Raw genomic sequence first — 72,089 nt, 5'->3', positions numbered from 1 at the left:
TCATCATCATCATTTGGAATTGTAGTGCCATTCCTTCAGTGTTGCTGGATCAAAATCCAGGTACTCTTCCCTAACAGCATTACAGGTGTTCTGAATCTCATGAGCTGTGACAGTTCAAGAAAGAGGCTTATCATCACCTTGGGCAATGAATGCTGGCCTTCTCATGAACACGCACATCCTGTGAATGAGAAAAAAAAGCAAATTACTGCACACATTTAAAAAGTCCTCCTTTATCTTAATGAGCGCTATATATGCTTGAAATGTGTTCACTTTCCCAAAAAGACAAAAAAAAATTGCTGAATCCACTCGACATGTTTAAATCTGTTTAATTAGGAAAATTACTGCGACATTAAATATGTTATAGCCCTAAACCATCTCTTTCCCAAAAGGCAAATATTAAGTTTTCCCTAACCAATAAAACTTATGGAGTTAAAAAATGCAAATGTAATTTTCAGAAACTATCAAAATGATTTTTTTAATGGAATACACTGATATAATTCCATCTAGTGCATTTATATATGTTTTTCACCCATTTCAACACATTTATTATAATTTAATGCCTCATGCAATGTTTAATGGACCATTTTCCTTACATTTGCAATTAACTGTTAATCATCATAAAAATACAATACACTTATGTGTCAAAAATGAAACTATTCATCTTTTAAATATTCTTTTGGGAATGCTCTTGATTCAAAAACATGTTGCAATGATTATCACTATCACTTATCAACAAGCAGTTCATTAAACAATGTATGATTATCTTGTTGCCCGGAGTATGTAGCCTGCAAGATCAGAACAAAGAGACAATCATTGAGTTTTAAAGGAAATTAGATAGATCCTTGAAATGCTGTGGAGTTAGAGCTGGCTTGTTCTACAGAGAGCTGGCATGAACTAAATGCCGATATCTGTGCTTCAATGAATGTATGACTCTAAGCTTAAATGTTCACAGAGATATGGAGGCTCTTAACTTCATTCAAAATGTTGACAGAAACCTTGCTTCAGATGTCTCATGCCCATTTCCAACAGATCCTATTTTGTTCTGGGAGAAGGGTGATGGGAGAGGGATATAATTCACCGATGGCAGAGACTGAACACACCCGTGCCACTGCCTTTTAGTTATAGTGAGACTTGTTTATCAGCCATTGCAATATTGCATTTCAGTCACAAGATTTTAAATTCCCATCCCAGTCTAGGGCTTGTGCACAAATATAGGCTAACATTACAACTTCGTACTGAATGAGTGCTGCGCTGGCAGGGGTTCTGTCTTTCAGATGAGTTGTTAAACCAAAGACCTAGCTAGTGCCTGGTTGGACTGTTGCAAAAGGATTTCTGGAGAGTCAGGGTTGGCAGTATGAGAAATGGTGAGGTGTGTGAAGAGTGACAGCTATCAAGCCTATCTGCTTTTATTACACCTGGGACCATATTACTCTCTCGGCAGTCTTTCTCTCACTGTATTTTAAATAATTTCACCATGGTTACGGGGTACTTACAAGTTCATCATCAAATCCATTCAGGAACAGAAAACATAAATGCCATTCATTCAAATTTAGAAATCCAAGCTGTAAATAAATAACATTAAATTCTGATATTATATATAAATCACATATTACAACACAAGTGATAATTCCCAATGGTTTTCTTTGAATGCCTTTTACTTAAGAAATTTAGGCCATTATGAGGTGGGAAGACATCTTACACATCTTTACTGCATCACTATGTTTTCACTTTTTTTGACATAGAATATGTTTGTGGGCAAGGTGACTGAACATGTGTCTTCATCAGCTATCTCGAAGTTCTGCTTAACACAAATTTGAGGGCAGGATCCCCACAATTCAGCAAGCGGGCATGATGCCACGGTGATTTTACCTGTGCTGCTTACTACATTACCAACACAGAATCTGAAAGAATAGAAACGTGAGCCACCAATCCAATATATTTTTGTGACCATGGACAGCAAGTGGATCATGCAGGTTTATGCCTTGTTTTCTAGAAGCCAGTATGATTTATTTATCTTGTGGGAGTCCTTTGTCCTACCTTAATTGCAACCAGATAATAAAGATTACAGTATGCTTCTGTGCATTTGGCCTATCCCCTTCATTCGTGGCTCACAACTCATTTACAGAACTCAAGCAGAACAAATGCAAAGCTGACATATAACTGGAAATATCATCACACAAACTGTCAACATACACAAACAATATTTCTGCTGCTTGGACTGTTTAGACAGATTTTTCAGTACACCCTATTTTGTTGATTTGTGGCTATCCATTTCTCTTGAGTACTGTCAAGAACCTTGGGCCACTTCTTCAAATGTAGGTATGCTATCAACATGAATAATCACTAGAGAAAAATGGAATGGACACTAGCGCACAGAACAGGCATAATTGCCATCAATAGTCTTCAATCAATATACTTCATGATATTTTTATATATGCAGGGTTGCACTGACAATAGATCAGACACAGGTATCTTGCAGGAACTTAAACTCAATAATATTGTTGAAGCAGATGTTGGCTGGATCAGTTTGCAGCACGATATATTACTCTGAAGAAAATAAAATCCTAGAACCTAGAGAGGATAATTTATTTTAATTTGTTCGTGGCATGCAGGTTGTGCAACATTTGTTGTCTGCTGTTAATTATCCTGGACAAGTGGTGGTGAGCTGCCTTATTGAAGCTCTGCGATTCTTGTGAAGTAGGGATAGACGCAGTGCTGTTAGGAAGGGAATTCCAGCATTCATTCCCAGTGACAATAAAGGGACAATGGTACAGTTCCAAGTCAGGATTCTATGTGAGTTGAAGAGTAACTTTCAGCTGGTGGTGTTCCCATGAATCTGCTGCCCTTCTCCTTCTACGTCCTGGAGGTCATGAGTTGGAAGCCGCTGTCGAACAAGTACTGGTGAGTTACTGCTGTGAATGGAACATATTGCTGTTGCTATACATTGCTGGTGGAGGGAGTGATGGCTGTCAATCAAGCAGGCTACTTTGTTTTGGATGGTGTCAAACTTCTTCATTGCTGCTAGAACTGCAGTCATCCAGTCAATTGGAGACTATTCCATCAACACTCCTGATTTGTTCGCTTGTAAGTAGTAGACAGATATTTGCAGGCAGGAGTAATTTACTCACCGCAGAATTTCTATTCTCCATAGGACTCCTGGTTGCAGAATTTGTATGAGTGGTTCAGTTCAACTTCTGGTCAATTGTCACCCCCAGATGTTGCTGGGGAAGGGATACGGAGATAGGGATGTCAGTGACCATCAAGGTGAGAGGGGCAGTTTTTCTCTTGTTGAAATTGGCCAATTCCTGGCATTTATGTGGCACTAATGTTTCTTTTCACTATCACTCCAAATCTCTATGTTTTCCTGGAGATGGACACAAAATGCTTCAATATCTGAGGAGTAGCAAATGGTGCTGAACATGTGCAATAGAACATAGAACAGTACAGCACAGAACAGGCCCTTCAGCCCACAATGTTGTGCCGACCATTGATCCTCATGTATGCACCCTCAAATTTCTGTGACCATATACATGTCCAGCAGTCTCTTAAATGACCCCAATGACCTTGCTTCCACAACTGCTGCTGGCAACGCATTCCATGCTCTCACAACTCTCTGCGTAAAGAACCTGCCTCTGACATCCCCTCTATACTTTCCACCAACCAGCTTAAAACTATGACCCCTCGTGCTAGCCATTTCTGCCCTGGGAAATAGTCTGTGGCTATCAACTCTATCTATGCCTCTCATTATCTTGTATACCTCAATTAGGTCCCCTCTCCTCCTCCTTTTCTCCAATGAAAAGAGACTGAGCTCAGTCAACCTCTCTTCATAAGATAAGCCCTCCAGTCCAGGCAGCATCCTGGTAAACCTCCTCTGAACCCTCTCCAAAGCATCCACATCTTTCCTATAATAGGGCGCCCAGAACTGGACGCAGTATTCCAAGTGCGGTCTAACCAAAGTTTTATAGAGCTGCAACAAGATCTCACGACTCTTCAACTCAATCCCCCTGTTAATGAAAGCCAAAACACCATATGCTTTCTTAACAACCCTGTCCACTTGGGTGGCCATTTTAAGGGATCTATGTATCTGCACACCAAGATCCCTCTGTTCCTCCACGCTGCCAAGAATCCTATCCTTAATCCTGTACTCAGCTTTCAAATTCGACCTTCCAAAATGCATCACCTCGCATTTATCCAGGTTGAACTCCATCTGCCACCTCTCAGCCCATCTCTGCATCCTGTCAATGTCCTGCTGCAGCCTACAACAGCCCTCTACACTGTCAACGACACCTCCGACCTTTGTGTCGTCTGCAAACTTGCTGATCCATCCTTCAATCCCCTCATCCAAGTCATTAATAAAAATTACAAACAGTAGAGGCCCAAGGACAGAGCCCTGTGGAACCCCACTCACCACTGACTTCCAGGCAGAATATTTTCCTTCTACTACCACTCGCTGTCTTCTGTCATCAGCGAACATCCCTACTTTGACTTATGTATAGAGTGAAGGTCATTGATTTTATTTGAAACCACCCAACCTCATCCACTCACTGCAGGAATATGTTAATAACAGGAAACCACAGCATTCTGTCACAGATATGATGGAGCCTGGTTTTCATGTCATCTTCTGCCTCATTTGCATTCAGACATTGAGCAAAAGCACTTAGAAAATAATTCCCATCCCATCTATCTTTGCTAAATTTAGGTGTGCCTGCTTTTCCAGTATGTATATTTCACACTGTTCAGAACTCACATCTGAAACAGATAGGAGCCTGAAAACATAGAAGTCAAATGATATGATTTAGAGATTGACACCTATTTCTGCATTCGATAACAACTGGTAGTTTATGCTCCTGTTCCCCAACAGTGGGTTGTATGTGAAAGGCAGTCACTTACCAGCTGCTCCACAATAAAGTGGCATGGTTAGTACTGCTGCCTCACAGTGCCAGGGACCCTGGTTAGATTCCACCCCCAGGTGACTGGCTGTGTGGGGTTTGTGCGTTCTCCCCATATCTGCGTGGGTTTCTGCCAGGTGTTCCACTTTCCTCCCACAGCCCAAGGATGCACAGGGTCGAGGGATTGACCATGCTAAATTGCCTGTAGTGTCCAAGGATGTGCATGCTAGGTGGGTTAGATATGGGAAAACACAGGTTTACAGCGCCAGGTCTTTGGTGGTCGGGGGGCGGGGCAAGGGGGGGACGGTGTGGGATGCTCTTCAAAGGCTCAGCATGGATACAATAGACCAAATGGCCTGCTTCCAATGTGTAGCAATTCTATGAAAATTAGATGAGGAGAAAATGCAAAAATTAAAGACATGCATTAAAAGAAACATGGAAAATAGGAACAGGAGTAAGCCATTCAGTCCTTTGAGCCTGCTCCACCGTTCAATTTGATTATGACTGATCATTGAACTAAGTACCCTGTACCCTGTACCATTTCTCTGAATACCCTTTGACCCATTTGGCACTAAGAAATACCTCTAACAGTTTCTTGGAAACATTCAACATTTTGGCCTCAACCCCTTTCGTACCAGAGAATTCCATGGGTTAACTACTCTCTGGGTGAAGAAATTTCTCATAAACTCAGTCCTAAATGAATCCTTAGACCAAGATCCCTGGTTCTAGATTATCTGGTTATGGGCAACATCTTTCCTGTATGTATCCAGTCCAGTCTTATTCGAATTTTAAAGGTTTCCAGAAGATTTTCCCACCATTGTTCTATATTCCAATGAATATAGTTCTAATTGATTCAGTGTCTCTTGATACATCAGTCCTGCCATCCCAGGAATCAGTCTGGTAGACTTTTGCTGAACTCCCTCCAAAGACAGAATATCCATCCTCGGATAAGGAGACCAGGATTGCACACAATACTCCATGTGTAATGCCACCAAGGCCCTGTACAATTGCAATAATGGTCCCTACTTCTGTACTTGTTGCACCTTTCCCTTTCCAAATCTATAGTCTTATGTAGTGTCTTCCACAGCCACGTGACATCATGCGAGAAGTGTAGTTGCCGTTGCAATGGAGAAAGCGTAACAGTCAAAAACACACAAACGCCCATGGAGAACACTTTGATAACGACCAGATTCTCTGCTTGTATGATGTTAATTGAGAGAATAAATATTGTCAAGGACACTCGGGATGATCTAGCAGCTCTTCTTCAAGATAGTACCACGATTTCTTTTGCATCTGTCCAACGAGGCACTAGCTAGGTCTATGGTTTAACAATTCATCTGAAAGACAGAACCCCTTGCCAGCGCAGCACTCATTCAGTATGAAGTTGTAATGTTAGCCTATATTTATACACAAGCCCTAGACTGGGATGTGAATCTGAAATCTTGCGACTGAAATGCAACATTGCCATGGCTGATAAACAGGTCTTTGTTCTTGCAGAAGCATATGACTTTATTCACCTGAGGAATTTAAAAGTCAGTTTCAGCTGTTTGCTTTGAGGTGTTTTACTGTTGTTTTGCAACAACGATTCTCAGTTATAAGAAACATGTTTGGTGCGGGATGAAGCTTTAATCAAGGTGAAATTCACCATCTGTAAAACGTTTCACTTCATGTCAAGAAGAAGTTCATTACATGATTGTCTTTGGGCAGTTCAAATATTAGTCCATATTAAAACCTGAGCCAAGGCAGCAGTCATGCAAAGAAACGTTATTTAAATGTTAATAGGTAATTTTTGTGCTCATTGATTTGAAAAATAATCATACAGCAGGGTCTGTATGGAATGTAGTGTAAAAGTGAGAAATCGTGATGACTGATAGCTATTAAGCACACTAAATTATATGAATACATATATTATCAACGTAGTCCTTGTCATAGTTCAGAACACACATTGTAAGCCTGAGCTAGTTGCAGAATTAGTAATTGTTACCGATATGCCAAGCTGCTCAAGAAACCTGTCTCTCTAATCCTCAGAATAGAAATAGGAGCTAGTCTGTTTTCTTCAGATTTGCCGCATTAGTATGCCATTCGGAAAATGATCCAGTTAAGCATAGAATAGAAAGTAAGGTCAGACCAACCCCTCTACATACACTCACCCACTAACCCCACTCCCCTATTCCCAACACCACCCCGCTATAACAAAAGTTCGCTCTAGACTAACCAGTTTTATATTTTTAAAAAAGCTGCCTCACATCAACAACACTCTGGCAGTGATCCAAATAAGCAGTAAATGGGACTCCTTTGCCCTCAGCAAGAGGACGTCATACTCTTGCGAGCTGCCAGCCAATCTGAATTGGGTAACAGCACCAGAACCCAGCAGCGCCCACTGCTGGGACTGCAAGATGTAACCAGGATAAAGATAGCTCGTCAGGGGTTTTTAGTGAGAAGGTTTTGATCAGGATTGTAGGAAGTTGAAGGGGTGGGGTTGGCACCTTTTAGAGGCCGTCTGCAGAGTGGGTGAATGCTTCATAGCAGGGGTAGGGGAGCACAGGGCACTACCTGAATTATGAAATCCCTGTCCCTTCTTGCCAATTCAGCAAATTTGGGCAAGAAAAGCTTTCATATTGTTGTCTGCCTCTCCATGCCATCTGCGCTATGATGCGAGCAGTATAATATTTGGGCTTGTTAACAAGCTCAATTGCCCATTAATTTTTTTCAAAGTGACAAATGGTCTGCTGATTTTGAAGCCTGCCCCCCAACATATTCTGGTAGCCATTGTGGTGGATGGGAATGCAATGTGCAAGCATTTTAAAGTTTATATTTTAAACAGCCCCTGCTAAAAATACATCCATCATCCAATCATAAGTCCTGAAATGGGATGCAATCAAATTTCAAAAGGATATTCTGTGTGCGATAAATATATTACTGTACTGTAACAGAGAATTTTATGAAACATCTGATGATTGGAATGACATGACATTACTGGCTCAACAAAAAGGAAGACAAATACAGGGTAAAGTTCTGAATTACAAATCAGCAATCCATTCTGGAATGTGGGTATTGAGTCAGAAAAGGAGTAGACATTTCGGAGACCATAGATGATGGGAACTGCAGATGCTGGAGAATCCAAGATAATAAAGTGTGAAGCTGGATGAACACAGCAGGCCAAGCAGCATCTCGGGGGCGCAAAAGCTGACGTTTCGGGCCTAGGCCCTTCATTAGAAAAGGATGGAGGGTCTAGGCCCGAAACGTCAGCTTTTGTGCTCCTGACTTGCTGCTTGGCCTGCTGAGTTCATTCAGCTTCACACTTTATTATCTTATTTCAGAGATCATGCCTGCTAATGGCCATGAGACAAAGAATGGCTATTTGAAATAGGCATTGTTGGCGCCTATGCTTCATACCCATGGGCCAAAGATTAAAATAAAGGACAGGAGAGAAAACGGTAGCAATAAAACTGAAAAGCCCAGCAATGTGCTAATTTGAGGAGCCCCAGCAGCAAGTGATTAAGTTGGATTTATTGCCAAAGTACAACTTTGATGTCGAATTCAGTTGGCAGGGCCCTTCGATCTCAGTTTTCTCAGAGCCTCCTTTTATCGCTCTGCCCACAGCTGTCTGGCTTCATAAGGAAGACACAGCCTTATAAACAATTGCCAAGGTATAACAATTATGTATCCTGGCTCTTCGTAGGATACATGGAACAGTTCCTCTTCCACAGCTACACTGGCACTATCCCCCACCTCTTCCACCACTACATCGATAACTATATTGGCACTGCCTCATGCTCCCACGAGGAGCTTGAACAGTTCGTCAATTTTACTAGCACCTTTCACCCCAACCTCAAATTCACCTGGACGATCTCTGACACCTCCCTCTCCTTCCCTGACCTCACTGTCTCCATCCCTGGTCACCGCCTTGAAACTGGCATCTATTTCAAGCTCACTTACTCCCATACCTACCTTGACTACACCACCTCTCACCCACCTTCCTGCAAGAATGCGATCCCCCACTCCCCATTCCTCCGCCTCTACCTGGTCCCAAGATGGGGTGTTCCACTCCCGCACATCCCAGTTGTCCTGTTATTTCAAGATCCGCAACTTTCCCTCTCCGGTGATTGCAAATGCTCTCGACTGTATCTCTTGCATTTCCCGCACCTCTGCCCTCACATCCCCTCCTCACAACAAAAACAAAGACAGAATCCTCCTTGTCCTCACATATCATCGCATCAACCTTTGTATTCAACATATCATTCTTGTCTACTTTTGCCTTCCGCAATCCGACCCCACAACCAATGATATACTTCCGTCCCCGCTCTGACCTGCCTTCAATAGGGACTGCTCTCTCGGTGACTCCCTCGTCTGCTCCACATTCCCCACTAGCCCCATCATCCCCAGCACCTGCAACTGCAGGAAGTGCTACACCTCCACCCTCACCTCCATCTAAGGCAGCAAATAAACCTTCCACATTAGACAGAGGTTCACCTGCACATCCACCAATGTGGTATACTGCATCCGCTGCTCCTGATGTAGCCTCCCCCACATTGGTGAGACCAAGTGAACCACTTTGTAGAGCACCCACGCTCTGTTCACAACACATGACAACATCTTCCAGTCATGAACCATTTCAACTCCCTCTCCCACTCCCTGGGCAACATGTCCATCCTTGGCCTCCTCCAGTGTCGCAATGACGCCACCCAGAAACTAAAGGAGCAGTACCTCATGTACTGCCTTGGGAGCCTACAACCCAATGGTCTCAATGTGGACTTTACCAGTTTCAAAATCTCCCCATCCTCGTCCTCATCCCATGACCAAACCTCCATCTCATCCCCACCTCTTTGACCTGTCCATCTTCTCTCCCACCTATCTGCTCCTCCCACTGACTAATCCCCACCATTGCCTACCTGCACTCACCTATCACCATCCCACCTACCTTACCCAGCCCCACCCCTTCTCTCTCTATTTATTTTGGAGCTCCCTTCCCTCTCCCCCATTTCTGAAGAAGGGTCCCGACCCGAAATGTCAACTTTCCTGCTCCTTTGATGCTGCCTGGTCTGCTGCGCTCCTCCTGCTCCACACTGTGTTATCTCTGACTCCAGCATTGGCTGTTCTTGTTATCTCTATGTAACCCATCTTGATCTGCAGAAAAGAATGTGCCGGTAGCTGTGGATACAGATTAGGGAGCATTTACAAGGCCTTTCCTGCGTGACATCTCTGAAGTTAAACACTTTGCATTCCTGGCTCTTCCTTATAATAGAGGAACAGAAGGTGTTTACACGAAGCTGTTCTAAACTCCACCCATCCTGAATGTCACACAGTCTTTAGGTAGAAAATCAGCAGTCTGGCATGATGTTCCATTGGAAACAGACATTTCTGGTTCCTTGGTAGTCCTAAGTAATAATGGATCTAGCATTTTATTTCTATTGTACAATAAACCTCTTTTTAAATTGTGTAAAGTGAGTCTCTTGTTAATGGTCATTAGTGGTCTGCACTCTCCCATTAATAATTATACACATCTTGACACTCAACACAGAAAAGAAGATTGATGGTAGCACAACCCCCCAACAACAAGCTGACATCACTCCTAATACTTTCTTACAGACCTATGGCCCCTTCCCATACAATCACAGAAGGTGTAACACTTCCTTATTCATCTCCTCCTTCCTCACTGTCCAACACCCGAGACACACCCACCCCAGACACATCTTTCACTCTAGACTGATGCATTCACTGCTCGCAATGTGTTCTCCTTAATGTGCAGGTGCCAGTATTGGACTAGGGTGCACAAAGTCAGAAGTCACATGACACCAGATTATAGTCAAACAGGGTATAGTTCAACCAGAAATTAGACCTCTGTCTCCATTGGGATGTCATGCCAGGTAGGGTGGGTGAAGTTGAAAGCAGCATCACGTGAACTCTTAAACTCAGTCTGTGTTTGATCTTGTCAATGTCAAGGAGACTAATCAGATGTCATACAACACCAGGTTGTAGCCCAACAGATTTATTGAAAGTCACAAGCTTTCACAGCATGGTCCTTTTATTCGAAAGCTTGTGATTTCTAATAAACTTGTTGGACTACAGCCTGGTGTCGTGTGACTTGACTTGGTCTCCTTTACATTGACCAGACTAAATGCAGACTTCTTTGTAGAACACATCCACACTGTCTGTAGAAATGACCCCGGCCTCTCAGTTGCTTGCCATTTCAACAAACCATCTTTGTCCCTATTTTAACATTTCTGTCCTTGGTCTGCTGCAATGTCCCAACAATGAACAATGCAGACTCAAGGAACAGCACCCAATCCAGTAACTTCAGAAACTGACTGCATTAAGTCTATTCTCCAATTTTCTTACATTCTTTCACAACCCCACAATGCCAAAACCTCGGCTAAAATGTGTTTGTGTCTTTGATAATGGCCTAGCCGAACTCGTCCTCACCCTCAACAACTTCTCTTTCGATTCATCCCACTTCCTACAGACTAAGGGGGTGGCCATGGGCACCCGCATGGGCCTCAGCGATGTCTGCCTCTTTGTAGGTTACGTGGAACAGTCCCTCTTCCGCACCTACACAGGCCCCAAACCCCACCTGTTCCTCCGTTACATTGATGACTGTATCGGCGCCGCCTCTTGCTCCCCAGAGGAGCTCGAACAGTTCATCCACTTCACCAACACCTTCCACCCCAACTTTCTGTTCACCTGGGCCATCTCCAGCACATCCCTCACCTTCCTGGACCTCTCAGTCTCCATCTCAGGCAACCAGCTTGTAACTGATGTCCATTTCAAGCCCATTGACTCCCACAGCTACCTAGAATACACCTCCTCCCACCCACCCTCCTGCTAAAATTCCATCCCCTGTTCCCAATTCCTCCGCCTCCGCCGCATCTGCTCCCAGAATGAGGCATTCCACTCCCGCACATCCCAGATGTCCAAGTTCTTCAAGGACCGCAACTTTCCCCCCACAGTGATCGAGAACGCCCTTGACCGCGTCTCCCGCATTTCCTGCAACACATCCCTCACACCCTACCCCCGCCACAACCGACAAAGAGGATCTCCTCGTTCTCACACACCACACCACCAACCTCTGGATACAACACATCATCCTCCGACACTTCCGCCATCTACAATCCGACCCCACCACCCAAGACATTTTTCCATCCCCACCCCTGTCTGCTTTCCGGAGAGACCACTCTCTCCGTGACTCCCTTGTTCGCTCCACACTCCCCTCCAGCCCCACCACATCCGGCACCTTCCCCTGCAACCGCAGGAAATGCTACACTTGCCCCCACACCTCCTCCCTCACCCCTATCCCAGGCCCCAAGATGACTTTCCACATTAAGCAGAGGTTCACCTGCACATCTGCCAATGTGGTATACTGCATCCACTGTACCCGGTGTGGCTGCCTCTACATTGGGGAAACTAAGCGGACGCTTGGGGACCACTTTGCAGAACACCTCCGCTCGGTTCGCAATAAACAACTGCACCTCCCAGTCACAAACCATTTCCACTCCCCCCCCCCATTCTTTAGATGACAAGTCCATCATGGGCCTCCTGCAGTGCCACAATGATGCCACCCGAAGGTTGCAGGAACAGCAACTCATATTCCGCTTGGGAACCCTGCAGCCCAATGGTATCAATGTGGACTTCACCAGCTTCAAAATCTCCCCTTCCCCCACCGCATCCCAAAACCAGCCCAGCTCTTCCCCTCCACCCACTGCATCCCAAAACCAGCCCAGTTCATCCCCTCCCCCCACTGCACCACACAAGCAGCCCAGCTCTTCCCCTCCACCCAATGCATCCCAAAACCAGCCCAACCTGTCTCTGCCTCCCTAACCTGTTCTTCCTCTCACCCATCCCTTCCTCCCACCCCAAGCCGCACCTCCATCTCCTACCTACTAACCTCATCCCACCTCCTTGACTGTCCCCTCCCTACCTCCCCACCTATACTCTCCTCTCCACCTATCTTCTTTTCCATCTTCAGTCCGCCTCCCCCTCTCTCCCTATTTATTCCAGAACCCTCACCCCATCCCCCTCTCTGATGAAGGGTCTAGGCCCGAAACGTCAGCTTTTGTGCTCCTGAGATGCTGCTGGGCCTGCTGTGTTCATCCAGCCTCACGTTTCATTATCTTGTGTTTGTGTCTTTGCATTTTATAGCAAGGACCACCTCGTTCCCTTACACTTTTTACATCTGTTTTTCTTTCTGCACTATTAACAACTCCTTTTGTCTTTTGCACTGGATTTTTATATTATCTGTCCCCTGGTTCCTCTTCTGCCTCTGTAAAAACAAATCTATTTTCCAGTACCTTTTCGTTCTGAAGAGGTCATACTGGACTGAAAATGTTAACTTTCTCTGTGTTTGTCACAACCGCTCAGTGATAGGCAGCCCACAGCCCAGAACGACCAAAGGAGGAATCCATCTATTATAGGAGTAAGTGAGATCCTATTGATTGAGAAGGTCCTGTATGCAACATTAAGTTTAAACCAAAACAATTAAACATTTTGGCACTTAAAGAAACTTTAAGAAAACATACAATTACAATTTAAAAACCATTTAAAAGTCCCCTATGAAATGTATTCACCTCATCTGCCAGCTGCTGCAAGTCTCTTCAGGCCTTCAGTTCTGCAATGTCTCTGGCCCCCAGCAAGCTGACATCACTATCTGCATTGAAATGTTCTTTCAAAGAGGCGGACCTGGTGAAATTACCCATCCCAATACAAACTGCTTTACAGCATCATTTACATAGATTAGGCCAGAAAGGTGACAGTAAATGATATCTTAAATAATAGATCTGTATTGTCTTGCCAGTTCCACACAAATTAAATTCTAGGTGAGGAGGCCCAAGCTGTCTTCCTGTTCTGACATTAATTGAGGACTCTAAATGCTTGATTAATGATAACTTTAAGACCTATTCCTGTCTCTATGGCAACTATCTCCATATCGAGTGAAACAAAGGATGGTTTGCCAATCTGATTAATAAACCAATATTGGTAGTTGAGCTGGGTTGCGAGACTGGAGAAGGTTCCTCAATCTGCATTGATTTGTACATGTTCAAGGAACTGGTATAGGCACAGGATAGCCACTCAGGGCCACCATCCACTCCCTTGCTTCTGAACCTCCGACCCTCCTATGACTCAAAACCCCAGAAAGATATCGGAATGGTGTGCTTCCTCTCTCGTGCCAGGATCAAGGGTATCTTGGAGAGGGTGCAGAATATTCTCAAAAGGAAAAGGGACCAACAGGAGGTCGTTGTACATATTGTAACTAACAACATAGAATGAGAACTGGATAATGTTCTGAGGAGAGAATAAAGGAAATTAGGCAGAAATTTAGAATGTAGGTCTTCAAGTGTAGTAGTATCTGGATTATTCCTAGTGCCACAAACTACGGACAGTAGGAATAAGAGGATAGAGTTGTTGAATGTGTGGCTGAGGAGCCGCTGCAGGGGAGAGGGCTTCATATTTTTGAATGATTGGAATCTCCTCTGAGGTAGATTCTGATACAGTATGTGGATGTACAGCCTTGAGAAGGTGCAAAACCTGATCTCCTCTTGGGAAATAAAGCAGGGCAGTACTCGGGGTGTCCATGTGGTGCATAATTCGATTAGTTTCAAAATAGCGATGGAAAAGGATCCAGATCTAAATGTTAAAGCTCTAAATTGGAGGTAAGCCAATTTTGAGGGTATGAGGCAAAAATTTTCAAAAGTGCATTTGGGGCAGATATTCTCAGGTAAAGGGGTTCATTGAAAGTGGGAAGCCTTCAAAAATGAGAGAACCATTAGAACAGTCCTGAGGAAGGGTCACCAGACGCAAAACATTAGTTCTTACTTTTTTTCACACATGCTGCCAGACTGGCTGAGCTTTACTAGCAATAACTGTTTTCATTCCTGATTTACAGCATCCTCAGTTCTTCTGGTTTTTGTAGAGTAATGGATGTGATTTATACGGACTTTAGTAAGGTGTTCGCCAAGGTTCCACGTGGTAGACTGGTTAGCAAGGTTAAATCACATGGAATACAGGGAGAACGAGTCATTTGGATTCAGAACTGGCTCGAAGGTAGGAGGCAGAGGGTGGTGGTGGAGTGTTGCTTTTCAGACTGGAGACCTGTGATCAGCGGTGTGCATCAAGGGTCGGTGCTGGATCCGCTGATTTTTGTCATTTACATAAATGATCTGGATGTGAACATAGATGGTACGGTTAGTAAGTTTGCAGATGACACCAAAATTGGTGGTATAGTGGACGGCCAAGAAGGTTACCTCAGAGTACAATGGGATCTTGAATAGGTGGGCCCTTGGGCCGAGTGGCAGATGGATTTTAAGTTAGATAAATGTGAAGTGTTGCATTTTGGAAAGGCATATCAGGGCAGAACTTATTCACATAATAGTAAGGTCCTGGGGAGTGTTGCTGACCAAAGAGACCTTGGAGTGCAGGTTCATAGTTCCTTGAAAGTAGAATCACAGGTAGATATGATAATGAAGAAAGCGTTTGGTATGCATGCCTTTATTGGTCAATGCATTGAGTATAGGAGTTGGGAGGTCACATTGCAGCTATACAGGACATTGGTTTGGCCACTTTTGGAATACTGCATCCAATTCTGGCCTTCCCACTATAGGAAGGATGTTGTAAAACCTGGAAGGGTTCAGAAAAGATTTACAATGATGTTGCCAAAGTTGGAGGGTTTGAGCTGTAGGGAGAGTCTGGATAGGCTGGGAGTGTTTTCGCTGGAGTGTCAGAGGCTGAGGGGTGACCTTGTAGAAGTTTATAAAGTCATGAGGGACATGGATAGGGCAAAGAGGTAAGGTCTTTTCCTGGGGTAGCAGCGTCCAACTAGAAGGTATAGGTTTAAGGTGAGGGACCTAGGGAGCAACATTTTCACACAGAGGGTGGTGCATATATGGAATGAGGTGCCTGAGGAAGTGGTGGAGGCTGGTACATTTAAACATCTAAAAGACATCTGGAAGGGTATATGAATAGAAAGGGCTTAAGAGGGGTCTGGGCCAAATGCTGGCAAATGGAACTAATTTAATTCAGCATATCTGGTCAGCAAGGATGAGTTAGACCAAAAAGTCAGTTTCCCAGCTGTACAACTCTATGACTCTATAACTCTCCATGTCCAAAATGGTAGAATGTTGGATATCTTCCCAGCAGCAGCTGTCATTCTCTTCAGTAGTGTTCACTACGTCCAATTTCCATTTCCATGGACTTTATTTCAGATAATGGCCCACCACTGCCCCTCCAAACTGCCTGACTGGAGGAAGAGACAGTTAGCTTTTTGCTTCTGCTTGGTGTTTTGCCACCGTTTTGGCAATCATGTGAGACACTTGATGTAATTAGTCTATTTCACTATTATTCTTTGTGTTAGTCATTCATTCCATACTTCAAGCAAACTACCTAGTTACATGTCCAATTTTGAGCCCCACACCTCAGGAAGGACATACTAGCCCTGGAGCGTGTCAGCGGAGATTCACACGGATGATCCCTGGAATGGTAGGTTTAACGTATGATGAACGGCTAAGGATCCTGAGATTGTACTCATTAGAGTTTAGAAGGTTGAGGGGAGATCTAATAGAAACTTACAAGATAATGTATGGTTTAGAAGGGGTGGATGCTAGGAAGTTATTTCTGTTAGGCGGGGAGACTAGGACCCGTGGGCACAGCCTTAAAATTAGAGGGGGTAAATTTAAAACTGAAACGAGACGACATTTCTTCAGCCAGAGAGTGGTGGGCTTGTGGAATTCATTGCCGCAGAGTGCAGTAGAGGCCGGGATGTTTGCTGTCTTCAAGGCAGAGATCGACAAATTCTTGATCTCAAAAAGGAATCAAGGGCTACGGGGAGAGTGCAGGGAAGTGGTGTTGAAATGCCCATCAGCCATGATTTAAATGGCAGAGTGGACTTAATGGGCCGAATGTCCTTACTTCCACTCCTATGTCTTATGGTCTTAAAAATGCTTTGTTATAACTCAAGAAGCTGTGCTGGATCTAATCAAATTGCTCTGAATTGTGTACTGTGGGAAAGTCCAAGATGTGAGTAAATGTTTTACTGAGGACAAGGACAGCAAAAGAGAAAGTGAGGATAATGTTGAGCTGATCAATGGATGGAAGTTATCAGAATGGAAGGCCAAAGATTAACCTGTAGAATGCTTGGATATGCTATCGGTAGTGAATTGAAGTAAAATGGTCTGTGATTAAGACTATGGGAACTGAGAAGTGGTGACACGATAGAGTCAAGGAGTGCATCCATGAACAGGAGTGGGAAGAGAGCTAGTTTCAATGGAGAGGTTAAGAGAGGGCATTCAACTCAACACAAGTAAAAGTGTGCTGAAATAGAGTTTGAAATCAATAAGAAGCCATTTAATGCAGTGACATTTCAATGGGATATTTCAATGAAAAACTTGGTCCGGTGTTTATGTTGGTGGTAGAATACAAGAATTCTAATGCAGTGGTGAACGGACTGAAGCAAGGCCAGGAGCTAAGGACATAGGCAGAACGTGCCAAAAGAATTAGAAGGACATATGATTGACTTAAGAAATCATGACTGTCTTGAATTTTAGTTAATGACTGAGCTTCCACAACCCTCTTGGAGACAGTGATTAATAGGTATCTTAGTTACTGATTACACCAAGTGATACAAGGATAGCAGGGGAATACAGTGTTGAGATAGATGATCAGCCATGATACAGTATGACATGCAAGCTCAAGGACCTGAATGGCCTTCCTCCATGAACCCATGCTGACCAATACTTACTATAGATGCAATATTTGTAACAGCATATTGATTTTTCTTTCATTGTTAAAGAAACAGACAGAAAGATTATCAGAAATGTAACTTTATTTAGCACATCAAATCCAAGTTTCTTCAGTAACAAACTTGGAAGCATTTTTCCAGTTCCTGTATTTTATGCAATCTTTATTAAAACAGAGTGTTTAAAATCAAGTAATGGCAATATAGCTTTTATCTTGTTACAAATAAGGTAGACCTGTGTCTATTTAACAAACAGAGTTGTTTACAGTAAAGAACCACTTATTTATTAACTCAATACTTTAAGGAACTTAGAACAAAATGAACAAATTTTGTTATGCTGTCTTTTTAAAAATGTCACACAGCTGCAGATGTTCTCATTTGCAGCCAGCTTTAATCAAAGAATTAAATACAAAGGATAATAAAAACCTGGCATCTGAGTATAGGATGAAGTTTATCTTTTAAGACGTTTCTCAGATTCAATATTGAGATTTCGGATTAAATAATTGTGACTCTCAAAATTAAAAAGAATTAAAACCAGATATTATTTTAATGTACAAGGAAGACATTTTTCATATGTATTATAATGCCTTATCTGGTTCAGTCATTGAGTATTTCCAGAGTGGGTATGGCTCATTTGAGGATACTAATAATGATTAAATGTAATGAGGCATGATATCAGTCACATTTTGAGAAAGGGTGACTTGTCCTGAAATGTTAACTGATTTCTCTCCCTGGATGCTGCCAGGCCTGCTGAGTGTTTCCAGCAATTTCTGTTTTTGTTTCTGATTTAACTTCTTTCAGTTTTTATTTACGATATTAGTTGGTATGGGCTGAACAGGAACATGTGTATTCAGACATGAACGAAGAGAAAATCACACAACAGTGTTGAGATGAGACTTAATGGGAATTGCAGATGCTGGAGAATCCAAGATAACAAAGTGTGGAGCTGGATGAACACAGCAGGCCAAGCAGCATCTCAGGAGCACAAAAGCTGATGTTTCGGGGCCTAGACCCTTCTAGGTCCGAAACGTCAGCCTTAGTGTTGAGACGGCTCATTCTGTTTATGTAGCCATGACTGGGAATGCCATTCCATTGCTTGAAGTCAATGTTTCAATGCATACACTTGAAAACTTGCTAACAGGGAGGTGTCATCCTTCACAAATGTACTCAAGTGTTTAAGCACCCACAAGATATCTCACCAGGGGAACAGCTTTCCAAACATCAAGTATTCCATGATCAACAAGTACTACAACGGAATGGATGAGATTTTGCATATTATAATTTTTTGGAAACAATATAACTTCAAACACGTACCTCATGGATGCAATGTAATGTGTGTGTGTGTGTATATATATGTGTGTGTGTGTGTGTGTGTGTATACACGTACACATGTATGTACATGTTCTGTGTGCCATTCCTTTAAAATGGCAGTAAGACAAAACCCGTATATATTCCCTATAAATATTTCATATAGAACATTGTAGATATTGTTTACATTTCAACATCTGTAAAAAAGAGTCCTGCCTCAGTCTTTATAAATATAAATATCTCTACTAAGTAAGATTGCCTTAATCGTGTTTGCCTATATAGAGTAGAAATGACTGAAACAAGGAATTATAATTACATGCTATGCATTATAAAGATTCAGTGGTTACATCAAACAAACAGTCTTGTACTTTTCGCAGTGCAGACACAATGGTAAACTAATAGGTTCCAGAAATCACAATAATGTTAAAAAAAACCTGTATGCAGTTACAGACATCATGAATGGTTTGTGTTTTCGTTGTCATTTTGGTTGGGAGACGGTCGAAGCAATCTTGACTGAAATTGTGTTTTAAAAAGCAGCCTTCAAAATACAACAGCATACCAATGGAACGTAAAGCACAAGACAACAAAATGTGAGGCTGGATGAACACAGCAGGCCCAGCAGCATCTCAGGAGCACAAAAGCTGACGTTTCGGGCCTAGACCCTTCATCAGAGAGGGGGATGGGGTGAGGGTTCTGGAATAAATAGGGAGAGAGGGGGAGGCGGACGAAGACGGAGAGAAAAGAAGATAGGTGGAGAGGAGAGTATAGGTGGGGAGGTAGGGAGGGGATAGATCAGTCCAGAGAAGACGGACAGGTCAAGGAGGTGGGATGAGGTTAGTAGGTAGATGGAGGTGCGGCTTGGGGTGGGAGGAAGGGATGGGTGAGAGGAAGAACAGGTTAGGGAGGCAGAGACAGGTTCGACTGGTTTTGGGATGCAGTGGGTGGAGGGGAAGAGCTGGGCTGGTTGTGTGGTTGACCGCTTTGCAGAACACCTCCGCTCAGTTCGCAACAAACAACTGCACCTCCCAGTCGCAAACCATTTCCACTCCCCCTCCCATTCTTTAGATGACATGTCCATCATGGGCCTCCTGCAGTGCCGCAATGATGCCACCCGAAGGTTGTAGGAACAGCAACTCATATTCCGCTTGGGAACCCTGCAGCCCAATGGTATCAATGTGGACTTCACCAGTTTCAAAATCTCCCCTTCCTCCACCGCATCCCAAAACCAGCTCAGTTTGTCCCCTCCCCCCACTGCACCACACAACCAGCCCAGCTCTTCCCCCCCACCCACTGCATCCCAAAACCAGTCCAACCTGTCTCTGCCTCCCTAATCTGTTCTTCCTCTCACCCATCCCTTCCTCCCACCCCAAGCCGCACCCCCATCTACCTACTAACCTCATCCCACCTCCTTGACCTGTCCGTCTTCCCTGGACTGACCTATCCCCTCCCTACCTCCCCACCTATACTCTCTCCACCTATTTTCTTTTCTCTCCATCTTTGGTCCGCCTCCCCCTCTCTCCCTATTTATTCCAGAACCCTCACCCCATCCCCCTCTCTGATGAAAGGTCTAGGCCCGAAGCATCAGCTTTTGTGCTCCTGAGATGCTGCTTGGCCTGCTGTGTTCATCCAGCCTCACATTTTGTTGTCTTGGATTCTCCAACATCTGCAGTTCCCATTATCTCTGAACATAAAGCACACCTGTTAGCAATGACTGTTTCTGTGCTACATAATATCCAGGTAAGTTGTATCAGTGCCTGACTTATATGATGACTTGTAAATGAGCAGAGAAGAGACAATATACTGCAACCATTAACAAGATGAAAGTCTAACCAGATCATTTCTTAGCAAAAAAGGGTGCACACTTTCAGCAATTTCAAACTGTGTATCGCATTGGCAAGAAAATGGCAGCAAAATTCAGGAATCCAGTATACAATCGAACAAGTGAGCACAAAATTTGACCCTTGGTAGTCTTTCATTATTTGAAACGATGATCTGCAGCAGTTTAACAAAATTTAACGTTAACTACTTTGATTGTAAAGAAAAATGCTCCTATTCACCCACAGCATTACACACATAGTCACAAAGTTAGAAGTGGAACTATTTCATTATTTTTACATGCAGCTAGTTGTCATGTGTCTCACACTTCAGTTGAACAGTACAAAACTTTACAATACATTTTGCTATACAATAAAATTGTGAAATATCTCTGTAATGCCATAGTAAAAGCAGAGTTAGTATTTCCTCATGCTAAATAAGTGATTATTAATAACAAATCCTTCATTACCCCTCATTTAAGTCAAGATATGGAAAATCATCAACTGAAAACAACAGAGATATACCCACAAAAATAAAATTCCAAGTCAATTTCAATTAGATACCATTATAAAAAGTATAGTCAGCTAAAAAAAAGAGATTTATCATAAATATTCTCCAGAACCAACTGAAAATTCACGTGATACTTCAAAACAAAATACCAAATGATGCCCCAAAATGTCCTGAAAACCAAAATTGCAGTGGTTATACTCAATGTAAGAAGTTAATTGGCCCTTCCAGTTAAAGCAAGCATGAAAATTTTAGCAATTCTTTAAAATGTTTAACATGTTTGTTTTCTTATGGATGACACGAACAAAAATGAAAGCATAAAATATGGTAGCTTTACAATCTACTAATGCCTGAGACAGTAAACTACTGTTTCATTTAGAAAGGTTTATTTTTTCAAAAAAAGCAATTAGTAAGGAATGCTTGCTGAAATTATAACCCTGCACATGGTGAGCACAATAAATGAGACAGTTATTGGATATGATTCATACTCAAAGGAGTTTATCGACTTGGAATATTTTGCAGACGTGCACTAATCTATTATGTAGTGGTTTATACCATTGCAAAGTCTAAGTCAGCAGCTACACACAATTCATTTTCTCAAAAATATCACCTCTGAGACTTGAGATTTACAACATTCAAAACACAAACATCTTTTGTAGAAAATTGAAAAAGTCATATCCCTTAGCTCCCTAATGCTAAATACAAATAATGTAAAACTGGATAGGTTTACAAGCTCAGAACATTCCATTACTTCACAGTAGTCTTGGAGTTAACTGAGCATATGTGGTGTTGCTCAACATGACTATTAAAAAGCTCTTTAGTATTCATTCCAGGTACCAGAATATCACCTTCATATAATTTCATATTCCATAAAGTACTTTGCAGCTTTTGTATTAATATTTTCTATTATGGCTTTTTCTTTGGTTAAAAAAAGGCTATATTTCCTGTGATTTTTGTTGTAAAATTACATTAAGAATTATGAATCTTAAATTGTCAGAATGATTCCTCCTAAGATTATTTGATTGTTGTAATGTGAATAAATGTGTAAAAATAGCAGTAATTTGAAGTCAACCCAGATAATGAATGAACTCTACTAGCAGAGATTGCAGTAAACATAACTGAACTTCACTTCAAATCCCTAGATCAATAGATTTGTTGAAATTAAAATATTTCCCTGAGTGCCAGATAAAAATTTCCCCTTAATTACAAAGTCTATTTTGTTGTAACAGCAGAAGTTGCACAAAATATGAAATATACAATTAGTTCAGTAATTGAATACTTGCCTGATCAAGTAATCCAATACCCTGCATACTATCTAAATGCTACTCCATCCTGGTTAAATTTGTATATTGCATAGGAATATTTCATGTTCCACTGAGCAGGGCACAATTTTTGCAGATTGTGGAGTGGAAAGTGGAAAGTCGTACATTTTCTTCAGGCCATACAACAGGCAACACTAAATCTTTGCAGCAGAATGGCCCATGTTGAGCCTTTATGAGCATTTTGGCCACTGTTAATTCCACTTTTTTTTTATTGCAAGGCCCCTTGCACATGTTGATCAGAGGCCCAGCAATTATTTTATGACCCTTCTGGGACATTGCTTCACTCATCATGAACCAGATACTGGGCCTGCTTCACTCAGGCTTTTTAACTGGCCACTGCAACCACAGCAGAGGCAAGTTTTCCAATAAAATGCTAGAATAAACATTGGCTGAGGCTTCCCAAATTCTGTAATCCATATAACTGTTTCCCCACTTCTCTCCACCAGGATTAAGTTTTGAACTACTGCTTGTGAGGTAAGTGTGTTTCATTCAGATGCAACAGCTACCTATGGAGTCTTTGTTGCAGGCAGCCATCACAAACAATGTTAATGATGCCCAAGGTTGGGAATGGTCTTAAGCCTCCGACTCATGCAGCTATTGATTACGGGACTGACAAGCAGGCATAACCAACTTCTATCCTTGTGTCCATTAGCCGATAGAATAGGTAACTGCCCAGACCAGACTCAGAAAACTCTTCTAGCCTATTTTAATTTTAACAATGATTTTCGTTTTATGAACAGCAAGATTCATTGTGTGGTTTACTGCTTTACAATACCACCTTAACTTTGTTACTGAAATTGCTAGAAATAGACAGCAGGTCAGTCAGCATGTGTAATATTTTCAGTGTTTATCTTTATCTTAACTGAAAACTGAGAGGATATAAAGTGCCTAGCAGCTGACTGCCTTACTGTATTTTCAACTGTATTTTTTTCCAAACTGTTTGGTCATTGCAAAGCTTAAATATTGCTAAAAAAAAGTACATTTTGTTAGAACTTTGTATATTGCACTCAATAGGATATTTCACAAGAGTACAAATAATGGGATTACTCAAGTTAAGCACATGACGAGAGAAGGGTGCTGATTAATTGCAAGTGGACTTTGATTGGTAGAGAAATTACCATGGAGCATGCAGCAGTTAATGATGACTGACTGTTAACTACCTTGCTTTGTTTAGATGTCAAACCAGTTAACTTGACTCTGATTGGTTAAGGCATTGTCCTAAGAAATGAACCAGAGTCAAGTTAACTGGTTTGACATCTAAACAAAGCCGGGCAGTTTAAAAGTTAATCATCAACGGCTGCATTCTCCATAGGAATGCCTGTAACAATTAGAGTCCACTTGCCAACCATTCTGTACTCTCAATTCAGTATATAAATGTTGGATATGCCTTTAAATTTCTATTCTTGTGAATTATTCTGAAGAGTGCAAGATAATAAACATCGATAAAATGTGTCTTTTATCAACAATATTCAAGTTTGTTGCCTTAACTGTCCAAAGTACTCAGTAGTGTAATCAATTAATTATTGATTTCTTGTCTGTTTTAGCAATTCCTAGCAAATTGGATCTGCTCTTTTCAATCACATCAGAAACTGCATAATTCCAGGTCCCAACCTCATACAGCACATTGGGGGCACACTTGGGAAATTTCAAATCTTCAGCCAATTAAAGTTTGTTGACAGGTTTGTGCGTAGTCAGGTGCTGCAGCAGGTTCTGATGCTAGACAACCAAAGACATTCCCCTTCAGCACCCTATGATTAATAATCCTACAGGCTGAGTTGGGAGCTGCCCATCTGAATGTCGAGACGGGTATGGGGCGGGTAAATAAAAGTTTACTTTAAAGTTTTAAAAGCCAATCCCTTGAGTGTATGGCCAGAGACCACAGCTATGGCTATTATTAGAGGGGGAGGAAGAATTGGTGGCTCGTGTTTTATTTCTCATGCCCCTCACTCCTTCCAACTGCTAGCTTGAGCTCACAACATTGGCCTGGACATGCCCAGCAGGTAGCTAATACTATCCCACCAAGTGCAAATTGGTCAGGGTTGGGATCATGGTATTGGATTGGCACAGAGGCCAACAGTGCCAAATTGTGAATGTACGCATCTTCGATTCATATTCTGATCCATTTAAAAATCCACTCTCGAGGATCAATACATTGTGTAACAGCATTTAGTTTTACACAATGCAATTTTCAATTCACACTGCACCAAATGCATATAAGTATGTTGTACTTCATATTTTAAGTACATGTTGCGAAATTTAAAAGATAATCATTTGCCAGTACAGAATCTTGGCATTGGTGAAAAAAAAGGATGTATTTGGTCTAAGCATTCTATCTTGCACTCAGCAGGACAATTTGCAAGGAATAGCACAGTAAAGGGAAAATAAGGCCATAAGATATAGGAGAGAATTAGGTCATTCAGCCAATCGGGACTGTTCTGCCATTTGAGCATGGCTGATATATTTCTGAATCCCATTCTCCTGCCTTCTCCCCGTAACCCTTGATTCACTTACTAACCAAAGGCCTGTCTATCTCAGTCTTAAATACATTCAATGACTTGGCCTCCAGAGCTCTTTGCAGCAAAGAGTTCCACAGATTAACCACCCACTGAAAGAAGAAATGCCTTCTCATCTCAGTTCTGTAGGATCGTCCCTTCACTTGGAGGCTGTGCCTTGGATCTTAGTCTCACTTGTGGTAATATCTTCTCAACACCCACACTATGCAGGGCTTTCATTATTCTGTGAGTTTCAATCAGATTCCCCCCTTCATCCTTCTAAACTCCATCAAGTGCAGACCTAGAGTCCTCAACCACTCCTCACAGGACAAGCCCTTCATTCTGGAGGCTCTTCTCATAAACCTCCTCTGGACTCTTTCCAAGACCAGCACATCCTTCCTTAGATACAGGGCCAAAAAAGGCTCACAATATTCCAAATGAGGTCTAACCAAAGCCTCATACAGCCTCAACAGTACATCTCTACTCCTGTTTTTTAGCCCAATTAAAATGAATGTAAACACTGCATTTGCCTTCCTAACTGCCAAGTGAACTGCACATTAACATTAAGAAAATCCTGAACTAACATTCTCAAGACCCTTTGTACTTCAGATTTCCAAAGCCTTTCCCTGCAGATTTCAGAAGCCTTTTCTGTTGGAAAGTATTCCAATGAAAAGCATTCAGCTTGGAGCTCGGTGACTAATGGGTGTTCCGCAGGAATCTGTTCTGGGACCTCTGCCCTTTGTGATCTTTATAAATGATTTGGATAAGGAAGTGGAAGGGTGGGTTAGTAAGTTTGCCGATGACACAACGGTTGGTGGAGTTGTGGATAGTGTGGAGGGCTGTTGTAGGTTGCAAACAAGCATTGACAGGATGCAAAGCCAGGTGAAGAAGTGGCAGATGGAATTCGACCCAGAAAAGTGTGAAGTGATTCATTTTGGAAGGCTGAATTTGAATGCAGAATACAGGGTTAATGGCACGATTCTTGGTAGTGTGCAGGAACAGAGGGATCTTGGGGTCCACGTCTATAGATCCGTCAAAGTTGCTACCCAAGTTGATAGGGTTGTAAAGAAAGCATATGGTGTGCTGGCTTTCACTGGCAGGTGAACTGAGTTTAATAGCCGCGAGGTTATGCTGCAGTTCTAAAAAACCCTGGTTAGATCACACTTGGAATATTGTGTTCAGTTCTAGTCTCCTCATTTTTGGAAAGATGTGGAAGCTTCAGAGAGGGTGCAGAGGAAATTTAACGGGATGCTTCCTGGAAGGGAGGGCAGGTCTTCTAAGGAAAGGTTGAGGGAGCTACGGCTTTTATCGTTGGGGCAAAAAAATGAGAGGTGACTGGATAGAGGTGTACAAGATGATGAGGCATAGATAGAATGGATAGTCAGACTTTTTCCCCAGGGTGGAAATGACTATTACAAGGGGACATAATTTTAAGGTGATCAGAGGAAGGTATAGGGGAGATATCAGAGGTCGGTTCTTTACATAGAGAGTGGTGGGCGTGTGGAATGCGCTGCAGGTGGTGGTAGTGGAATCAGATACATTAGGGACATTCAAGCAGCTCGTGGATAAGCACATGGGTGATAGTAAAATGTAGGGTATGCATGTTAGATCTTAGAGTAGGATAATAGGTCAGCACAACGTCGTGGACCGAAGGGCTTGTATTATGCTGTACTGTTCTATGTTCTATTTAGAAAATAACCTCCACCTCTTTTCTTCCTACCAAAGTGCATAATCCCACATTTTTCCACACTGTATTCCATCTGCCACTCTCCCAGCCTGTCCAAGTTTTTTTGCAGCATCCCTGCTTTCAAAACACTACTTGTCTCCACATAAATAGCATTTACACTGTACGAATACAGTACAAATCCAGAATAAATGTTGTTTCCCCTTTATTGTGGTACTTTTTGCAAATTGTTCTGATCAATGCAAGATGAAAATCTTCAACGAATGCATCTTTTATCAGCAATACTGAAATGAAGCATTCTGCATTGCAATGTATTTCGCCACTCCTTTTATTAAATGTCTAGATCAGTTGCAATAACTCACGTGACACTCTAGCACAGTGACACATAAGTTGAAAGAATAGATGCAGCCATTCAAGTGGTAGCTTAATAGGTCTCAGAGCAGAATCCTTACTCTAAAAAGGATCTTTTTTTCTTTCTGTGCTGTATCAACTGGAGTTGCTCTATTGAATACAAATAGTTTATTCAATTGAATGTAAAAGTTTGTAATATTGTGCTGAATGATTCTGGGAAATGAAATTCTCACTCAGACCTCAAGCTTTAGAACAGGACAATGCCTATTCTATGGTCAGTACAGAAAATGTTATCTCGATAAAAATTTGCGCAACTGAGTATTCGATATGAAAAGTTTGTAAAATAGAATTTGTTAGTTGGCTAATGACTGTACAAATTAACTGTCAGTGCTAATTCAGTAGGGCTTACTATCCAGTTTCTTTTACACGATCTGGTACACCCTGACCTGATCTGAATAAGTGATCAAAAATAATATCAGACAAACAGGAGGGAAGGTAGTAATAGATGATTGGAAGAAAGATAGCAGCTGCTCCAGGGAAGTAGTGGCTCTTGGGGTTCTTTGCTCTCAGTGCAATGGAGATATCATTCAGAACTGGTTGTAGTTCAACTTGCAAATTGGCCTGCCATTTACCATACTGTTCTTTGAGTGCAATTATGTAGTTTTCACCATAATCTGTTTTAACATCAGGAGACAGCTGCTGCATTATTTGTCTGTGCTGGTTGCTCCACTGGCATGTGGTGCCAAATAAACCTATGGAAATAAAGGAGTTTAAGACTTTAGGTAACACATACTTAATATTTTAAAGACACTGTTCATTGTCATGCTGGACTCTTAACTCTGCATTCCCATGCTAGTCTTTTCTTCCCTACTTTTAAAGTACCTGTACCTAAGTAGGCTCCCAAGAGGCAAAATTACGGACTTTTCACTGCACTCATTCAAGTGCATTGGAAAATAAAGGCTATTCTATTCTACTCCCAATACCTCAAAATTAGGAATCAACAAAGGAAAACAGGAGATGGGCTGCAGCATTAGAAAAGAAATATGTACTCTTGATATTTAAGAAAGAGATATAATAGAAAGGGATTCAACCAATACATTTCAAGAGCATGAAATCTCCAGCAAGTTGAAGATCAGTGGAATCTTACAAACAAATGAATCCAAACAATGAATCAAGTCATAACCAAGTGTGAACACAGAGCAAAATATCACACCAGGTAGATGTGAAAATTAGACATATTGCAAAATAAAGTATTCCTGTTATTTGTTTTTAAGTGTTATTCCCTGATAGACCTGAGCCTGTTGGCCAATCTGTTAGCTACTTGATTTCAGCACCAAACCAATTTGTACATGTTAATTTCTCAGCAGTTTCAAACAATCAATTTCCTATCCCACTACTTTGGCAAACATGAAGCTGCAAGTCCAATATGGTCTGGCAGTTGTGTATACATAAAAGGTATTTAGGAAAATATGGCCTGCTGGAAATAGTTATGTACATTCTGTCCATTTTGTACAAGTGTTCCAAACTGCTGAACAAATACCCTTTATCACTTTTCATGATAGGTTCTTAGCCTCATCAATTAATAGCAGAAGTACAGATACGACATTCCTTAATTAGTACAATCAAAGCTTACACTCTAATACCCAGTGTTAACTGTTCAGATATACAAGAGCAGTTTCCCTTTTCTTTCCACACCTTTTTCCTAATCAAATTCAGATTAAAAGTATCAGCCAGATTTCTGTATGGGATCTTCAACCTCCCTTGCTCCGACTCATCATCCAAGCTGTCATTTAGTTACATGAAGCTTAGTATTAAACATTAGAAGTCATCCTCATACTGTTACAGATAGGGTGGGAGTAAGTCAGTTAGCACTCAAAGTATGCCTTCACTGTCAATAATCCTAAGGGACATGAATTGTGTTGCGAGCTTTTTATTCCACAACCACGAAAAGAATTATTTTCCAAGTATAAAAGATGAATTGATTTTTGAGTCACAATACAACGCATCACTTAAGGACTTTAATTAATTAAAGGCATTTCATTAATTAAAGGTGCTCAATGTAGAAATGGAACTGGTTATTTTTTGAACATGTCAGAGTCAATAAAGGCTAACATCTAGTGTACTTTAAGATGGAATAAGCTTTAATTTGAGGAGCCCACGAAAATCCATTCTAGATAGAATTCATAATTAAATTCAAAGCAACATGAGATTTCAATCATATTGGCCTAATTTTATTTTCAGACAAGCATGCATTTATTTATATGATTTAAACCTTCAACTCCTCATGCTCATTATTCACATATAATGATAACGTTTATTACACACGCACACGCGCACACAGACACGCACACACAAATCTTAGCGCTATGATTTGCACTCTTTCATTTAGGGAATGTCAGAAGATGAAGAAAGAATAGTGAGGCTTCTAAAAATTTCCCAATAGCTTCATGGCTGTGGAAGCTCTTTCTTTGCAGATACAAACCTGTTTTGAAACCACCAGGCAGGATAGTAGCTACCTTGACTCCCCACATGGCAAGTTCTTGTCTCAAAACATTGCAAAACATGGTCAGGGCGGCTTTTGAGGCACCATATGCTGCATATCCTTGCAGTGGTATAGCTCCTGCAAAAGGTACAAAAAAAAACATACAAAAGCATGAACAAAATCCTGAAGAGGCTCACTTCGCTAAACCATGAATGTCATTTTAGGCTTTTCTGCTAAAAAAAACAGAATTTGAAGTTTTCACTTGTGAACATACTAAAATGGAAAACTAGGAAATGTTGTCCAGAAACTTAAAAAGCCCTGAAAGTCCAAATGTTGGATATACTATTCTCTATCCAGTTTTCCAAATGCGATCAATATTAAAGCTAGGGGACAAAATCCTAAGGCTGAATAAACAGGTGAGTTCAGGTCAGCTGGGATTTCGAATTGTGAAAAAAACAGAAATCTGACCCCAACTTGGCCACTTACGATTATAATGGTGGTTTTTAATAAAAGTGGAAACAAAAACTGAAAACAAAACTGCTGGAAATCACAGTGGGTCAGGCAGCATTCGTGGAGAGACAGCAAGCACAATACAAATTCCAGCATCTGTAGTAATTTGCTCCTACACTGTGCTGAAACGAAGAGTAGAGTGTATGCAGGCATTCACCATTAAATACAGTGGGATCAGAAGAAGCCTTTTCTTCAGGGTCTACTAACTTTAAACTGGCACTTCCCTGCCACCATCGCTACACCCTAACTTGATGAAATAAGATCCAGCAAGACCTTTTATTTCAGGGCTAGCATGTAAAAGCTGAAAAAGAGCATGATTGCATTGAAGGCACAAGGTTTATCTTTGAAGGAAATTGCAGCATTGAACATTTCTAACCCCCATTAGATGTTACACTTACACCTTTGCTGAGTACTTTTTCCAGTAAGCTATAATGAAAGTTCAAGGTGATGTTTGCAGAGGAACCTTTTCAAGAAGGTACGCGCACGTGCATCTTTGCCCTCTGGCCTTCTCAGTTGGCAAACTCAGGGCATAGAATGGTTAAGCTGGTACAGTATTCTCTATACCAAGACTGATTATTCATAACGAGAACAGAATCGACATGTCTGTGCATGCTCCACAATCGTCACTATGTTGCATGGGCAGTGACGTCAGAATCAGTGAAGTGGAGGAAGCCGCTGGGAGCAAGGAGGAGACAGAGGTTGGGAGCAAAGGGTTAGGGTAACTGGGGGTTAGTGTGGAGAGGAGTGGTGCAGCTATCAGCTCCAGGAAGAGCCACTCCCGGGCAGCATGGCTGTTTCAGGGGAGTGCCAGACGGTGAAACCGTGATGAGCTGAGGGCAGGAAATCAGCAGGGGTCCAAGGAGAGGTATTCTGTAGGTATCGCCACAGAAGGCATGTTCCACTTGGTCAGACTGTTGTTTACCAAGTCTTGGATCACACAGAAATTCCGACAGCACCACCTTTGGGACTGGCCATTGCTTTCCACTGCTTCAGAATGGTGCCAGGTTTTCATATGCAAGCACTCCATGTGCCACCTTGAAGAGGGACTTGCGGCATACGCAGCCTTCTTTACCTCCGAATACAGGCAAGATAGTCCTGCGCCTTTGGTACTCCAAAGTCTCATTCCACAGAAATAATTAAACATTATCAATTTACTTCCCCTCTACTGACATATTTTGTCCTCACTCCTTCTGGGTCACGCTGGTATTTCCTCAGCAATGTCAAGTAATTATGAAGTACTTGGGTCATGCTGGTGGGCTTGGGGAGTAGTGGGTAATGGTCCTCGTCCATGACAATTTTAGTCCACAGGAATGGATTTACTGACGGACTGACTATCTTATATGTGAACAGTTGGCCTGTAGTAATCAAATACAGCCATTTGTCAGTAGGAGGACAGCAGAACAGAAGCAAGGTACTTTCAGAGACCTGATCTTTACCTGTTGTGAGTGAAGCCCTTGGAAAGCCCATAGTACAGGACTGAAGTAAAGTCTGGGTAGAGGGGTGCGCGCACACACACACATGCAGCTACATAATATTCAGCTTCACTCTAATGCTTGCTTTTGTGCATGTGGATCTGAGAGGTCCAGGAGGTGAATAGCATTGACTTCCGTAACTGGAAGTCACTGCGTTGGCATGCAAATCAGTGTACATGGAGCCACGGAACTTAGAAGAAACACTGTTGAGGAGTCAAGCCACGTTTCTTAAAATATTCCTGAGTCATATTCAAATTATTGTATTGTCAATTATAATAAAATATTAAATGGTTTGCCAACCTTTTTCTTGAAGAGGAGAATCATGAAATGTCTGGATGAGTCCTGACCATTTCTTTAAAAACAGATGGGCAAAATGGACGTAAATGTCCTCTGCCTCACTGGTTTTAAATGTGTATTTCCCGAATTAGAGGTAAAGGACCTCAGAAGTTGCACTCAGTTCAAAGCTGAGCCTTAACTATGCAGTGTTCACAATACTTACTGATGAAGGAACCATACCTGCTATGCTTGAGACGGTGACAATTCTGCCTTTTGCTTGGCGGAGCAATGGAAGGAACGTTTTAGTGAGTTCCACAGCTCCAAAGAAGTTCACGTCCATGCAACGCTTGTAAACAGTCATGGGAAGAAGTTCTGCATCAGCAACGAATTCTAAGACACCTGCATTATTCACTAATGCCCAAAGTCCTAAAATTAAAGAAACAGGATTTAGGCAATATTAACACTAATGCTTCTGTCATTGTTGCAAAGGAAATATTAATCAAAAACTCTTTTCCTTTTCGAACAGGCAGGACCTGGATTACAAACAGGTTCCATTCTTGAATCTATTCACAAGTCCATTTGTACACAAGTTGGAACACAATACAATACAGGACACTATAAAACAGCTGTCCATAAATAAGGAAGTGTTTTCATGTCACATCTTTAAGATTAATATTAATATACCCCTGTATAGGATTGCTTTCACAAGTACGTTCATTCGGAACTTCAATCATTTGTAAATTGGGACCGACATATATGGTCAAATGAAGTGTGTCATAAAATTATGAACTCAAACCTAGTAATTGTTTACAGTATTCATCCATATGGGTGGAATTTTCCTTTCCCCAGCTTGGTGCAAGCAGTTGTAAGAAAGATGGGAAGAACAGAATGAAGAAAAGATCAAAAACGTAAACAAGAAAACTGTGCTAATTTTCCTCTCATGCCTTAAATGGTGGCTTCAGAATCTTGTCACTGAATAGTAACAACTTTCCTTTCATGCATTTACACGTCACTAAAACCTCAAATACCATTATTTACAATGCCACATCCAGTTCTCCTCTCATTCCCTGGGAACTGCAGTATGTACCTGCCAAGCTGCCATTCAGTAGCCATGCAGCTATGTCTTTTGCACAATATCCTTGAATGCTCCACTGACACCAACCTCCTCAAGCCTTCATCCACACCAGTCAGCATCAAACTCCGGATCCTTCCATATCATCATGCATGCTCTCGAACTAAGTCACATACCAATTCACTCCTTCAACACTTCATCATGGAGTTCAGGGACATCTACGAGTTGCATGCATTGGGACACACATGCATTACATGCAACTAAACATGATGCATTTTATGGCTCTTAGCTACATTTTCTAGTGCTCACTCAATTCTTGGAAGCTGCTAGTCCTCTGGATACTTCACATTACTTTCTTACTGCACATTTTTCACCGACTTATGGGCTGATCTGGGCCTCAGATTTGCATTGCTTTCTTCATGCAGTTGTCTTCCGTACTCAATACAGGCTACCAGCCTCTGGCTTGAATGCTTTTTAAAAGAGGAGGAGGCAGGCAGCCTCTATCATTTGCGAGTGCTATACTGAACAAACAAGAGGGTAGACGTGTCATCACTTGGCACCGTGCCATAGCAGTGTCACACCTGAATCATATGCCAGCAGTTTACATAACAGGTACACGACATGAGCTTCATGTAAATAGGCATGTTCAAAGGGGAGCAGCCAGAATTGGGGTGAAGGTGCATTATGTTCAGACAGGGTGTAACATCATGGCCAGTCAAAGCTTTTTCTAATTCAGTCCAGGCAGCTGGACATAGTCAAGTTCAGGCACATGGCTCTGTTAGAATCTAGCAATCCATTTTGCTTGCAGTCTGGAGATTAGGCCCTAGTCAGAGGTGCAGGTCAGATGTAACCAGTCTGGGATTACAAGTTGGTCAGAAGGGACACTGAGACATCAATGCAGGAGGTAAGGCCATAGTAAGTCAGAAAATGGTGTCAGCAAAAGGAGGTGTAGGGCCAGCAAGGATATCGGAATTTCCAAAGTCACGGGCTCTGAGCTTAAATTGGGAACATCAATATAGTATACACAAGAGGCTCAACAGAAATGATGGGAGACTATCCCTTCCAAAAGGTGTGTGGAATCATCACTGATTCTGTACTCCAACTCACAAGGTGAGTGTAAGTGTGCAATGTTGTGTGAAGCCCAGGCCCTCAACCTCTCTTGTCCCTCCTGCAACAGCTATATGGTCCCCATTGTCCTCACTTACCATCCCAACAGCATCCACATCCATAAGATCATCAGCCACCACTTACACCACTGCCAATGGGATGCCATCAACAGATACATATTCTCCTCCTCTCCCTTGTCAACATTCTGAAGGGACCATTCCCTCTGGGACACCGGACACCCTGGTCCACTCCTCCTTCACTCCTAACATATCCCTCCACAGCTTAACGGCACTTTCTGCTACAACTGCTGACAATGCAAAACCTATCCATTTACTTCCTCCCTCCCCAGTATCCAAGGGCCCAAACATACCTTTCAGGTGAAGCAACACCTTGCCTGCATTTCACACAATCTAGTTTACTGCATCTGCTGCTCACTCTATGGTCTGCTCTACACTGGAGAAACAAAGCAAACAAACAAAGACTGGGTGACAGCTTCATAGAACGCTTGCGTTTTGTTTGCAAAAGGCCCTGAACTTCCAGTTGCCTGCCACTTCAACACACCACTCTGTGCTCCCTGGTCAACATTTCTGCCTCAGGCTTGCTGTAATACTCTGGCAAAGCTCAGCACAAGCTGGAAGAGCAGCACCTCATCTTCCACATGGGGACCCTGCAGCCCTCCAGACTCAATATCAAGTTCAGCAACTTTAGGTCTTGAGCTCTCCTATGTCCCTACCTCAGCCTCAATACACCCGGCCTTGTTATCATAGTCTGCTATTACCCACAACTTATGGTCAACCACTAAAACAGTCCCCATTAATTGTGCTGAGATGCTGCTGGGCCTGCTGCGTTCATCCAGCTTCACACTTCGTTATCTTGGATTCTCCAGCATCTGCAGTTCCTATTATCACCCATTAATAGCTACTCACCCTCTTAGCCCAATCATTATGCACTCCTTGGTCTGTCCAATTACTCTTCTCTTTGAGTTTTATCCCCAACTATCACTTACCCCCCCCCCCCACCCCCACCCTATCTTCTGCATATAAACCGACATTTTCCTAACTACCATCAATTCTGAGGAAGGATCACTCAACTCGAAACGTTGACTGTTATTTATTTCCACAGACTTGCTGAGCTTATCCAACAATTTCTGTTTTTGTATTTGATTTACAGTATCTGTTGTTCTGTTTTTAAATCAAAAAAGCTGAAACTTGTAGGAGGGATAAAACTGGTCAGTCTAAAATGTAACAAAATGGCAAGCACTCTACACCACACAGCAGATTTCTTTTGGCAGGAAAACAGACAAGAATTAATAACTGGAACTAATCTGGTTTATCTATGCTGGTTTCCTGACTTACTTATAACAGTTAAAACAAAATTGTTAATATCTCTGAATTACACTTGCTTTAAAACATGAAATTTCTTGTCATTTATTTAGTTTTTAGTTCTGTGCAGTGTCTTCAGTTCTGGTCACTATTGCAACTAACAAAACATGCCCAGCGCACAACAAGCCTGCAAAGGGGAAGGGCTGTTATGAGAAAAGATTACAGAAGGGGATCTTAAATAATTGCAAAATACTAAGTAGCGTAATATGTCAAAGTATGCCAGGGAAAGCAAGGTAAGAGGATATGTTGTTCAATTGTTGAAAATTAAATTTAAAAAGAACTACTCAATGAGTACTGTATATTTGGAATGAGCTGTTTAAAACATTGGTAATGAGAGAGAGAAAAAAAGGTACATTTAAAGTACTCAAACAAACATACAGCACAGATGGAAGACATTCAGCCCTTCATGTCAGAACTGGCTCTCTGAATGTCCCCACACTCCTGAAAAAGAAACAATTACGGTATTAGAAGGGGAGTTTCAATTTCCTACCATTCTAGCAGTGTTTTGTAGGTTTTATTTTTACTTACTGTTACATCGTTTGTTTACAATACACGGTAATGTTTCACTCAGACATTGCTAAAAGGAAACACATGTTTGAAGCTTTTCACTTGGATGTACGAAAACAGGCTTGAAAGAGGGGAACGAAAACAGAAATTGCTGGGGAAACCTCAGCATGTTTGGCAGCATCTGTGTAGAGAAAGCAAAGATAACATTTCAGGTCCAGTGACCCTTCTTCAGAACTATTGAGAAAGGTCACCGAACTTGAAACATCAACTCTGCTTTCTCTCCACAGATGCAGGCAGACCAAGATTTCCCAGCAATTTCTGGTGTTGTTTCTGATTTCCAGCACCTGCAGTTGTTTTTTTTTCCTTGAAATGGACACTAATTCATACAACATTAAAAAAAGTGCTGAATGTTTGGGCTATCATTGGTATGGAGATGCAGCAGGAACAGTTAACTATCTCCCTTCTCAGGCCAGGCAGGTACACTTTGAATGGTGATGGTGTTCTCAAGAATACAGACATTCGCATCTGTGATTCCTTTATTTCTCACTGAGAATGGTGAAATGTATGTGCAAGTTCTTTCTGCCTACATAAAACACAGACTCCTGTCTGTTAATATATGGAAATTCTTGCATGTGTGAATACATCTCAGCATGAACCCTACCGATAATCTTAAATTAATTTCTGGTCAAATACTTACAAATTCAAATTATTTGATAGATGTTATTCATGTTACAGTTGTATAAGACTTTGGTTCGGCCACATTTAGAGTACTGCGTACAGTTCTGGTCGCCACATTACCAAAAGGATGTGGATGCCTTGGAGAGGGTGCAGAGGAGGCTCACCAGGATGTTGCCTGGTATGGAGGGTGCTAGCTATGAAGAAAGGTTGAGTAGATTAGGATTATTTTCATTAGAAAGACAGAGATTGAGGGGGGGACCTGATTGAGGTCTACAAAATCATGAGGGGTATAGACAAGGTGGATAGCAAGAAGCTTTTTCCCCCAGAGTGGGGGACTCAACTACTAGGGATCATGAGTTCAAAGTGAGAGGAGGAAAGTTTATGGGAGATATGCGTGGAAAGTTCTTTACACAGAGGGTGGTGGGTGCCTGGAACGCGTTGCCAGCGGAGGTGGTAGACGCAGACACAATGGTGTCTTTTAAGATGTATCTGGACAGGTACATGGATGGGCAGGGAGCAAATGGACACAGACCGTTAGAAAATAGGTGACAAGTTTAGACAGAGGATCTCGAAAGGCGCAGGCTTGGAGAGCCAAAGGGCCTGTTCCTGTGCTGTAATTTTCTGAGCTCTTTGTTCAATAACAGAATCACATTTAATGTTGGACATGATGTTTTAAGGCCTCTAAGCATAGGCTGGCTGAGCAAAACCCACTTACTGCCCACTGTGATAATAAAGTGTGAGGCTGGATGAACACAGCAGGCCAAGCAGCATCTCAGGAGCACAAAAGCTGACGTTTCGGGCCTAGACCCTTCATCAGAGAGGGGGATGGGGAGAGGGAACTGGAATAAATAGGGAGAGAGGGGGAGGCGGACCGAAGATGGAGAGTAAAGAAGATAGGTGGAGAGAGTGTAGGTGGGGAGGTAGGGAGGGGATAGGTCAGTCCAGGGAAGACGGACAGGTCAAGGAGGTGGGATGAGGTTAGTAGGTAGCTGGGGGTGCGGCTTGGGGTGGGAGGAAGGGATGGGTGAGAGGAAGAACCGGTTAGGGAGGCAGAGACAGGTTGGACTGGTTTTGGGATGCAGTGGGTGGGGGGGAAGAGCTAGGCTGGTTGTGTGGTGCAGTGGGGGGAGGGGACGAACTGGGCTGGTTTAGGGATGCAGTAGGGGAAGGGGGGATTTTGAAACTGGTGAAGTCCACATTGATACCATATGGCTGCAGGGTTCCCAGGCGGAATATGAGTTGCTGTTCCTGCAACCTTCGGGTGGCATCATTGTGGCACTGCAGGAGGCCCATGATGGACATGTCATCTAGAGAATGGGAGGGGGAGTGGAAATGGTTTGCGACTGGGAGGTGCAGTTGTTTGTTGCGAACTGAGCGGAGGTGTTCTGCAAAGCGGTCCCCAAGCCTCCGCTTGGTTTCCCCAATGTAGAGGAAGCCGCACCGGGTACAGTGGATGCAGTATACCACATTGGCAGATGTGCAGGTGAACCTCTGCTTAATGTGGAATGTCATCTTGGGGCCTGGGATGGGGGTGAGGGAGGAGGTGTGGGGACAAATGTAGCATTTCCTGCAGTTGCAGGGGAAGGTGCCGGGTGTGGTGGGGTTGGAGGGCAGTGTGGAGCGAACAAGGGAGTCACGGAGAGAGTGGTCTCTCCGGAAAGCTGACAGGGGAGGGGATGGAAAAATGTCTTGGGTGGTGGGGTCGGATTGTAAATAGCGGAAGTGTCGGAGGATAATGCGTTGTATCCGGAGGTTGGTAGGGTGGTGTGTGAGAACGAGGGGGATCCTCTTGGGGCAGTTGTGGCGGGGGCGGGGTGTGAGGGATGTGTTGCGGGAAATACGGGAGACGCGGTCAAGGGCGTTCTCGATCACTGTGGGGGGAAAGTTGCGGTCCTTAAAGAACTTGGACATCTGGGATGTGCGGGAGTGGAATGTCTTATCGTGGGAGCAGATGCGGCGGAGGCGGAGGAATTGAGAATAGGGGATGGAATTTTTGCAGGAGGGTGGGTGGGAGGAGGTGTATTCCAGGTAGCTGTGGGAGTCGGTGGGCTTGAAATGGACATCAGTTACAAGCTGGTTGCCTGAGATGGAGACTGAGAGGTCCAGGAAGGTGAGGTATGTGCTGGAGATGGCCCAGGTGAGCTGAACGTTGGGGAGGAAGGTGTTGGTGAAGTGGATGAACTGTTCGAGCTCCCCAGAGGAGCTCGAACAGTTCATCCACTTCACCCTCCCCAGAGGAGCTCGAACAGTTCATCCACTTCACCCTCCCCAGAGGAGCTCGAACAGTTCATCCACTTCACCAACACCTTCCTCCCCAACGTTCAGTTCACCTGGGCCATCTCCAGCACATCCCTCACCTTCCTGGACCTCTCAGTCTCCATCTCAGGCAACCAGCTTGTAACTGATGTCCATTTCAAGCCCACCGACTCCCACAGCTACCTGGAATACACCTCCTCCCACCCACCCTCCTGCAAAAATTCCATCCCCTATTCCCAATTCCTCCGCCTCCGCCGCATCTGCTCCCACGATAAGACATTCCACTCCCGCACATCCCAGATGTCCAAGTTCTTTAAGGACCGCAACTTTCCCCCCACAGTGATCGAGAACGCCCTTGACCGCGTCTCCCGTATTTCCCGCAACACATCCCTCACACCCCGCCCCCGCCACAACCGCCCCAAGAGGATCCCCCTCGTTCTCACACACCACCCTACCAACCTCCGGATACAACGCATTATCCTCCGACACTTCCGCCATTTACAATCCGACCCCACCACCCAAGACATTTTTCCATCCCCTCCCCTGTCAGCTTTCCGGAGAGACCACTCTCTCCGTGACTCCCTTGTTCGCTCCACACTGCCCTCCAACCCCACCACACCCGGCACCTTCCCCTGCAACCGCAGGAAATGCTACACTTGTCCCCACACCTCCTCCCTCACCCCCATCCCAGGCCCCAAGATGACATTCCACATTAAGCAGAGGTTCACCTGCACATCTGCCAATGTGGTATACTGCATCCACTGTACCCGGTGCGGCTTCCTCTACATTGGGGAAACCAAGCGGAGGCTTGGGGACCGCTTTGCAGAACACCTCCGCTCAGTTCGCAACAAACAACTGCACCTCCCAGTCGCAAACCATTTCCACTCCCCCTCCCATTCTCTAGATGACATGTCCATCATGGGCCTCCTGCAGTGCCACAATGATGCCACCCGAAGGTTGCAGGAACAGCAACTCATATTCCGCCTGGGAACCCTGCAGCCATATGGTATCAATGTGGACTTCACCAGTTTCAAAATCTCCCCTTCCCCTACTGCATCCCTAAACCAGCCCAGTTCGTCCCCTCCCCCACTGCACCACACAACCAGCCCAGCTCTTCCCCCCCACCCACTGCATCCCAAAACCAGTCCAACCTGTCTCTGCCTCCCTAACCGGTTCTTCCTCTCACCCATCCCTTCCTCCCACCCCAAGCCGCACCCCCAGCTACCTACTAACCTCATCCCACCTCCTTGACCTGTCCGTCTTCCCTGGACTGACCTATCCCCTCCCTACCTCCCCACCTACACTCTCTCCACCTATCTTCTTTACTCTCCATCTTCAGTCCGCCTCCCCCTCTCTCCCTATTTATTCCAGTTCCCTCTCCCCATCCCCCTCTCTGATGAAGGGTCTAGGCCCGAAACGTCAGCTTTTGTGCTCCTGAGATGCTGCTTGGCCTGCTGTGTTCATCCAGCCTCACATTTTATTATCTTGGAATTCTCCAGCATCTGCAGTTCCCATTATCTCTGATACTGCCCACTGTGAATGGTCAGTGGGACATGTTGTACAATATACTCATAACATTGGGATGTACGTTGCATCAGTGGTACTGAAACCCATATCACATTGTTCATTTCTGTTACAGGCAGAAGTCCTTTGTAGACTGATGGCAACACCCTACTAGTTGAGGCAATAACTCATGGTTTGCTGTAACATAGCTGTAGGAGACAGCTGGTTTCATTTGTTATTCATATTTTTGGGACACCTTCCCCTTCCAGGCATCCACTTTTGGCTCTCAATGGGGTCTCAAACTTCCACGTAATGAGATATTCCGGGCACCATTTCAGGCCAAAAGTGGATGCCAGAGGCCCTTACATGGAACAGGCTCGAGGGGCTGATGGCTTATTTTGTGTTCCTATGTTATATGTGGTTGTATTGCATACAGAGAATGATAAGAATGTAGGAAAGTACAGCAGAGGAACAGGCTCTTCAGCCCACATGTCTGTGCTGACCGTTTTGCCATTCTAAACTAATCCCATCTGCGTGCACTGGTCTGCATCCCTCTGTTCCTTGCCTGTTCATGTTTCTGTCTAAATGCTTCTTAAGCCTTGTCCTTGTACCTACTTCCATCACCTCCCTTGGCAGCACATTTGAGGCAGCTACCACATTCTGTGTCAAAAACTTGCCTCACTCATCTCCTTTAAAGTTTTTCCCTGTAACTTTAAACTTATGCCTTCTAGTATTTAACATTTCCACCTGGGAAACAGACTTCAACTATCCAAGCTATCCATGCCTCTCAAAGTTTTATATACTTCTATCAGGTCGCGCTTCAACTGTCAATGCTCTCGAAAAAGCAAACCAAGTTCATCCAATCTCTCCTTATAACTCCAGTCCAAGCAACATCCCGGTAGACATCTTCTGCACTGTCTACAAAGCCTCCATATCATTCCTATAGTGTGGCAACCAGAAATTCACACATTACTCCAAACGTGGCCAAACTAAAGTTTTATACAGCTACAACATAACTTGCCAATGTTTATACTTATTGCCCTGATCAATGAAGGTAAGCATGCCATAAGCCTTCTTTACCACCTTCTGTGTTTGTGCTTCCACTTTCTGGAAGCTACGGGCTGACACCCCAAGGTCCCTCTGTATATCAATGCTTCTAAGGGCCCTGCCATTTACTGTATACTTTCCCTTTGCATTTGACCTCCCAAAATGCATCACTCACACTTCTCTTCATTAAACACGATCTGCCATTTTGCTGCCCAACTATCCAACTGAACTATATCTTGCTGTGTCCTTTGACAACGTTCCTAACTCTCCACAACTCCAATTTTCATGTCATTGCAAACTTACTAATCAGATCATCTACATTTTCATCCAAATTATTTACATAAGTTACAAACAAAGGTCCCAGCACTGATTCTTGGTTACACACCTTCAATTAGAAAAGTACCACTCTATAACTACACTGTCTCCGATGACCGAGTACATTTTGTATCTGTGGATCCCATGTGACCTATTGTTACCATGAGGGACCTTGTCAAATGCTTTAATAAAGTCCATGCAGATAACACCTACTGCCGTACTCACAATCATCTTTGTCGTTCCTCAAAAAAAACTCAAAAATCAAATTTGAGATGAGACATCCTCTACACAAAGCCATGCTGACTATCCTTAATAAATCCATTCTTTTCCGAATGTGAGTGAACCAAATTTCTGGGAATCTTCTTCAATAATTTCCCTAACACTGACAAAGACTTGCCAGCCTATAAATTTCCTGGATTATCCCTATTACACTTTTTAAACAAAGGAACAACATTAGTTATTTTCCCATCTTCTGGGACCTCGCCTGTGGCTAAAAAGGATAGAAGTATCTCCATCAAGGCTCCAGCAACATCCCTTGCCTCCCTCTGAGATAGATTCCATCAGGCCCTGTCGACTTATCCACCTTAAATGATTTCCAAGCCATTCAACAGCACCTCCTTCTCAGGGTGCCTCAGAACATCACCATACTTCTCCCTAGACTCACCATCACCCTTGTCCTTCTCCCTGTTGAATACCAATGCAAAGTACTCATTAAAAAGGACCTCACCCACCTCCTCTGTCTCCATGCATAAATTCCCACCTCTGCCTTGAGTGGACCTACCCATTCACTAGCTTCTAATATGATATATGCCTTGGGATGTTCCTTAATACTACTGGCCAAGGGCATTTCACGGCCCCTTTAGCCCTCCTAATTCCTTATTTAAGCTCTTTCCTGCTTTATTTATATTCCTTGAGGGCCTTGTCTGATTTTGGTTTCCTAAACCTTACATGGTTAGGTTAGATCATGTGGGCTCTAGGGGGGAGCTAGCCAATTGGATACAGAATTGGTTTGAAGGTAGGAAACAGAGGTTAGTGGTGCAGAGTTGTTTTTTCGGACTAGAAGCTTGTGACCAGCAGCGTGCCAGAAGGATTAGTGTTGGTCCTTTGCATTTTGATATTTATTTTAAATTACTTAGAGGTGAATATAGTAAGCTTGCAGATGACACCAAAATAGCTGATGTAGTGAACACTGAAGGAGATTATCTCAGAGTACAACAGGACCTTGATCGGCTGGACCAATGGGCTTTCGAGTGGAAAATGGAATTTAATTTGTATAAATGTAAGGTGTTTCGTTTTGATAAGACAGATCAGGGCAGAACTTTTGCAGTTAACGGTAGGTCCCTGGGGAGCGTTGATGAACAAAGAGATCGAAGAATGCGGGTGTTTAGTCCCTTGAAAGTGAACTTGCAGGTGGACAGGGTGAAGGTGGTGTTTGGCACACTTGCCTTCATTGGTCAGACCACTGAATATAGGAGTTGGGATATTTTGGTGCAGCTGTACAGGACATTGGTGAAGCTACTTTTAGAATATGGAGTACAATCTGGATTCCGTTCTGAAGGAAAGATGTTGTTAAACTTGACCGTGCACATAAAAAAAACTATAAGAATATTGCCAGGTTTGGAGGGTTTGACTTGTAAGGAGACACTGAATAGACTGGGGTTTTTTCCCCTGGAACATTGGAGGCTGAGGGGTGACCTGATCGAGGTTTATACAATCATGAGGGGCATAGATAGGGTGAATACCAAGCTCTTTTTACCCAGGGCGGGGGGCACAGAGTTAAGGGGGGGTGGGGGTAGATTTAGAAAAAAAACCCGAGGGGTAACTTTTTCACGCAGAGGGTTGTGTGTGTAAAGAATGAGGTGCCAGAGGAAGTGTGGAGTTGAGTACAAATACAACATTTAAAAGGCATCTGGAAGGATTTATGAATAGGAAGGGTTTAGAGGGATATGGACCAAATGCTGGCCAATGGAAATAGACCAGATTGGGATATCTAATTGGCATAGATGAGTTGGACCAAAGGGTCTGTTCCATGCGTGCTGTATTACTCTATAATTATAACTCTACATGCTACCTTCTTTTTATCTAAGCTTTAAACACCTCTCATCATCCAGGGATCCAGAATCTTGCCATGTTTATCTTTCATCCTCACATGAACATGCTGGTCCTGAACTCTGATCAGCTGGCCTTTAAAAAATTCACATGTTGGATGTGATTTGCTCTCAAATAACCATCCCCAATATAAGTTCTCTAGTTCCTGCCTTATACAGTCATAATTAGCCTTTCCCCAATTTACCACTTTCACCAAAGGACCAGTTTTATCCTTGTTCATAATTACCTAAGAAGTTACTGAATTATGATCACTGTTCTCAAAACACTCCCCCACTGAAACTTTGATCACCTGACCAGGCTCATTCCCAAATACAAGATCTAGTGCGACCTACTTCCTTAGTTGGACTTTCTACATATTGTTTCAAGAAACTCTTCTTGATGGATCAAATAAATTCTGCCATATTTAAGCCCCTGGAAATAATGAAGTCCCAGTCAATAATCAGGCAAAGGTAAAAACACCCCCTACAACAGTGCTGTTTTTACATTTTTCCATGAATTGCTTAAATATTTGTTCCAGTATTTCCCATTGGCTAATGGCAGGCCAATAGTGTAACCTGATCATAGTGATTGATATTTTCTTATTCATGATGATTTGATAGTCCCAATGACTGGTTGACTATATCAAGCAACCATTCACAGCAGGCAGTATGTCAATTTTACTCAAACAACCATTAACTCAAGCTTCAGAAAACCACATTGTGAGTCTGAAGCTTCCTAAGAGTTTCTGTTGCAACTTCCTCCTTCAGGTGAGATGTGCAATTTCTTTTTTGGAATTTTTATTTAATGGGAATGGGGACATCGCATGCAAGGCCAGCATTTGGTGCAACCTCCCGAAACTGTCCTTTGACTGAACAGTTTACTCAGCCATTTCAGAAGGCAGTTCTACCGAAACTAGTTTTCAACTTCAGATTTTGTTCTGAATTAATTTTTAGTTTAATTGGTAGGATTTGAACCCAGACCTCCAGATTACTACTCTGGCAATATTCAGGTGAGGTGGTGGGGCAGGCATAGAGTGATACCGCAAAGAAACAAATCAAACTTGTCCATGCCAAAAAGGTATCCTAAAGTGAACTAGTCTGTTTTGCCTACATTTGAACCATACCCCTCTAAACCATTTGCATTCATGTACCTGAACAAATGTCTTTTAAATGTTGCAATGGTACCATTCCCATCACTTCCTCTGACACTCATTCCATACACGCACCACCCTCTGTTTGAAAAAAAACATCAGTGCCCCTCAGGTCCTTTTCAAATTTTTTTCCCCCTCTCACCTTAAACCTTTGCCCTCTAGTTTTTGACTCCGCTGCCTGGGAAAAAGATCTCGGCTATTCACCTTATCCATGTTTCTCATTATTTTAGAAATCTCAATAAAGGTCACCCCTCAGCCTTCAAACCACCACAGCCCCAGGCTATTCAGCTTCTCCTTAGAATTCAAACCCTCCAACCTGAGGAACATTCTTCTTAAATTTTTTCCTGCACACTTTCCAGTTTAATAACATATTTTCTATAACAAGGCAACCAGAACTGTTTGCAATATTCTAAAAGTGGTCTAACTAATGTCTTGTACAGGTGCATCATGATATTCCAGAACCTAAACGAAATACTCTGATCAATGAAGGCATGTATGCCAAATGCCTCTGTCACTATCCTGTTTACCTGCAACACCACATTCTCTGAACTTTGTACCTGCACCCCTAAGTTTCCCCATTTGACAACACTTCCCAGGGCCCTACCATTAAGTGTATTAGTCTGACCCTGGATTTGTCTTACTGAAATGCAACACCTCACATTTATCTAAATTAAACTCCATCCGCCACTCCTCAGCCCAATGGCCCAGTTGATCGAGGACCTACTGTAATCTTAGATAATCTTCTTCACTGTTCACTGTACCACCAATTTTGGAGTCATCTGCAAACATATTAACCATATCTCCTACATTGTCATCCAAGTTATTTATGTGCACAACAAACAACAGTGGACAGCATTAATGGATTGATAATTCAAGGATACAAGCTCAAAGTCTGTGACTGGGTTCAAATCTTACCATAGTATTTGAGAAATTTTACTTCAATAAAAATCAGAGAAAGAAAGCTAGCCTTATAGAAACTATGTAACCACTTCAATTTTCACTAAATCTCATCCTGTTCAGTCATTTTCTTTAGGGTAGGAAATTTGTGCTCCTTACCTACTCTGGTCCACATGTGACTCCAGTCCCACAAAGTGGTTGACTTTTTCCTCTAGAATTTAGAAGAGTAGGGGGGTGATCTTATCAAAGTCTTCAAGATAGTCACAGGAAAAGACAGGATAGATTAGGACAAGCTGCTTCCACTGATTGAGGATTCTCGAATTAGAGGGCGTAGTCTAAGAATCAGGGCCAGACCATTCACGAAGGATGTTAGGAAGCGCTTCCACACACAAAACGTGGCAACTGTCTTCCATAAACAGCTGTAGATGGTTGATCAGTCATTAATTTTAAATCTGAGACAGATAATTTTTTTGTTAAACAGAAGTATTCAGGATATGGGCCGAAGATCAGCCACGATCCATGAATGGCAGATCAAGCTCAAGGGGTTGAATGATCTACTCCAGTATGTACTATGTAATATTACCACCATGCTGGGTCACAATCCTGGAATTCCCTTGCTAATAGAATTGGGGTCTACCAACAGTAGTTCACGTAGGTAGCTCACTACCACTTTTGCAAGGACATCTAGGGGTGGGCAATAAATTCTTGTCCCTGCGGTGACATCGTTATTCCATGAGTGAATTTTTTAAAAATGCCACCATCTCCCATTAAGGAACAAATCTTTACCGTTTGCCTCAGGAAAATATTTTTGGAAATAAAATCTGCTAAACGTTCATTTGGTTTGTCCTGGAAATGTGTGACAGGAGGTGCAAAGTACATAAAATATTAATCCAAGGCTTTTCCCCAAGAAGTCAAACATGCTAAAAATGAGATGAAGTTGAAGCTTGCCATCTTGAACACAATCAGGACCAGGACAAAAGTTTTATAAAAGGGTCAGCAATTTGTACAGCTTGAGGAAAGGTGTTGGTTAGTTCAGCCATTGTTTCCATGGAGATATGGAAGTAACAGGTAACTGGCAATCTTTTTTCCCACAAAAGGCAAGTACACTCTGGTCAGTGTGTTGCAGAATATTAGACAATAATTAATTTACAGTCAAATAACAGCGCATCAACACAACCCACCCAAGAACTGGCTTTTGAAACTTTCTCTTCACTAACCTCTGTTTTTCAGTTGAGATTTTATTTGCGCGTGGCTTTTAACAATCTGTTCCGAACTGGTGACATCTAGTTGCAGCACCATAAGTCTGTTTGAGCCACTCGTTTTTAAATCCTCAGCACCAGGTCCATCTAAGTACAGAACTCCAGCAAAGACAGTGAAGCCCAGTTTATCAAGATGTTTGGCTAGTGCATGTCCAAACCCAGAGTCGCATCCTGTTTAGTGAGAGAGTAAAAAGATAACAATTTCTACCGGAAGCATATTCTATACAATGTAGACCTCTTCCTGTCAGAAATATCCCAACAGAGAAAGAAACATGAACAAATTAAATGAGAAAAATATTAAGAAATATTCCTCTAATATTTTAAACAAAAGGAAAACTTGCTTTCATACAGTACTTTACATGTCCATCAGACACTTCAGTGTTTCACAGCTAATTAAGCACTTCTTAAATCCAGCCACTGTTATGATGTAGAAATCACAGCAGTTAATATTTGCACAGCAAACTCCCACAAACAGTTATGTCACAGTGACAATGTGTCTTTTGTGCTGTTGAATAAGGGATAAATATTGGCTCAGTGATAGCAGCCTTTTATCTCATCAGGCAATGGTCATGTTGTATGAAGCATTACCTAGCTGGGTTCATGACTCCCACTCAGTTTTAGAAGTCTCTGCTGTAGGTGTTATAGATGTGCAGGTGCCAGGGTTGAACTGGGGTGGACAAGGGTAAAAATCACACAATACCAGGTGATGGTCCAACAGGTTTATTTGAAGACAAGTTTTCAGAGTCTTGCTCCTTCAGGTGACAGTGAGAGGTGACATCAGACACAGAATTTATAAGCAAAAGATCATAGAACGGCTGTGAATGTGTTGAACAAACCTAAGATGATTGTAAAATCTTTAATCAGTTATAAAGGATGAATATGCAAATTCCGGAATTTCTCTCAAGTCACTGCCCTGAGATAACTAAAGGTTTTATCAGTTCCCTCAGTATTTCAGAGGTGACATCCCAGGTCAGACAATGCAGTTTGCGTGTGAGCCCTTGTTTAGAATCTGGCTATGTACCAGTCAGACTGGTGTTATTTCTGAATATTCAAAAAGCACTCGATTTGTACACAGTCAATGTAGCATTTACATACTCCTGCTTTGAAAATAAAACCAGTCTTCACAGTTCTACAGCCCTTTGGTCATTTGCTTATAAATTCTGTGTCTGATGCCACTTCTCTCACTGACACCTGAAGAAGGAGCTAGACTCTGAAAACTTGTGTCTTCAGATAAACCTACTGGACTATAACCCAGCATTGTGTGATTTTTGACCTTGAGAATGTGTTATAGAGGAAAACAGTAGGCTGACAAGGTGGGGATTTGCTGACTTCTGCTTTCTCCAGGCTCTCTTTAGTCAGCTGAGCCTTTCATTCCTGCTTTCCTCTTCCAATGTCCTTCTAAAAATAAAGTCTCCAAAGAGGTGATGACCAAGAGTGACTGCCTCCCAGCTGTTGGTATCAATTTCCATCAGTTAGTGACTTGCTGCAGGTGTTCTTGTAACAAAGGTATTAATGCTTACTAGATTGTGATCCAGTGATCAGTTTATCGTATACGATGTCATCCATCTGATGAATACGGCTGTACCAGTGCAGATATAATTGGATTAGCAACAAATGTCAGCTGATAAGGTCCTCAGAGTTGCTGACCTTCTGACAAGAGATACCAAAGGATAAATCTGACAAAATAAAAGTTGCAAAAATAAAAGTTGAGTTCAGTCGCCTTTTCTCCTGACTACCATTTGTTGTCCAGCTTGGTACTTTCAATAAGTGCATTGAGAAGTGTTCTGAGGAACAGTCACTTGACCCAGAAGTTTAATGTGTAATTCAAAGGAACAGGTATTCAGCCTTCCAACAGACACAACAGGGAGTGAGGTTGCTAATAAAGAAATGTGGTCAATGGAGTGTAATTGTAGACACAGATGGTTTGAGCTGTGTATATTTCAATGCTAGAAGTATCAGAAATAAGGCAGAGGAACTTATGAGTATGGGTCAGTACTTGGAACTATGATGTCGTGGCCATTACAGAAACTTGGGTAACTCAGGGGCAGGAATGGGTGTTGGAAGTTCCAGGATTTAGATGCTTTAAAAGAAATAGATAGGGTGGAAAAAAAGAGGCAAGGGAGTGGCATTGCTAGTCAAGGCTGGTATAGCAGCTACTGAAAGGCAATTTGACAATGATCTGTCTACAGAGTCAGTTTGGGTTGAGGTCAGGAACAAGAAAGGAGCAGTCACTTTGTTGGGTTTTTTTTAAAAAAAAACAGACCCACTAATAGTTGCAGCAAAGTAGAGGATCAGATTGGGAGGCAGATACTGGAAAGGTGCAGAAGTCACAGGGTTGTACTCGTGGGTGACTTCAACTTTCCAAATATTGATTGGAAACATTTTACTTGTAATTGTTTAGATGGAGTGGATTGGTCCAGTGCATTCAGGAAGGATTCCTGACACAGTATGTAGATAGACCAACATGAGGAGAGGCCACTTTGGATTTGGTGCTTGGCAATGAACCAGGCCAAGTGTTGGTAGGACAGCATTTTGGTGGTAGTGATCATAACTGTTACTTATACAATAGTCATGGAAAAGGATAGGTACGTACAGGAGGGTAAGGTTTATATTTGGGGGAAGAGTAATTAAAAATTCTATTAGGCAAGAACTGGGTAACATGAAATGGGAATAGATGCTGTTAGGGAAGAGCACTATTGAAATGTGCAGATTGTTCAAGGAACGCATACTGCATGTGCTCAATACGTTTGTCCCTAGCAGGCAGGGAAGATGCAGTCGAGTGAGGGAGCCATGGTTCTCAAGAGAGGTCGAATGACTGGCTAACAGGAAGAAGGATGCGTATGTAAGGTTTAGGAAACAAGGAACGGAAAAGGCTCCAGAGGGAAACAAGTTAACCAGGAAGGAGCTGAAGAAAGAGCTTAGGAGAGCTAAAGGGGGCATGAGAAAACCTTGACAGATAGGATCAAGGAAAGCTCCAAGGCTTTTTCCACGTACATGAGGAATAAGAGAATGACCAGAGAAAGGGTAAGGCTGATCAAGGATTGTAAAGGGAATTTGTGCACGGAGCCTAAAGAGATGGGAGAGGTCCTTAATGAAGGCTTTTCTTCGGTGTTCACAACTGAGAGGAACCCAGTTGTAGAGGAGAACAGTGTGAAACAGGTTGGTAGGCTAGAGGAGGTCGATGTTAGGAAGGAAGATGTTCTAGGAATTTTGAGTAAGTTGAAGATAGATAAGTCCCCCAGGCCTGATGGGATTTATCCAAGGATTCTATGAGAAGCAAGCGAAGAGATCGCAGGGCCTTTGGCGATGATCTTTTCATCCTCACTGTCCACGGGTAGAGTGCTGAAAGATTGGAGAGAGACAAATGTCATTACCTTGTTTAAAAAAAAGGGAATACGGATAACCCCGGAAATTACAGACCAGTTAGTCTTACGTCAGTGGTGGACAGATTATTGGAAAGGGCTGTAAGAGGTTGGATGTATGATCACTTGGAAAGGCACATTTTGATTTAGGATAGTCACCATGGATTTGTGAGGGGTACATCATGCCTCACAAACCTTATTGAATTCTTTGAAGAGGTGACCAAACATGTGCATGAAGGTAGAGCAGGGGATGTGGTATCCATGGATTTAAGCAAGGCATTTGATAAGGTTCCCCATGGAAGGTTCATGCAGAAGGTAAGGAGGCATGGGATAGGGAGAAAAATGTGGCAGATTGGATTCAGAATTAGCTGACCCTTAAGAAGACAAAGGGCGGTAGTGGGTGGAAAATATTCAACATGGTGCTCAGCTACAAGTGGTGTACCACAAGGATCTGTCCTGGGTCCTCTTCTATTTGTGATTTTTGTCAATGATTTGGATGAAGGAGTGGAAGGGTGGATTAGTAAGTTTGCAGACAATACAAAGATGGGTCGTGTTGTGGACAGTGCAGAGGGCTGTTGTAGGTTACAAAGGGACATTGATAGGATGCAGAGCTAGGCTGAGAAGTGGCAGATGGAGTTTAACCCTGAAAAGTGTGAGGTGATTCATTTTGGAAGGACAAACTTGAAAGCAGAATACAGGGTTAACGGAAAGATTCTTGGTAGTGTGGAGGAGCAGAGGGATCTTGGAGTGCATGTTCACAGTTCCCTGAAAGCTGCCACCCAGGTGGATAGAGTTGTTAAGAAGGTGTATGGTGTGTTAGCTTTCATTATTAGAGGGATTGAGTTTAAGAGCCATGAAGTTATGTTCCAGCTACACAAAACCCTGTTTTGGCCACATCTGGAGTATCGTGTCCAGTTCTGGTGGCCTCATTACAGGAAAGATGTGGAAGCACTGGAAAAGGCGCAGAAATTTACCAGGATGTTGCCTGGAATGGAGGGAAGGTCTTATGAGGAAAGGTTGAGCGAGCTTGGGTTTTTTTCTTTAGAATGACGAAGGATGAGAGGTGACTTCATAGAGGTGTACAAAAATGATCAGAGGTATAAATAAGAGTGGACAGCCAGAGACTTTTTCCTGGGATGGAGGTAGCTATTATGAGGGTCATAGTTTTAAAGTGAGTGGAGGTAGATGTAGGGGAGACGTCAGAGGTAGGTTCTTTACTCAGAGTGGTCGGGGCATGGAATGCATTGCCGGAGAGGGTAGTGGAGTCGGCCTCATTAGGGGCATTTTAAGCGGCTATTAGATTGTCATATGGATGATAGTATAAGGTAGGGGCGGAGGTTAGATAGACCTTCGAATTAGGGTAAAAGTTCGGCACAACATTGTGGGCCGAGGGCCTGTACTGTGCTGTATGTTCTATGAACTCTGATTTCTCTCTACAGATGCTGCTAGAACTGAGCGTTTCCAACAATTTCTATTTTTGTTTGAGAACACAGATTCGGTAGGCTCACAATCTGCTGTTCTCAGTTGCATTGCTATTGTTTCACAACTCATACTTCAGCTTGGATATAATGACTTGAGCTTTTGTGATCCACACCTTCATTTCAGCATGAAAAGACAGATTGCTGGCAATGTGGATATGTGAAGTATCGCACTGTCAATGCCAGGGCACTCAGTATAACACCAGCGTTCTTTAAAACAGTGCCACGGCTACCAAGGTATGATTAAATATAACATTTATTATATTTACATGATTCACTTTGCTTGTGCTAAACAAAACTAATAGGCTTTGTTATAAAGAGAGATACAAAAACCTCTGCCCCTCAACTCTTAATCCCTCATCACAACAATTGGCTGTAACACCAGGGATAGCTTTTGATAGCTATTAACTACGTTTTGGGACATGCCTGCAGCTGCAGTGTTGCCATATATTGCTTGTAGGTCCTGATGAAGGATGATTGCTCTACCTTGTCCCACAGAGATACCTTAAAATTGACTTTTCAGTCCCTCTGTTCTTCCTCTGTAAGTTTTACTGATCTTAGCATCTGCTCAGATGTTGTTAAAATGCTTCCAGCATCACCCGACCGGACAATAATTTAAATCAATCTAATGGATCAGTCTGACAAAGGCCCCCACCTTAATCAGATGGCTGTCTCAAAAATAAAAGTTATAGCACCCACAAGTGGTGGCTGGGCTTCGAGATTTCTAAGGTGGTTTTAACTGTGCAATCACCTCGATAAAATTGGATTAACATCATCACCACAGCAAGTTTTGGAACAATTGTATTGAAATTCACTAACAATAGGGTAATTAGTTTATGATCTATCAGAAACATTAAAACTTTCCTAAAAAGGTTACTTCAATTTTCATGTGCAATTTATACCAGGGATACACATCATAAAATATGAAAGGAGAATTATTAGTCAACTTGCCTCAATATTCGCCCAAATAAGAGTCACGCTAATGTTATAAAATGGGTGATACTGAATTACCCATTAATGTGTCCCACCAGGTTAACTTTCCATTTACACCAAAACTAAATTGTCTCACTACCAGATGGTACTGTTTCTTTCGCAGGGTCATTTTTAACTGATGAAATTTGTCTTTCCAGTGCAAATTTAAAATTTGATTATCTGATCAGTTTTTAAGAATACACTGATTCAAGGCCTGTGATAACAGATGTGCAACTTTAAGGTCTTGAATGTATTACAGGTCAGGTGTCCATTAACCGAACATCAAATAAAACCAAACAGATCTAAAAACCAAAGATCTTTTCAGAAGCAGACCAACTGAACCTGGAAAAAAATACCCTGTGGATATGCTAAGTTGAGCTCTTTTGGGACCAAAAAACCTTGCATTCAGGTCGGTGTGGGACAAGGGAAGCTTGCTTTTTTTGCAAAGGCTTGAATGCAGTTTGTCTACAAGTCTGTTTGGGTGAAGCAATTTCTTTTCCCCCCTAAAAAGGGCCCGAATGCTGAATGCAAGAGTAAAGCTTGGAAAGGGGCAAAATGGAGAATAAAAATGGTTGTGACCTGGTTTACATATTGCCACAAAGATTGGCATACAGGCTCAGCTATAGTTATAAATCAAAAACATGGTGAACAATAAACCATTGCAGTGTCTCAGTGGAGCAGGTGCCCAACCTGACTGAGCTCCAGAGAAAAAGTATGGATTAAAGGCTGGTCTGCCGTAGGAAGGATATTATTAAATTGGAGGGAGCTGAGAAAAGATTTACCACAATGCTGCCAGGAATGGAGGATTTGAGTTATAGGGCCAGGCTGGTCAGGGTGGGGGAGTTCAAAACAAACGGGGCATATTTTTAAGGTGAGAGGAGAAAAGTTTTAAAAAGGATGAGGGCCAACTTGTTTTTACACAGAGTAGCTCTTGTGTGGAATGATCTGCTGGAAGAAGTGGTGGATGCAGCAATGGCTACAACATTTAAAAGACATTTGGATAAGTACATGGACAGGAAAGGTTTGGAGGAAAATGCATCAAATGCAGGCAAGTGGGACCGGTTTAGTTTGGGAACATGTCAGCACCGACTAGTTGGACTGAAGGGTCTGTTTCCATACAGTATGGCTGCATGACTCTAAATGGACACAAAGGGTGAGGTTTCTTTTTCATCTCCTTTCTTCCTGAGCACAATACCTGTTGCACAGTTAAAGTCAAATTCTCAGCCTCCAATGCGCAGCTGTTTGAAGGTGAGTGGTCCGATTGATCTTGACAATTTGAACAGATTGGAAAAGACTGGAAAGATCTGTGAACCGAAGTTATCTTTCCAGTGAATATTAATCCCAAAAGTAGATGACAGAGGTGAAACAAACTCAGCATCTGCTGAGAAGAGTTCCTCCTGCCTTCAAAACCAGCCTGAAAAAAACGAGAGAAAAGTGGGAACAGAAGGCAGTTATCAAAAGAGTGACAACTCTGATAGTCTGGATTAGCAACATGGTGAAAGGAAGTGAAAGAAAACAGGCAAACAAAGAATACGCACAGATGTACAGGATCTCCATTCAGCTTTGAAGAGATCACACCTAGCTCATGCCAATGACTGAAGAACATTTGCTATGACCCGTCAAGGCAATGTTCTTGATTATCCATCTGATGAAGGATGGGTACTGGCAAACGAGGCTCAATGAAAGCAGCAGTTTTCTAATTGCATTGTGGAGACCATTCTGTAGATACAGATGGTTGCACTGTCAATGCAGGCAGCACAAGACAAGCAGTGATTGTTCCAGGATGGATGGTCTACTAATCTATGGATATAAGCGGAAAATGGAAGAAGCCACGTAAGACACGATCAAAATCTAGTTGACTGCTCGGAAAAACACACCAGATAAAGCTGAAGCTGGATGAGTAAATGATGCAATTGAAAGTGCCTGCAACCAACTAAATAGCCCATATACTGACAGCAAAAGGACTCTGCCTGGACCCTACCAAGATGAATGCAATAACAGAGATGCAGTGACAAAATGTCATGGAAGCAGTGCAATGATTTATGGATTTGTAAACTATTTGGCAAATTTCACGTCTAAAAATTTGACAACTTGGTCATGGCATTGAATACCAGTTCCGGAAGTCGCTGTCACACATGGGTCTTACAGGCCCATGCAGTCAGTAAGAAAATTAGACGCAGCACTGACTGGGGCACAGAACAGGAAGCAGCTATCGCTGAAATGAAACAGCAGGTGATGACCATGTCTGTGCTGAGGTACTACAATATCAGTGAAGAAGTCACCTTGTTGCTAATGAAATAAGTCTTGGAGCCAATGTGTACAAAACAAAGCTAACCAGTTGAATTTGCATCCAGGGCAAAAAACACAAACTGATTGGAGCTACATTCAGATTAAGAAAACGTGCCTGGCTATCGTCTTGGTTCATGGGTATTTTAGTTCAAACCTTTGTGGGAGAATAGCAGTCAAATCTGACAAGCTGCTTCAAAGCATCTTCCACATTGTGTTTTTAGCTGCTCCAAAACATGTACACAGAATGTTACTTAATTTGTAGACAGAGCAACTGGACGTGAAATACAAGCAAGTAAACAGCTGTATATTGCCAACATGCTGTCAAAAGCTGCACCCCGAGTGGAGAAAGTTGAAGATTCACTGGGAAGCAACAGTGTGAGATATTCTGCAAGTCATCAAGCTAGAATACGAAAGACCAGCATCTTGCTCAAATCAAGTAAACTATATAACAAGTCACAAGTCTGGGTGCTGTAGGAAGTAGTGACAAAAGAATAGCCTGTAAACATCAAAGGACATAGCTACTGCTGCAGAGAGTATTGAACACACAAATGAAAAAAAAGATAGCTAAACTGGCATCTTGTACAAAGGAAATACAGTCATTATCCCAGAGGAGATTAGAAAAGAATGCTGCTGTATCCATGCAATCCGTTAAGGGACTGAGTCTAGGCTGAGGAAGGCAAGAAAAGTACTCAACTATCCAAAAATGAGTAGGAGATTTATCTCCACCGCCGACGCAGTGCTGGAAACAAATACCAAGCTAAGCAAGATAATGAGCTGATTTAAGCCGTGTGATATCCCAGAGTCCTTGGATAAAGCTTGGAATTGGTTTCTATTGATGTAACTGCTAGGAGTTAAATCAGCTGTGGTTAATGATTACAATGAGATGGTGGAATGTCTGAAAGTATACTTTAGTTGTTATGGCATTCCAGACATGAGTGACAATGGATCTCAATGTACGAATGAGGAATTCAATACTACTTCACACATATTAGGAAATTCAACACCACACATTATCTCTACACTAGTTTCCAGGTGAATGGAAAAATCTGGAGCTGCAGTGAAAATCATCAAGGGAATCTAAAAACAAAATAAGGCAAATCCAGCATGGACTCATACAACTGAGTAAACACTACACATAGTGAATTCACAGCAATTAGTCCAGGCCAAGGGCTAATGTCACACTGCACACAAAGTATTTTCTCAATGGTAAAAATATAATAATTTTACAGAAGCCAGAAGAACAGCAGATGCTCTGCAAAGGGATATAGATAGGTTAAGTGTGTGGGCAAAAACTTGGCAGATGAAGTAGGAGGGAAGATGTGAGGATAAATCATTTTAACAGGAAGAATTAAAGGAGCTGAATATTATTTTAATGGAGAAAGACTACTGAAAGCTCCCGGAGAGGAATCTGGGAGTCCTCAATCGTGAATCACAAAAATAACATCCAAGTTCAGGGAAGGCAAATGGAAAGTTGACTTTCATTTCAAAGGCAATATACCATGAAAGTAGACAGTTTTTGCTAAAACTATACAAGGTACTAGAAAGACCACAGCTGGAATACTTTGAACAGTTTTGGGGCCCTAATCTGAGGAAAGATATTCTAGCATTGGAGGTAGTTCACGAAGGTTCACTAGACTGATACCAGGTATGAAGGACTGCCTTGAGGACAGGTTGAGCAAGTTGAGTCTGTACTCATTGGAATTTCAAAGACCTTACGGAAACATATGAGATTCTTAGGGGACAAGTAGGGTAGATACAGAAAGGTTGTTTCCCTTCATGGGAGAGTATAGGGCCAGAGGGCATATTCTCTAACTATGGGGTTGAATATTTAAGACAGAGATGAGGAGGAATTTCTTCCATCAGAGGGTAGTAAATCTGTGGATTTCTTTACAGCAGAGAGTTATCAATGCACAGTCATTAAGTATATTCAAGGCTGAGATAGACAGACAACCGTTTAAATCAATAAGGAAATTAACAGCTGCAGGGAAGATAGGCACAAACGTGGAGTTAAGGGTTATCACATCAGTTGAATGGCCTACTTCTGCTCCTATGCCTTGTAGGCACAGCTACAAAATCAAAAAGGTAAAATGACAGAAAGCTAAATTTCACTTGCTTAAACTGGCAAGTCAGTGCAAGAGCTGAGCATTGCAGAGCCAAATTACAAATTTTCATGCTCTTAGTGAGTCAGCTCATGTGAGCTTGTGTCGAGCAGTCATCAACAAAATTGTATATGGTGAATGTAAATGACCAGATACATTGTCATATTCATCTACATACATCAAGAGAAGCTATGCCTTCAATGTCAGCAACTGATCGGGAAGGTGTCATCTCTTCACTTGTGCAAAGTACAGAACATCCATGGATCCCTGAGATCCACTATTCCCCAGCAACAAAAATAGTTTAGCAACAGTTACCAATGCAACAATACTCACCACAGGAATGACACTCCCTGAAGTCCCCATCCTAAAATTTAGCAGATATCAAACAGCTAATGACAACGTACACATGTACCAATAGAAAGTTAGCAAGATTTAAAGGTGGTGTATGCAATTCAATCACAGAGACTAATGGAAATGGAACTGACTGAAGTCCACATATGATAATGTTCATGAATGATAATTTTCTTTATGAAAATATAAAGGGTATCTTGGATAATCTAACTTAAAGTGATGGTAAGTGCAATTTACTTTCATGGAAAGAGGAATGATTAGAGAAATGTAAATGTACTTAGTGTACTGACTGGCTTGCTAGTGTGACTTCCAGCCTTAATCCAAATGCCTGTGCATACAGTTTGGACAATCAGTGAACACACATCATTGACATGTTGCTTGTTATGAGTCTGAAGCCTGCTCTCAATCATATTAATGTGGGCAAAAATAAAATCAGTATCCAAGACCTACACTGTAGATACATCCAAATAAGGGGTCAATATCCTGTTCGTAACGAGTCCACTGAAGAGGTCACAGCAGAAAAAAAACTGTTTAAAATACATTTTTGAAAAAGGGACCAAGAAGAAACAGAAATGTTGCCTGTCAGCGCATATTTAAAGCTGGCAGGCTACTGTCGCCTCAAATAATCCACTATTCCCACAAAGCTAAATGAATCCTGGCTTCTTCACTCCCTAGTTATTAGCCACTACTATCCCCCTTACAGAATCATCTACTCCACCCTTCCTTTAAACATATATATGTGATTGCTGTTGGCACGACAATGGCCTGACCTTCCATTGCTATCTACTGGTGATGTATCTGGAGACACTTTTTCAAAGTTCACAGGTCATTTACCTACAAGTAATAAGGTCTCATGTCCTGAATCTAGAGTGTTGCAGGTCAATTCATTCAGGTGTTGCTTGTCAGGCAAAACATCATTTTAACATTGAAAATTCCTGAGTGTTTGCACTTATTGTGCTTGGGTTTTTCTTATCAATGGAGTGCCACATCAACAGCATGCATGCAATGCAAGTGGCATTTTTTTTCTAAATATATTTGAGGTCCATCAGTAAAATTAAATCCAATGAAATTCTTTAACAAGAAAAAACATGTAAATCTTCCAAGGGTGCTAAATTAGAAATTATTTCCAACAGGGCTCCAGAGTCAGAAAAACTAACTCAAGTGTTCAAATAACACCTTTCAGATGTCTCATACAGATTTACAACCAATTACTGAGCATTGAATTGTAATCACTGCTTTACTGTGGGTAATATCAGTAATCATAGCTGATGTTTAATTTACATGATCACCATTTTGTTGTTGTAGCCTGTGTCAAATTCTGAACAGTGTAATTGAATCATTCACTTTCTATTTTGAAGGAGACTACTGATATTGTCATCAAAACAAAAAATGTTTTGAAAAATCTGCTGAAAAGGGCATTTTTAAAAAAAAACAGATTTACCACATTTTGGTGTACATTCTGAATTGTTACCTGTATTACCCCTTTGGCGAAAGTGGCTCTGACATTTCAGAGACACAATGATAGGTTTTGCAATCATAGATGACAAAAGGAAACAACCTTTACTTTTCCATTATGGTGTGGAAAACTTGAAGACAACTTTGAGACACTTGTGTCTACGCAAAACAAGAACTATGGCTCAGTCAAAAATGAACGAACAACTGAATTCATGTCAAAAGGAAACTACACCATGCAATATAAAACTATTATTACACTCTAAATAAGAAGCAAAAAAAACAAATTTGAACACTATTGCATATGACTGAGGCAATCTCCAGGAGTACCCATTTTAAAAATGAGCAGATATTGAACAGCAATGACAACGTACACATGTACCATAATGAAGGCTGCACAATTTAAAGCCCATGTTTGTAATGCAGTCACAGAGAACAATGGAAATGGAACTGACGAGTCTGCATTTAGTTGTTAATGAATGGCAGTTTTCTTTGTGACCATATTTTGTATATATGTAGTAACTTTGGGTTATTTGTAACTACAAATAATAACATGTTCAATTTCTTTATTTTCATGGAAAAAAGAGGAATGATTGGATAAACACAAATGTACTTAGTGTACTGATTGGCTTGCTGTAGTGGTGTTACTTCCAGCCTTACTGTTAATTCCAGTGTGTACAGTCTGGGTAACTAATAAACATACCACTGGCAGGATACTCATTGGAGTATTGGCAGGTCTTTTACTGTGATGTGGAGGTGTCGGGATTGGACTAGGTTGGACAAAGTCACACATGACACCTGGTTATGGTCCAACAGGTTTATTTGAAATCATAAGCTTTCAGAGCATAATGAAGTCAACTGACGAAGGGGCTACACTTTGAAAACCTGTAATTTCAAACAAAAATGCTGGACTATAACCTGGTGTTGTGTGACTTCTGACTAGGTCTTTTACTGGAAAACCTTTGACCTTGATTCTATTCTTGATCTCAACTCGTCTGCAAATCTTTTCTCTACTGAATGATCATTCTTCTCTTGGATGTCTTTCACAAAGAATATTATTTTTCTAAATCTAGTAGACTATTAATTTATCTGGGGCATGCTCAATCTCCTGGATTCCCTTCATGAAGAACCCTTCCCTGTCAATGTAGGTAGTTGCCTCATAATAAAAAAAATCACCCGTAGGACCTTCAATATCATAAATAATCTTGAGGAAAACAAGGGTTTTTTTTTCCACCCCAGTATCCTAGATTTTGAGTCATGAAGTTTCTTAACTCTGTCCTGCATTTTTGGAATTTGTTCATGGAGTGTGTGCAACTTATCTCATTTTGTGAAACAAAAATGCTTAATGCATTGATACACTTGTGTTGAAGTACGTAAATGCTTTATTTCAACTTTTTGAGTGAGTTGGACATCTTCATTTGCCTCTGTAGATGTCTTCCTCGTGATCTAGACACGTCCTCATCCTGAGTTGTGTTACCGGAGGATTACTATTTAGCATAATCCTCTGAAACAGGTACTGCTAAGTCTTCTCTGGAAGAGAAAGGATTGAAAGTTTGCTCTTAAATGTGTGTTGTCTCATTATGTGACATCAGAGACAAATCTGCTATAGCAATTTCAACACCATACTGAAACTCCATAACAAGCTTGAGTTGTTTGTAGCGCTCATGTGTGTTCCCAACATCTGGTTTTTCTGATACACATCTATAAAGTGTGTTTTTGGACCTGTCTGTAGTGATGATGATGTGTAATCATGAGATCTTCACTTGCAATCTCTAACTATGACACCACTGACTGAATCCTGCTGTACAACCAGCAATACAGAAAAGTGTCCCTGGTGAACTCTTTCCAACACAGCTTCCGAAAAGGAAGCTGGAATAACTGGTCTCCAGTCATAAACTAGAAAGTCGTCTATGATTTTGAAAGTGCTGTTATGCTCAACGTGTGTGTTCTTGGCCAACTCACTGGATTCATTCTAGCCATCCTTCAACACAACACTAGTGAATGGTAGATAACAAAGTCTGGAGCTGGATGAACACCACAGCCCAAGCAGCATCTTAGGAGCACAAAAGCTCTGAAGAAGGGTCTAGGCTCGAAATGTCAGCCTTTGTGCTTCCAGGATGCTGCTTGGCCTGCTGTGTTCATCCAGCTCCACACTTTGTTATCTTGGATTCTCCAGCATCTGCAGTTCCCATTATATCTGATCACTAGTGAATGGTAGCATGGTCTTGGTCACTCTTTTGTTCTTATAGAGGCATAGCGTCATACAGCACGGAATCAGATCTTTTGGTTCAACCAGTCCACGCTGGCCATAATCCCAAACTAAACTAGGCCCACCTGCCTGCATTTGGCCCATTTCCCTCCAAACATTTCCTATTTGTGTACTTATCTAAAAGTCTTTTAAATGTTGTAACTGTACCAACATCCACCACGTCCTCTGGAAGTTCATGCAAACACAAATCAGCCTGTCCAAAAAATAAACTGCCCCCCATGTCTTTTTAAATCTTTCTCCTCTCACCGTAAGAATATAACCCCTAGTCTTGAAAACCCCTACCTTGGGGAAAAGATACCTGCCATTCAACTTACCTATCCCCCTCGTGATTTTATAAACCTCTATAAAGTCACCCCTCAACCGCCCATGCTCCACTGAAAAAAGTCCCAGCCTATCCAGCCTCTCCTTATAACTCAAACCCTCCATTCCTGGCAACATCCTATTAAATCTTTTCTGAACCTTCCCCAGCTTAATAATATCCTTTCTATAACAGGGTGACCTTTATGTAAAATTTAGTTTGCTAGCCACTGATCCTTTGGTCATAGCTTGACACTGATTGTGCCTAAAGCTTTTTTGTTCCACAGCAATGATATGAACTTTTGGTATCTGCTGCTTGGCTTACTCTACATGTTGGCTTGTTGTGTGTGCCTTTAGTATTTATACCTCAAAATCAATACATTCTGTTGCTCTCCAGTGATGAGGTTATCCTTCTTCTCTCAAAATATATTTAAGTGTATCCATGGTTCCTGTTTCCAACTCTAATGGTACAGCTTTCTCCAATAATCAAACCTTTTTTGAACTTTAATAGGTTTAACAAAGGCTCGGTAATAAATTTCAACAACTCTGTCTCTGGGGAATTCTGATTTCAAAGCTTCTGTCAAGTTTTGTTTAATTTTCTCTGATTCCCCAGACACAGTTCTTCTGTTAAGTTTCAAGAATTATGTTTGTTCTCAGATTAAAGTAATTGTCAAGAGCTTGAAGAACTTTTTCAAAGATATGACTTTTATATTTTAGCAATTTATAACATCAGGTATAAGTTTTGGCACTGTGAATGCTTCGTTATGAATACTTGGTTAAGCTCACAATTACAGCATTGGGCTCCTGATTGGTCCGAGAACAAGGCTTGTATCAAGCTAATATTTCACTCATTTAACAGTATACCTCTGTAACAGGTACTGCAGATTCCTCATCACAGCTAACAGGGTGAAAAGTTATCAAACCCAAAGTCTGTTGACAGGCTGGCAAGAGCCAGAAAAAAGAAACACACATTATCATTTTTTTCTGCAATCACTGTTGACACTCTAAGCAGGTCACGTTCTCTTTGATGAAATAATGTCACTGTCCAAATAAAACACTTAAAACTTTGAATGCTGAAGCAGAATTGGAGCTTATTGTGCTTTTTTTATTTAAATAATCCAATTGCTTATCAGATTTCTCCTTTACAACTTCTGTAGTTGTAATTTAATCACCAATTTAACGCAAGACTTGGCAGCAGCCGACTGAAAACTAAACAATGTGAAATTGACACAAACTTATGACTGTCTCATTAGGAACACTCATTTTCGTCATCAGTAATTGAGTAACTGGACCACAGTAACTATAGCTCATCAGCTGATTTTTTCATCTAATATCCCTCAGAAATCCCAGCTGATCTTGCTAAAAGGTATACCTATTCAAATGTATTGCAATACTGGACGATTTCTGGAACTCAGTTATGTTGTGAACTATAGTACCAAACACTCAATCATCTTTACCATCCCCATTTATGACTTAAATATATTGCTGGAAAGGTAAAGTTTTTTTTAAGAATGAAGGGTTCCACAATTGGTTTAAAAACTGAAGTATCCAAAATAGGTATATTGGGTCAATTAGTGACAATATGTCCTGGCAATCTGGCCGACAAATTTGCAGTCAATTCTGCAGGATTGTAATAAGGTCAACTAAGACCTTGGAAGGGAGAATGAAACATTTCAGGAAAGCCAGTGCCAGACAAGATTCCTCCAAGCAAGACAAACAGTTTACTGCAGGGAACAAAGTTTGGTGTATGAACCACAGGAATGGCCCTGCTGGCTAAGAGGCATGGTCAACATGAGGTCAGGTCCCATGATGTACAAAGGTCAGGTAGGTGATGCAGTCCTGAACAAACACATTGGACCATGCGAAAGCTGCAAACTTACAAACAGGGCAGAAGTAAGACATATCCAGCCCCTAGAATAGCCGGAAAGGCTGTTTGATGCCATGGGTTTTCCACCTCCATCTAGCGTGGAAGAAACCTCAGAATCTGATATGGACATGGCAGATGTCACAGTCCTGAAGCCTTTACCACCAGTAGAGGGCGAATTTCTTCCAAGAGACTTTAGCTGCAACAAATGGGCTACAGCCCAGTGCACACCATCTGTGTTTGAGCTGAGTCAGAGAAACTGGACCCAGCATAAAAATGCCCCAGGAGAGGCTACAAAATAAAGAACAGGCCTACCTCCTCAGAATTAGAGGGGTGAGGGATGTAGTGATTGTAATGAGCCAGTTTGACCCCATGGAATGTGAGTTCCCTGATTGGAGCTGTTCATCTGGTCCAATCAGGAAGCTCTGGCTGATGGATATAAACAGGAATGTCAGAGGTTCTGCTCACAGAGCAGGTTCTGAGGAAACTGGACCAGTGTCAAGTACTGTGCATTGGTAAATAAAGGGTGACTTGGTGACAGGATACCGGTCTCTGTGGAGTTATTTCAAATTCCATTATCTTTGCACTTATATTTTCTGTCCTTTTATTGCCCTATTTAAATGTTCAGAACAGGCAGTTCCCTGCACTATGAAGTTAACATCTCACTGTATGAATAAATCCAAAGTAGACAATTTGTTAGTAAATTTGTTAGTAATCACATTTAAAGCAGAATAATTGCGATATTCATCTCAATTCTACCTATGCTTTGAGATGCCTGCACACCTAAGTGACAAACAAAGAAATTCATGTTGAAACAATCTCTTGCTCAAACAGGATAAACAATGTCAGAAGTCACAAAACGCCAGATTAAAGTCCAACAGATCTATTTGAAATTGCAAGCTTTTGGGGTGTAGCCCCTTCCTAATGCACACTGGTGCTATGCTGGAGTTGTGTGGCTTCTGACTTTGTCCACCCCAGCCTAACACCAGCACCTTCACATCAAGAATAAACAAGCATTAAGGTGACAATTTATCTGACCAACTTCCCTTATGTTAACAGTTTTGCTGTGTAGGTAAATTTTACAATCAACTGCTTTCTGTACTCATGAACGTACGACACTAACTTCTAGCTCATTAACCTCATTTACAGAATCACTCCAAAATGAGACAACAGAAGCTGACAGCTAAGATTAGCAACATTTGTGCAATATCAATACCATCATGGGCTCTTGAAGATACTTCTTTTGCTAATTTTAAATGTCAACATGAACACAAAATGGCACTTTTATAATGAGCAAACATGTCCCTTACATGGGACAAAATCATTCCATCTCAGAAGCAATAGTTTCCACTTTGCACAAGATCCAGGTGCTCACAGGGTTAAGAGGAACTACTTTCATCCTGTGTACCTAACAAAATATAAAATGAGAAAAAAGGCACATGACAATAATGTCTTTGCTTCTGTAAACTATATTAGCACATTGTAAACTTCCCAACTCAAATTTGAATTTTAATTGTCATAGATAGGGTTCATGTTGTAGGCTTTTTTTAATTAATGCAATGTAGTGTAACTGCCTTAAACAGTAACATTCTGTATCCAAACAGATGCTGTGTGAAGAGGGATTTTTGAACTGGTCAGCAATTATAGGGTTAAAATGATTCTTGGATGCTAAGCTTTCAAAGTGCAAAAGTAGCTTTACTGCAGAAGTGAGTCACACTTTTATCACATACACACTTCTGGAGGGTGCTCGCCACCCAGTTTGATCCAGCAAGTGTATTCTAGACAGACACTCAATGACAACAAAGTGTGAAGCTGGATGAACACAGCAGGTCAAGCAGCATCTCAGGAGCACAAAAGCTGACGTTTTGGGCCTAGACCCTTCATCAGATGAAGGGTCTAGGCCCGAATGTCAGCTTTTGTGCTCCTGAGATGCTGCTTGACCTGCTGTGTTCATCCAGCTTCACACTTTGTTATCTTGGATTCTCCAGCATCTGCAGTTCCCATTATCACAGACACTCAATGACGCTCTTTCTACAACTGAAAACAATACATTTCATCAAGGAAATCCAACCTGACCTACAAGTATAAGATTTTCTCTACCATGGAAGGGATGAATGGATGAGGTCTGGAGCCATTGGAGTGTGGCAATGGCCTCCTTCATTTATTAATTACATTGCATAATAAGAACATATGAAATGTTCTTTTGGCTCCTCGAGCATAATGCTAGCTATCCTGCATTATTGTTACATATCCGAAATTCCAGTCCTTCTTAATAGCGTCGGTCCAGTTGAGGCAGCACTGTGATTCTAACACAATCACAATACTATATAAACTGTGTGAAACTCTGGAGAGGCCTGCTGGTGTGACCAATACAAAATTGTCTCAGGACTAATACAAATAAACACTGCTTGAAGTGTCAACTGAAGACCTGATATCAAGTGTTTATTTCAAATATTCCACAACACTGTATTAAAGGCAAACTGCTTTGAATACTGAACATTTGAGACAAACACTGCGAATGCTGGAATAACTCAACAGTCAAATTTAAACTTCAGGTAGTTGACTTGTGAAAAGGGGGTACAGTTTGCCTTCTGATGATTCTGCTATGAAACAACTGTCAGAATGGAAGTACAGCTCTGCGCTTCTTAGGCAGCCCAACCAAAAGCACCTCTCAGAAATGTAGAGCGCCGTTGTGTCATTAAAAAAAGGGTGGAAGTGGCATTTGGATAATCCAGCCCAATAATTCTGTTCCCCTTTCCACAGATCCTGCCTGACCTGTTGAATATTTTCTGCTTCATATCAGATTTCAAGCTTCCATGTAGAATACAATGCCTTGTATTATTTTGTACTACACACTTCATCTCCCACAAATGCTCGCATAGCCTTCACACAGTTTTTCTGTCAGATCCAATGAAAAAAAATCCATGACTATGGGTAGAATATAACATTATCTCTCAGCAAGTTTATACACAAGATCTGAATGCCTTTCCTTGGTTGTTACAATTGCACAACAAGCATAAGTATCTGAAGTTAAACTGCTAAGCCAATTTTAATGTTTGAGTATGAACTGAAGTTTTAGGGATTTTCTATCTGGTCTGACTTGTTGATGCATACATTAGAATCTTCGACTAGTTAGATTTCAGCATCTAAATTGCATTGAAAGACCAGGGGCTCAGACCTAACGCAGGATCATCAATTCATTTGTAAATGATATAAATGTCATGATGAAGGCCAATACAAAAAAGTCCAATCATTAATATAATCAGTATATTCTCTGGACTTTTGAACAGTATTGCATGTCCTGAGAGTTCAGAAACAATTGTAATTTTCTCCTATATTATAAAAGCATCACAATTAATGCCACAACACTACTTCTATTAAGTTATATGGTCAGATCCTATCAATATCAGGTTTTGGAAGTTGAAACACACTAAATCCATACCTACCTTGCCCATAAGAACTAATTTAACAGAGAAAGTCTGAGTCTTACAACATGGAAACAAACTCTGCAGCCCAGCTCGTCCATGCTGATCAGGTTTCCGAAACTGAACTCGTCACATTTGCCTGCATTTGGCCCATATCCCTCTCGACCTTTTCTATCGATGTATCTGTCCCAATGTCTTTTAAATGTTATTGCATCCATGTTATCACTTCCTCTGGCAGCTCGTTCCATACACTCCCCATTCTGTCTCTTAAATCTTTCCTGTCTCACCATAAACCTATGCCCTCTAGTTCTGTTTCCCCTATCCTAGGGGGGGAAAAAATGTTCAAAAGAGGCTGGAGAAGTGCATTGTCACTCATCCTCTACCAAACAGATCTTCCTGAACTCAGACAGTAGGAACTGCAGATACTGGAGGGCCTGAGATAACAAGGTGTAGAGCTGGATGAACACAGCAGGCCAAGGAGCAGAGGAGCAGGAAGGGTGACATTTCGGGCCTAGGCTGTTCTTCAGAAAAAGGGTCTAGGCCCAAAATGTCAGCCTTCCTGCTCCTCTGATGCTGCTTGGCCTGCTATGTTCATCCAGCTCTACACCTTGTTATGTCCCTGAACTCATCTTTCTTCTCAGAAATGACAGACATCAGCTGGCTGGCTTGTTCTAAGTAAATTATCCTTCAACCCAACTTTTTCCTGCAGGCTTTCCTCCAGGTCAATGAGATAAAAGAAGAACCTTTCCAAGCCCATCGCTGTTCAAAAACCAGCCTGCATGGTATGTGCAATGAGGCATTCAGTTATTACCAGTCGCTGGATTTTATTTAAACCAGACTTTCTAGAAATCACATTCATAGTGAACTTTCAATGACCTCTTTTTAAAAGAAACCATTTCACAAAGCTTGAAACTAATTATTTTTCCCCCACAATCCTTCAAAACTTTCAAGCAAAATCAAATATAAAGTGTCTTCATAACAGCATGTTTGAACTGGTGGAAGTAAAGTTTTTTTTAATTTTGCTGGCTTCAATTCTAAATTTAGAATTACACTGCAGCTCTCTGTTTTACCTCGTATTCTCTTAAATATGCTGAATTGTTAGGAGATCCAGGTCATAGTGCAACACCTGCCTGCTGCAAGTTACACAGTGGTTGGCTGTAAGGGAGTTCTGCCATCTGCAAATAGTTTTAAAGTGTGGGAGCTATGACCAACTGTGTCCGATTATTCCTAGCATCAAAAGCATTTAAAATTAAGTTTATAAAATCCCAAACAGGATGAGACCGGAACACATTTAAAATGCAGTTTGACACCACAGTGGACTTGTATTTCTTGCGAAATATATGGAACATAGAACATATAGAACATAGAACATTACAACACAGTACAGGCCCTTCGGCCCTCGATGTTGTGCCGACCTGTCATATCGATCTTAAGCCCATCTAACCTACACTATTCCATGTACGTCCATATGCTTGTCCAATGACGACTTAAATGTACCTAAAGTTGGCGAATCTACGACCGTTGCAGGCAAAGCGTTCCATTCTCTTACTACTCTCTGAGTAAAGAAACTACCTCTGACATCTGTCCTATATCTTTCACCCCTCAATTTAAAGCTATGCCCCCTCGTGCTCGCCGTCACCATCCTAGGAAAAAGGCTCTCCCTATCCACCCTATCTAACCCTCTGATTATTTTATATGTTTCAATCAAGTCACCTCTCAACCTTCTTCTCTTTAATGAAAACAGCCTCAAGTCCCTCAGCCTTTCCTCGTAAGACCTCCCCTCCATACCAGGCAACATCCTAGTAAATCTCCTCTGCACCCTTTCCAAAGCTTCCACGTCCTTCTTATAATGCAGTGACCAGAACTGTACACAATACTCCAAGTGCGGCCGCACCAGAGTTTTGTACAGCTTCACTATAACCTCTTGGTTCCGGAACTCGATCCCTCTATTAATAAAAGCTAAAACACTGTATGCCTTCTTAACAGCCCTGTCAACCTGGGTGGCAACTTTCAAGGATCTGTGTACATGGACACCGAGATCTCTCTGCTCATCTACACTACCAAGAATCTTACCATTAGCCCTGTACTTTGCCTTCCGGTTACTCCTACCAAAGTGCATCACCTCACACTTGTCTGCATTAAACTCCATTTGCCACCTCTCAGCCTAGCTCTGCAGCTTATCTATGTCTCTCTGCAACCTACAGCATCCTTTGTCACTATCCACAACTCCACCGACCTTAGTGTCATCTGCAAATTTACTAACCCATCCTTCTACGCCCTCATCCAGGTCACTTATAAAAATGACAAACAGCAGTGGACCCAACACCGACCCTTGCGGTATACCACTAGTAACTGGTCTCCAGGATGAACATTTTCCATCAACCACCACCTTCTGCCTTCTTTCAGCAAGCCAATTTCCGATCCAAACTGCTATATCTCCCACAATTCCATTCCTCCGCATTTTGTACAATAGCCTATTGTGAGGAACCTTATCGAATGTCTTGCTGAAATCCATATACACCACATCAACCGGTTTACTCTCATCTACCTGTTTGGTCACCTTCTCAAAGAACTCAATAAGGTTTGTGAGGCACGACCTTCCCTTCACAAAACCGTGCTGACTATCCCTAATCAATTTATTCTTTTCTAGATGAAAAGATAGTCCTTAGGAAATGTGCTCAGAATTCAGATCATGATATGGCTGCTAGCTTAAATGGCATATTCACATTAATGAATACCTTCAAACCATCTTGGGTGTAACACCCATAAAACAGTACAACAGCACCTTTAAGAGTTTCTACTGTATTTGTGCTGAAGACAAATATAGCAAACCCCACTGAGTGACCAATTCCAATAGCCTTTGTGTGAGATTTAACTACATTCTGCTCCAGTGTTTTATTGCCCTGTAAATTGAAAATAAATATATTTAATCTTGTAAAAGCTTTGACACAATATTTTATTTATTTAGGAGTCCTTATGTGAAGGTCAAACCTGCATAAATTCTGGTATACAGTTGACTGTAATGGAAGCAATTGTTAATTCTAGGTCATTGTGTGCGGGGGTGAGTAACAAATACGGCTGCTAGATCCACTTACAGGAACTGTTAGAAAAATACTCAAAGGTAAAATGATGCTTCGAAACTCATGTTCACCACTGACTTAATTTGCATATATCAATCCAAACATTTTGTGTAAATGAAGAAGGGTCTAGACCCAAAACGTCAGCTTTCCTGCTCCTCTGATGCTGCTTGGCCTGCTGTGTTCATCCAGCTCTACACCTTGTGTAAATTCTGCCTTTTTACTGAGGGTAAACTGAAATACATTATTCTGATTCATTTATGTCCAATCTGTGAAGCTCAATTTTTACATCAGTATATGCAATTTTTTTTTTGGTAATTAGAAACCGCAATGGTTAATTGATATTATTGTGATGTTATCAATTATAAATGTTCTAGCTATTCCACATCCAAAGATTTAGTAAATGTGAAACATCATAACTGTGCCAGCTGCTGTACGGCTCCCTAGACAGGGAAGAAGGTAAATTTAGGAAGTAAAACACTGGAGAATGAGAGAGTAAGAACAAATCCATAAAATGAGTAAAACCAAAAGCAAAGGGCGCCTTCAACAGAAAAGGAGAAAGCTTGGTGGAACCATAATTTCAGAGGAAAGGGCAAAGAGCTAAAATCAAGATAATACTGTCAATAAAGTGGATGGCAATGGTTTTCCTTTTGTCTAAGTGTGCCCAGAGAACGAACTTTGTAAGAAAACAAACAAAGCAGTAAATACATTAAAGGAAAACGATTCAATAATTAAAAACATAAACAAATGCGATAAAGGAACCCGAGTGAAACAAACGAAAAACGAGAAGAAAAAGTGAAAGACCACAGCGTACAGGTATCACCGAATCTACAGTTCTGACAGCTCCATGTATCTTCGTTCTTTTCCCATAGTTTTTGAAGTGTTCAATTCTAAGGAAACGATTTCAAAATAAAAAGGAAGATTAAATTGGGTGGGGGGTTGGCACGGCTACTTTTAAAATGATCACAAACTGATCGAGACGATCTCCTTTGTTGCACGAATTAACCGCATGGAGGAAGAGACATGAGAGTTTATCGAAGGAGGTGAGGATAGAGAAAGCTGGTCTGTGTATGGGGTTAGCTGCCCTTACCTGTAATTAGGATGGCCTTGTCCTGGACAGTGAGCAGCTCGCTGGCCGGCAGCGTGCAGTAACTGAGCAGACAGGCCAGGGAGAAGAGGCAGAGGCCGGGGGAGCCGGGCAGCGCCACGAAGCACACCGACTCTCCGAGCAGGAGCAGCAGCAAGCTGAGGGCAGCCTGCACTCCCAACCGCAACTCCTGCCTCAGGAGGCGGCGGATTACCGCGGCGCCCAGCACCGCCGTCACCCCCGCGTACAGCAGCGACAAGGACAGCTCGGAGTTCGCGCTCGCCTGATCCATCGGCTCGCTGCCTCCACTTCCCCAACTCCCCTTCTCCCCTTCTGCTTAAGCTCAACGAAACTCCTCCTTCCCTGCCCTCCATCCACTCTCATCTCAGGATGGGATGGGTCGGTGGAGGGAGGGAGGAGAGACGTACCACTGCAAGGTTGGACAACTATTCCCGACCCACAGCCAACGGGAATTGTACCCTCCCCGAGGTCACAGGTAGTTCATGAAAAGGTGTAAGGCTTGAACATGTTATTTTTGTTTGCACAGAAGGGGGTCCTGCACATGAACGCGTGTTACTCTAACGTAAGTTAGTTGTTATTATATCTGCTTGCACCCTCCGGATCATTAAGCAAGTGTTGCTCTGGAGATGCTTTGTGTGGGGTTTTGCAAGCACATTTGGTCGAGTGTGGTTTGTACTTTTGTCTTTTTCAAACAACCAAAGGACCACACTATTCGATTTGATCAGTCTTTGAAACATACATCCTACAAACACTTGCACTAGCACTGAATTTCATACATTTGCTGAGTTGTTTGGTAGACGATCTATATTTTTGGCAGAATTAATAAGTTGATTGCTAATTCGTTGTAGCTGAAATACATCATTTCATTAGATTGATTTTTAAGTATGACAGAAATATTCTCAGCTGACTTGCCCTTTCAAATCGTAATGTCAAATCTTCCCAAAATGATTGTTCTA

General features: G+C 42.0%; 1 protein-coding gene across 1 annotated transcript; it reads right to left on the bottom strand.

Annotated features, from left to right (window-relative positions):
- Positions 1-20,546: 20,546 nt before the first annotated feature.
- Positions 20,547-71,442, bottom strand: LOC125459866 (estradiol 17-beta-dehydrogenase 2-like). Its single transcript, XM_048546830.2, has 5 exons — positions 71,116-71,442; positions 47,049-47,261; positions 32,070-32,255; positions 29,572-29,709; positions 20,547-27,841 (listed from the first exon to the last, which is right to left on the bottom strand). Exons 1-5 carry the CDS (start codon positions 71,402-71,404, stop codon positions 27,498-27,500), a joined length of 1,170 nt encoding a protein of 389 aa, XP_048402787.1. The 5' UTR covers positions 71,405-71,442; the 3' UTR covers positions 20,547-27,497.
- Between the last annotated feature and the right edge of the window lie 647 nt (positions 71,443-72,089).

Source organism: Stegostoma tigrinum, chromosome 16, assembly GCF_030684315.1.
Source record: "Stegostoma tigrinum isolate sSteTig4 chromosome 16, sSteTig4.hap1, whole genome shotgun sequence".
NCBI classification, from domain to species: domain Eukaryota; kingdom Metazoa; phylum Chordata; class Chondrichthyes; order Orectolobiformes; family Stegostomatidae; genus Stegostoma; species Stegostoma tigrinum.
This window is presented reverse-complemented; position numbering and strand designations above follow the sequence as displayed.

Coding starts and splice junctions, on each gene's coding strand:
- LOC125459866 (XM_048546830.2), bottom strand. CDS start 71,404: ATGGATCAGGCGAGCGCGAACTCCGAGCTGTCCTTGTCGCTGCTGTAC. Junction 47,262..71,115: donor CAAGGCCATCCTAATTACAG/GTAAGGGCAGCT, acceptor CTCACTAAACAG/GATGCGACTCTGGGTTTGGA. Junction 29,710..32,069: donor CACCGTCTCAAGCATAGCAG/GTATGGTTCCTT, acceptor TACCTTTTGCAG/GAGCTATACCACTGCAAGGA.